Below are 72,089 nucleotides of genomic sequence, written 5' to 3'. Positions count from 1 at the left end.
CACAACAAGGGAATTGTTCATCAACTCAGCGCACCTTACACTCCCGAACAAAATGGGGTGGCTGAAAGAAGAAATCGTACGTTGGTTGAAGCCGCTAGAACAATGCCGTCATATTCCAAACTACCATTAATCTTCTGGGGTGAAGCTATCAACGCAGCTTGCTTTACCTAGAATCGTGTGCTTCCGAACAAAAGATTGAACAAGACTCCATATGAAGTCTTCTATGGAACAAAGCTAAGGGTAAATTTCTTCAGAACGTTTGGATGTCCTGTACCATACTCCAAACCAATGCCGAAACAACCTCCAAGTTTGCTGAAATGGCGGATGAGTGCTATTTTGTTGGTTATGCTGCCGACAAATGTGCTTATCGTTTATACAACAAGAAAACCATAGTAATCTTGGAGTCTTTCAATATTGATTGGCAAGAATTGAACCCTACCGATGCACACAATGGTCAGGATTGGATGTTTGATTATGTAAGATTGTTCAAACAGTTTCGTTGAATGCATATGACTCTTGTTGTACCAACGGTTTCTCCTGTTGTTTCTCAACCGGTTCAACCTGTTGATGATCAATCTATCCTGATGCATGCTGTATTGAGATATCTTGGAGATTTTAATATCACTGCTGCTGCACCCATACTCAATGTATGTAAGGCCCCGTTCCCGGTAACCCTACTTTGGTGTTGGATTTACTCATAAACACAGTCCTAAAATCAGAGTTAATTAAAACTTTCGCGGAATAATTTAAAACTTCATACATCACATTACAAAACATTCATTCTTGTCTTAACATACAAATTGTCTTTTCAAAAGTAATTAATTAAAACAGTCTTGACACTTCTTCGTAGATGCCAATCTCTTCCGTCTATGCCATGTGTCCCTTCTCAAGCCAGCTGCCTCAGTCTATTTGCCTGCGTGCATACTAAAAGTCAGCTACGCAGAGTGAGTTCTAGTTAATCATTTAACATACAATACATTCATATCCTTACTCATATGCATCCGAAGATACGTATTCATACTTTATTTACTCTTACTTCTTTCATACAAACTTTATATACATGCACACACGCTTACCTACTTTCTTTCATAAAGCCTTGTAATTTACCATAGGCTATTCTATTTCTACCATCACAGATTTTTTTAGGGTCTGGTCCCTTCTGTCTCAGATACTATTAGGGTCTGGTCCCTTCTGTCTCAGATATTATCAGGGTCTGGTCCCTTCTATCTCAGATATTATTAAGGTCTGGTCCCTTCTGTCTCAGATATTTTTAGGGTCTGGTCCCTTTGTCTCATACCTGTCGCGTCACTCGTTCATACATTCATTTTCATTCATGCATACGTTACATATCTTCTGGTCATGGATATACGTATATGTACATCTTCATTCGTATAAACATTCCATAATAACATTCAATACTTAGTCGTACATATAACATACACATATCATACACTTACCATTTAAGTTAAGTGTATTAACAACTATCACAAAGGAGTATGCACACAGCCCCAAAAACATAACGGATAAAGGGGCTAGAAACTCACCTGAAGTCAGTTTCTCTCGCCGTTAATAGTAATGCCCTTCTTTAGCTGTGCACGGCTAACTGTATAACGCATTACGAGTGTCAAATATCCATTACTACTACTTCTTATATCTAAGTCAATGACACCCTCAACTAACGGGGGTCCGGGGGCAGTGCCCCTGGTAGCGGGGTCTAGGGGCGGCAGCCCCTAGCAGGGTCCAAGGGGCAGCGCCCATGGCTGGGGTTGATCTGCCAGGTCGCTTCGCATGGGACTGTTTCGCTTTGCATGGAAGCGTTTCGCTTCGCATGAAACTGCTTTGCTTCGCATGGAAGCGTTTCGCTTCGCATGGCTAAGCGAAGCGAAATGCCTGTTTCGCTTCTCATGGCTAAGCGAAGCGAAATGCCTTCCTTTCTTCGCTTTTTCTATTTTAAAGCCATTTTACTTCGTGGCTCCTCCTCAGGACCTGATTTTTACTCTTTCCCAACCTTCGACACATCCTGACCCCATGCACCTGATCCTGAACCCATCTCTCAAAGTCCAAACGTCACCTTTTTATCTTAAAGTGCACCCAAGAGGTTATAACTTACCAACTTTATATTTTTCTTACATTTCACAACCCGATCTATTATTATATCTGTTTCCATGCCGGTTCTAACCATAAAACTTAACCATTTTTAAACTAAAACCCACCTTTTTGTTTGCGGGTTCGAGTTCAGATCTTGACAACTCGAGGATCTGGACGTGATTCTTGTTGCTTGATGATGTTAAACACGAGATTCCACCCTTCTTTTGCTCGGATTGGATCCGGGTGTTTGAGAGAAGAAGTGTGTGTGTGTTTTTAGTGTGTGGGGAGGAGAACCAAATGGTGAAATGGTGGGTGGGTTGGGTTTATATAGTGGGGTATGGGTCCCACTACCCACTCTCCATTCCCATTTCAAATCCTTACCCAAACATTTAACAAACGACTAACTTAACGACACACAGTTAATAACAAAACTTTTCGTCATTTATTATTTAACAAAACTCTTATTTAAGAAAATCTTAAGAAAACTCTAAAAGTGTTGTCCCATTTAGAGGGAGCTCCTTCATAGAGGGAGTCGGTTATTTTAAAATTTATCAATTAAGAATTTGATCCGACCTATTGGAAAGTGATAGTACATTGGTATGTGATGATTCTAGCGTGTTAAAAGAGTAGAACAAAAGGCTACAAGGTCATTCATTGATGTGTAGATAGGCTTGACAAGCAAGTAAGTGTTGGGTGATATAAACTTAAACTACTGCCGTTGCTAGTGGCTATATATTTAAGAAGCGATTGCATGATTTCGTGAAGTCATATTCATGAAGGCAAAAATGTAATTCTACATGTCATACTCAAGCCTCCCTTTACCTGATCACAGTCGTCTTATAAATAAGCGTCAATTTTTAATTTTTATTTGAGTCAAGAAAAGCCGCTTAGAAAGGCAAGAAAAACAAAAACAAAAGAGTCAAGAAAAGAAAAAGAAAAACAGAAAAACAAAATGAAAAATCAAGAAAAAGAGTCACTTAGGATTTTAACTTCTGCTTTATTTCTTCATTTATTTTGATTCAATCTTTGGACTTTGTCTGTTTGTAGTCATACAAGATCTGATTGTTAAGGCCCTGAATCTTCTGCTTTATTTTAACTTTTCTAGATCGAGTCAACTGTGTAAAGCATAAAATGTCGAGTGTACAAAGTACAAAGTGTCAAGTATCTTAATAAGAGTACTGTGATCAAATAAGAAAGGTTTAAGTCAAGTTGAGGTGATATGTTAACACAAAGTAGGCCCGAGATATGATGGAATCAGTAACATGTCCGATTAAGTGGGAACCACATAAGCACCATGCCCAATTGAACTTCAAATGTATCATTTCGGCATCAAAACACTTGTCAAGTTAAAAAGGTGGACAACATCTGCAGCCAATGATGAATTTTTGTCACAATAATTTCTAAATGGAAACTCGATCTAGGGCTTTGCAAATCAATATGATTCCATGTCGCGATCGTTCTTTGTAAATTAACTAAAGAAAAGAACTATGTAAATTAATTCAATATTATTTTCAACTTTAGAAGGTTTTAAAATTTTATTTTATTTTAGTTTATTTTGTTTTTGTTTTTTTAATATTAAGTACTTGTAAAGTTTAATATTTTATGTTTTGTTTTTATTCTTTATTTTATTTTATTTTTATTTTTGTTTTTATTTTTATTTGTATTTTTTAATTTTTAATTTTTATTTTTATTGTCTTCGTTTGTTTTGTTTTTATGCTTTGTTTTGTCAAAGAGATCGTCAGTGCAAACGTTAACAGTCACGAACCAACAAAAGAAAAATCAAATAAATAACCTAGTGCCTGGATTAAGTGAGTATATGTTTTTCGGATTTGAAAATTCAAATATTTTTAAAGATCAAGGACCGAGAATGTATTTTTAGGTGAATACTCGCGATGTTTTGACCTTATCGCGAGATAGGCTGACCCTATATATAAGGGAAACCTAAAATATATTTCACTATTCAACGAACACTTTTACTTTTCACTCTCTCTCTTCTCTCTCATCTTCAACCTTCAAACCCTAACTTTTTTAAAATTTTTCAACGATCCGACCCTTCATTATCAATTATGCCGTTGAATCCAGATCATGCTCCCTCGGTATAACTTCATAAACATCTTGGTTCCACTGCTTCATCTTTGTTTCTGGGTTCTCGTGGATCGAGACGGCGGTTCTTATGAACCGTCGGCTAGATCTAAGAATGATCTCTTGATTTATGGTGTTCTCATAGTCATAACCTGTTATTAGGACCTTAGATTCCTGTTTATCATCATTGTTTGTTAGTTTTAGGTTTGTTTATGTACAACTTGTAGTTATAGAGTTTGTTCATGGATTCTGAGTTTCAATTGACCAAGTAAATCAAAAGGATTTTGGTTCAAACTTTCCAGAAATCTAATTCGGGTCTAGGCGACACACGAGAAATGAAATGAGGATCAAAAATGGCAAAGTGAAACTTTTTCACATGAAAAGGCCTTTTCGCTTCGCATGAAACATGCGAAGCGAAACATCTCTATTTCGCTTCGCTTGGGATCATGCGAAGCGAAATGAAACCATTGTTTCGCTTCGCTTGGTCTCATGCGAAGCGAATGGGATTTCTGTTTTGCTTCGCTTGATCCAATGCGAAGCGAAATAAATTCCCATGCGAAATATCATCTGTTTCGCGTCGCACCCCATGCGAATCAAAATAAGATCCTTGCGAAAAGTCTAACTTAGCAATTTTTTTCGGTTTTCAGACTGATACCTTCTGAACTGTTTTGGACTAATGAACTGTTTTTGACTAATGAACTGTTTTTGACTAATGAACTGTTTGGACTCATGGACTGTAATAGACTTAAACTTTGTACATACTAGACTTAGAAACCTATAAATAAACTAAAATTAACTTATTAAATCTAAAATGTACATAATTAATTAACTATAAGTTACTAATTAAATTAAGTAATAGATAAATATTTAAGGCATATGTATATAACTTATCTTGTTTTGATTTTATCTAATGATGATTCTCATGATATTGTGGTATTGATTTCAGGGACATAATCAATTTTGTGCTCTCAAGTTACTAAAGTCTAAGGCAGATAAAGTGTTCACGTCTATGGTCAAGGGGCTTAAGCAATCACCCCTTGCACATGCTATCTCTGCTGATCCAGCCATTTACTACAAGTGGGTGTTGGACTTCTGGGCGTTTGCCAAGGTTGCTGATGATTCTCTATCTTTTACAACAAAGGTTGCTGGAAAAGAGTCGACTATCACTAAAGAAGATATTAGACGGGTGTTAAAGATTGCTGACGAGCCAGATTATGCATATGAGAAGGGAGACAGGAAGAAGCTGGTTGAGTTTGTTACACAGATGGGATACGACACAGAGTGGAAGAGTCTCGAGAAGAAACATCTCCCACCATACTAGAGGTTTCTATTCCACATTGTCACTTATTGCTTTGCGGATATTCGTGGTGGATTTGATACATGAGAGTTGACTGGGTTCGTATAATGTTTGCGCTGACTACATCAGAGAAGTTCAACTACTCTCGGAGGATATTCTTGTGTATGCTGGGAAATATCAGGAGTGAGGCCACATGGCTTATGTACCCGAGATTCGTATAGATGCTTCTTGATGATTTGATTCCAGATGTTCCAAGGTCGGGGTCAAAGAAAGCTATGGACAAGAAGTCACTTCCCGAGCCCTATCATGTGAATGAAATCAAGACTTCAATTTTTGGTGTGTTGCTCAGCACCAAAGGAAGGGGACATCAGTATGAAGGACCAAAGCCGGGTCCTAAGTTCGGTTTGTTTGAGGAAACAGAGCCTGCTGAGGATGAGGAGTTTGTTGAGAGTGAAGAGGATGATGAGCCAGAGGTTGAGGTAGAACTAGATTCGTCTGATGAGCCTCTTGAGGACCGCACGAAGGCCAAGCAAGATTTAAAAAGGAAGGAGACTGAGAAGGGCAAGATTGTTGAGTTGGAGGAGGAAGAGGAAGACCAGCCACCCTTGAAGCGTCTGAGGAAACTTGGGGACTCCCAGAAGTCATCCAAGCTCATTGTCAAGATTCCCTCTCAAGATAAACCCTCTGACCAACCCAAAATCACCAAAGAAGCCCTAGCCCAAGCCCTCAAGGACTTAGATGTAACCAAAATCCAGATCCCTACCTACAAGAAGCCAAAGACCAGAAAGAAAACAAAATCCAAGAAAACCAAAACCTTACTCCACGACTCACCTGAATCCTCACCCAAACCTACTCTAATAGACTAACCAATATCTACCTTCCTACCCCAAATACCACCCTCACCACCTCAAGACCAATCCACAACTCCAGTCAAACAGCCAACCCAAACAGAACCCGAATCTTCCCAAATCACAACACCACCAACATAACCAACCTCCTCAATGTTCACATCATCTATCTTCAGCTCACCAATCCAAACAACCAGCCAATGGAGCCAAACCGTTATAACCTCCCCAACCCAATCCATAACACCACCTGTCACACAACCAACACCACCCACCACTACAACTTCACTAATCCTTACCCAATCCATTACCCTGCCGCTGCAAACAACCTCACTGCCCATAGTGTCCATTACACCACCATCCACTATCATTTCGCCCAAACCTATTGCCTGAGGGAAATCTTTGACACCTCCAGTATACGCCGATCCTATCCTCGATAGGATCGTCGCACTGGATGAATCCAACGCTAAAAGGGCGGAACGACAAATGGTGCTCCTCAAGTTTATCAAAGAAATGAAACAAAAGGCGATTGAGGATGAGAAGGAGAAGGCTGCTATGAGGGAGAGGATAAGGGTATTGGAAGAACGGAAGGAGGCAAGTGATGCATTTATTGAAAATCAAAGATTGTTGACAAATACTTTCCATACCCGAATCCAGAATCTGCAAGTGTTAATGAACCGTGAAGCCTCTGAAAACGCAAATTTGAGAGCAGATCATTCAAGGCTTGGAGACAGGATGACCACACTTGAAAGGAACTTACCATCTGCAAGCGCTACCAGAACAAGTCTTAACAAGAAGATTGAAGATGCAACGAGAAAGTGGGATGTTGAGAGTGAGGCTACAAACTCCAGAGTCACAAATTTAGAGAATCAGCTCGCATCATCTACCTCCCTTGATACACTACGAACAGAGATGGAGGCGATTCAAGAAAGGGTAATGGAGCATGATCGTCTTAATGAGCTCCAACTCAAGACGAATGAAGAACTGGTGAGCAAGTATCAAGCGGCCTCAGACCTTATGGGTATTCATGAAGATGATTTTCATGGTCTGGAGGATAGGCTTGATACGGTGTTTAAAGCTTGGAGAAGGTTTGGTGAGACTTCTCAGGTTGGAGGATCCCAACCTACCGCAGGTCCGAGTGTGGCCTTGCGAGGAGTTTGGGTTGTGGCATCTGAGGGTGAGGCGACTGTTGGTCGGTTGGTACAATAGGGTGGCCAGTCTGGTGGCAATGATGGTAGTAGTGAAGGTGAGAAGACAGATGGTGATGACGAGGATGATAATGAAGACAATGATGATGATGAGGAAGATGATGTGGACGATGATGTCCACGATAGTTTTGACGACGATGATGATGAAGGTGGTGACGGAGGAGATGGAGGGGCCGGAGCAGCAGGAGGTGGAGGTGGAGATAACACTCAATCTGCTTCACATACTCAACATGAAGTTCAAGACCCTGCTGCTCACGACTCGGACGGCAAGGTCAGGGAACACGACACACAGATCACTGACATGTATAAAGAATTGTTCTTGAGGATTTTGCAGGTGTCAAGGACGATTTCAGAAAGGCTGGATTGAACTTGGAGCAACTTATTACAACTAACACGAAGGAGGCAGTATAAGACGACTACCTCAACTACTCGCCAAATCCAGATACGCCTCCAGCTCAAGTTCAAGCTTCAGAGACTCCCGCCGCTGATCCCGTCTCCAATCCAACCGCCGACTTGACACAGGAACCACCGAAGAAGAAGAGAAAGAATCATATTGTGTCAAGTCATGCGTGTGCTTGCGAGCTCATCTACCCTTACCACAATGATTCGCTGATCGTCTACGCGAAATATAATAAGGAGAACAAATGCTAGGCCATCAGACAATATAGCGGCGATCTGATTTATCTCAACCACCACGTGCTGAAGTCTTTACCAGAGCTTGACATAAATTATCTCCGAAAAGCTCTAGGCCATGGTGTAGTTGGGAGTACGTTGGAAAGTTGGGTCCCAGATTATCTTCATCGTCAATTGAAAGTCGACTACAAAGATTTCAAGTTGAATAAGGGTCGCAAGTACAAGAACCCAAGGGAGATAGACCCAGCCACCGGAGAGCCAAGAACAATGTGGAGATACCGGGCACCAAAGGATTGTCGTATCATCTTCCATGGTGAGCCCTATACTCCTAACATCCTCTGAGACTTCATTGGCCGGGAGTTCGATAACACAACAGGGGAGGCCGTCATACGTTGCAAAAATCAGTCTGAGATTCGTATATTTGACGAGCACGAGCTAATGGGGCTACATATAGAAGATGTCAAAAAGCTCTACAACTCACCCCTGGGAACCGTCGAGGACATCGGTTGTCAGAACACAGACCGAATAGTTGAAGCCTTCAACAAGTTTGTTAAAAGAATTATTGAACTTCCACTACCGAGGCTGGCTAGATTACGACACCGACAGTTTTCAATACTAAAGACTAGTGGGAGATTGTTAGACCCATTTATTTATCTAAGTCTTTTGTATTGAATGTATTTTTGTTATGGGCTTTAGTAGTTTGTTTTATATGTAATAGGCCTAAGGGAAATAATGAAAAGAAGCCCATTGGGCATTCGATGTGACATGTTTCTCATGCATGCTTCTCTATAAATAGAGAAGCATGCCATGAGAGATAGTGGTTGAACATAATACAAAACCTTTTGTTAACACACTTTCTCACTTTCTTTCTCTCGTCTCTCTCTCTTTAACCGAAAATAAACTCTCAAGATTCGAGACCACTTAGGTGACTTAGTGTGATTTCCGCTAGCACTAAGTTTGGTTGATCCAAGTGTAAGACCCCGGATCCCGGGAATCCTACAGTTGGTAATCACCTCCCCAAATTCACAAAAATTTAAAACCAATCGATTCGTTTTATTTAAAACAAGTTCAGAGTAAATAACAGCGGAAAAGTTTAAGTATTAAAAATCCCAAACACGGGTGCAAGTGTGCAAAAATCAAATGTAAATAAAAAATTCGTTTTATTTGAAATCTTCATCTCATTAAAATCGTTTCAGAGTAGTAAACAGCGGAATAGATAACATCAAAATTCCCAAAACCAGAGAAGTGACCAAAATTAAAATTTAAATACTTATGGTAATAATTTAAAAGAAACAGTTTGCGTTATTAATTCTTCGACTAGATGTGCCTTCAACCGTCTGAGTAGTCTTTAGCACGTCCAAGCGGAAATCTCTAATCCTCAACCTGAAAGTCAATCTAACATACACACAAAGTCAGCTTGAGCTGAGTGAGTTCAAGTTTTCATAAACAATAATTCATACTTTATTTCAAAGCTATAGTTATAAACAATAGAGAAGGTATAAATAAAATAAATTATATATAATTCACCAAGTAATACAATCATCGTCGAACACACGTACACGGGCCTCTCCACCACGAGTCAAGACTCGAGTAATATATTTGACCCGGACGCGGTAAGACCTAAGCATGTGACACGAGCCTCTCCACCACGAGTCAAACCCGAGTAATATATTTGACTCGGTCACAGCTTATACATCCGAGCACGAGATACGGGCCTCTCCACCACGGGTACAACCCGAGTAATATATTTGACCCGATCTCGGCTCATACATCCAAGCACGGGGTACGGGCCTCTTCACCACGGGTGCAACCCGAGTAATATATTTGACCCGATCCCGGCTCATACATCCAAGCACGTAATACGGGCCTCTTCACCACGGGTACAACCCGAGTAATATATTTGACCCGATCACGGATCAACATCCAACGGACCTCTTCACCACGGGATTTTAAAACCCGAGTAATATATTTGACCCGCCAAAATGATGATCACGTCACACGGGCCTCTTCACCACGGGTACAACCCGAGTAATATATTTGACCCGGCCGTGAATCACCATGCACACACACAACAATAAGCCTACATACATCATTCTTAGTCACGAGAAACTAAATATCATTACACAATCGTAGGCTATAAGGTACACATCCTCATACGTACATACATACCTCCATATATACATACATATATATATTCCTACATAAATATATATATATATATATATATATATATCATCCCATACGGGAACTAAGTAGATAGGTCTACTCATATTCAATTACTACCAAGTCTGCTAACGTCCTCGAGTCTAGACCATCAATAGTGTATGTAACCTTAAGGACACAAGACCATGAACGAGTCTAAAATATCCTAAGGCATATAAAATAATTCAAATATAGCTTTCAAAATGCACCATCACGAGTGAGACCATGTAAAACTATTCAAATCATTGTAACGAGTAAAATCTTTTAAAATTGTATTTCGGTGTGTACGCTAGCCCAAAACGTAAAAGAGTAAAAAGGGCATCATGAACTCACCTGAATCAACCGAACACCTGCAATGAGCTAGGAAATCCCTAAGAGCACAATCACAAGCAAGGGCCTGTAAATTATACATAACGCGTTACTAAACTAGACTGTAACAACACTCTAGCCTAATGGGCCATTCAGGCCCAACACTCCGGGCCAAGACCCAACAACTGGGCCCAAGGCCCAACAACTTGGCCCAAGGCCCAACCACTTGGCCCGAGGCCCAACACTTGGCCCGAGGCCCCTAAAACCTTTTAACTAACTAAAACCACCGGTTAAGCCTAAAACGAACTTGTTGATTAATAACGAGTAAAACATGCAGATTTTAGCATGCGAAGATGTATTTAATTACATAGGATAACCTTTGAATTAAATTATTAAATTTTTACCAGACTTTAATAAATGTCTTAGGTTTATAAAATATTTTTATTATATTTTTCTATTGGACACAAAAATCATAAAAATTCTTCCAACACAGAAAGGTATGTGCAGCTATTTCAGCGCTCAACAAAATGGTTTTATTTTTATAAAATTCATTACCGAACCAAATTAAATGATTCCAATTGGTTTTGGTTCCTAACTCAAAATATTAACTTCCAGAAGTGGAAATAACAAATTTAGACTTGTCGAAAAAAGGTTATGATGTCGGGAAGACAGACCAGAATCCGTCATCCCGCATCAGCTTTGACACTCGATTTTATAAATTCATAAAAGCTATTCAAATCTCGTCCAAAAATTACGTATTATACCTTTCTGGAAACTAGACTCAAAGTAGAACATCATGGAATCAAGAATCGATCAAAAACAGTGGATTAACATCGCGTTACAGACCCTACAATAAACGTATACGAATCTGTCAGCAAGCTGTTATCATCAAAACTCAATCTTAACGACCAATAAGCGCGTTAATATGATCAATTAAGGTGTAAAAGACATGGGGAATCATAAAACCGACCTTGAATTGAAGTTTTCACGGCTGAAACTTGGCTGGGCAGAAGAAAAACGAGCAGGGGGGTCCAGGTCCGACGGCTGCAAATAGGTTTAGGGTTTGAGTTTTCTTTTGTTTTATGATATCATAAAGTTACATCCAAGTCCCTTCAAATTAAAGTATGTAGCAACTTGGGTGGAAAGTTAAGTGAGAACGTTTACGAGGTTTGCAATGAGCTCCCGAGAGAATGCCGGGTCAAGCCCGAAAGGTGTACATAACACTACAAGATTAAACCTTTTGTCGGAAATTAACGGGCGTTACACCAAGATTGTTGTTAGATCCACCTGCCACGGGACCTACAAGATTAGAGAGCCGACGACGGATAGACGTCCTGATTATGGTGGCGATGGGCAGTGGCAGTGGATGGTTGAATAGTGGTGGTTTCGTACTACGCCGGTGACGCTGAAGGTAAAGAGGGCTGGCGGTGGAGTTAAAATAAGTGGTTGAAGATTGCTTCACGAGGGGTAAAGTGATGATGGTGAAGATTGCTTCACAATGGTGAAGGTAAAAGTGATGGTGGGTTTTTTATTAGAAGATATTAATTTGTGATGGATCAATTCTTCTTAGCTTTCCTACAATAATAAAACTTCTTATTTGAACTCAACCATTATTTTGGATAATCTGATTATAGTTTATCACACCAGTTTTTATTTTCTTTTTATAATCGATCATCGATCAATCTTCTAAAGTATCCTACACTCATATACAAATTCATATGAAGATCAAGATTTGAGTTCAATATTCAACTAAATCGATTACCAAAGTTGTTGATTCATACCTAAATTGATTACCAAGATGTTGAATCATACCTAATTCGATTAGGCCCTATTTATGCGTTGCCTAGCATGCGATGATTCATACCTAATTCGACAACATAATAATCCAATGAATAGGTTATATTCTCGATAGCAATCAATTTTAATTTTTCTTGTCATTTGTTTCATTATACATAATTATTTATAAGATGGAATCAAACAATAATCAACCCTTATTCATGATTCCTTATTTGTAGCTTGGTTAACTTTCAATCCCCATTACTTTTTCACTAACATTGTTGTTATTAAGTTGACTTTTTTACGTAGAGGATCAAAAACCAATTACTATTTACATGTTCTACATAAATATCACATACATACGAATTTAGTCATTCATCTTGTATATGATTGAGATGGACATTAATTTTCATGTTATTGTTGGGTAGGAGTATGTAGGTTGTCTACAAACCTTATTTTGAATGCTATTGCTGTTTATGAGTATTTATTACATTTGTTAGAACTCTGTGCATGTTTGTTTAGGAGGCTGTGTAGGATGTCTACCCAAACGCTTATTCCCTAAAAAGCTAAGGAACCTTAGTTTTAATGTTATTAATCTGTATGAGTTTTCATTAAAATTGTTAGAAGCCTGTGTATCTTTGTTTAGGAGTCTGTGTAACCTACAAACGTTTCATCCCAAAAATTTTAACTCACCTTAATTTTAGTGTTATTGTTGTTTATAAATTTTCATTAAATTTGTTAATACATCAAATGTTTGAGCCAATTGTTAAGAGAATTCAATAGTTATATTATTCGAAAACATAGTATCATTGTGCATGAAGTACTTCTAATCCAAATGTAGGTTGATGTGTTACTTCTACAAGTCGGTTGATGATAGGATTCATCTATAAACTATAATTATAATGTTAATTACGTTTGTTACCTTTCTTTCATACTTTATTCACTTTTGTTATATGACTGTTTACGCGTCTTCTGTTATGTTTACACAACAAATAAGCGTCTACGAATCCCATCGGCATGAGACAAAGTTTGCCAATTTTTAACGACGCATCAATCGGCAACTCAGGTTCTCAACAAAATATAAATAATGAACGTAAGAAAGTTGATTGTATTACATAACAAGTTTATTTATTTTGTTTTGTTTTTTTAATTTTTAAATGTTTTCAATATGCAGAGATAAAGGTTTTGGTACTCGCAAGCGCAAGATTGACCCGAGTGAAAAGGCTAAAAAGAAAAAGAAGGAACACAGAAGGTTGTGTAAGATGTGTAATAAACTTGTTCGAAACCATGATTCTTGTAATTTTGAGAAAGTAAGAAAAGCAAAAGAATTGAGAAGACAACAAAGGAGAGAAAATGGAATTTACGAAGATACCTCTGAATCTAACGGGACCACCACTTTTGAAGAAGCGGATTTTGAAGGAGTCGAAGATACTACTGATTTAGAAGAGGCAGAATGTAACACCCTGGCCCGGATAGGGCTGACGTGTCACTCGATACGGTAATTATAGACATTAAAAACGTTTTCATTAAAGTCTTAACCCTAATATTAAAACCGCACAACGGTCCAAAAACATTCAAATTAAAGTGCTCGACAAAATGACAATAAAATAAAGTTGTTTAACTCAAAAGAAATTTTATTAAGTTCCCTCGTTTTCCAGTCTAGCTGTTTTCTTTTACTCTCTTATCACACATTTCCCTGGTTCCCTTGAGTACCTGTAACAAATACAAGAAAACACAAAACAAAGAAACACGACTGAGCCAAAAATTGCCCAGTAACGGAGGAAACAATAGCAATAACAATAGACGATGAAGAACAATACGATACAATGAACGATCAAATGAGAAACCAATAAAGTACGCGAGCTAGTAACATTAACAATACGCTGAACGATCAGTTTTGAATTAGTACAATAACAATATATCTATGGAAATACTCATGTGAGCCAGTAACAGTAACAGTATGCACATTAGCTTCAGACTAATGCACCAACAATTCAGTGGGATAGGAATGTGGGCACACACACCTAACCATCTCACTCCAGTAACAGTTTACCTAGGATCGATCCATACGTCTCTCAGTAATCAGTAAATAAATAAGTGCTCTCTTCGCACAATAATATAGAGACGCTGTGGACTAATCGCTCCGCCACAGATAGAGCACGTCAAAGTTGCCTCGATTGACGCCCTATGTCCTCATAGGTGGATAAATGCTCGGGTATTGAGGTCAAATAAAAGTCAATAACAATGGTCAATATCGATATAATATGTCTCAATAACAATAAGTCCATGAACAATGGTCTATTTTGAACATGTGATAATGAGTGCAATAAAATATATTCTATCGCATGCATTTCAATTATCAATTTAACAATATCAATCTAACAATTTGCAATATATAATAAAACGACTTAATAAGGGTGAGAATGACACAATACTATGAAACGGATAAAAACTATGATACGACTAACAACTCAAGAAACAATATATTACGAAAACGACACAATATGACTCTACAAGTGTAAGACCACGAAACCCGTACACTATGAGATCGATGAAAACAATATTTACGCTATAATTTAAATACCACAGAATCCGTACCTTAACCGATGAGCAAAAACACGCAAATTATGATTAATCCTTAAGTCGCACACGAACCTACAATTAATTGTTGCAACTTAGATTATTTACTTATAATTCGGTTGTATTTAGCGTTCTTGTCTTGTTTTAAGATTTGACAATGTTCAATATAAAAATATGGAACATACAATATATAAGTAATTTAAAATAGCCATGCTATATTCAATCAATTACCATTAACCGTGCCACAAGGTTTAACAAAGTATTTGATGGTTACGAAGCTTTTCATTTTAAAACCCCATTTATACTTTCTTTGTTTTTTTTTTTTACACAAATAAAACAAATAAAACGTCCTTTAATATTTAACTACAGTGTAACCCGTTATAAGCTTTTATATTATTTTGAGCATACTCTAATATGATTTATTCATTTGGACTTAAGCTAAAAACCGTTAATACTTATAAAACCAATTTGAGATAGCAATTAAGTATTGGGTTTTGAAAGTAGAGTATCACAAAGAACTAAGATCAAACTGCATGTACCAAAGGTGTCAACACTTTGTGAATTTACTAGTGAAAGTTTGTTTTTAAATTAGACATATACTCCCCTTCATCCTTTTTAAACCCATTAGCCATATGTTTTGTTGAGCTATGTTCAAAACAAACAGAGCAACCACAAAGTAACTCCACAGGTTTTAGTTACGCATTAGAAGTTACCTTCAATGTGGCGGACTCGTGACGGAGGTACCTAGTTATGATGGCGGCAGCTTAACACGGAGTAGCAAGGAACAACGAACAACGACAAGCAATGGTTGTCTCTGGTGACACCAAAAGAAAAACGGTTGCGGCGTTCCGTCAACTTATACGGCGGCGATGGTGACCCTTTTGAGAACAACAGATTAAAAAGGTGGCGACGGCTTTCCTTCAAACAACCAACTACGTTTCAATATATGGCAAAACTGACCCCTCCACTTTGTTTCTTAATTAAATTAAACTTTACACTTTAAACCTTTAAGTAACATTCATTATTCAAAAAATATTCGGTTAAGTTATTAACGGTTCGGTCGGTTGAACGAGGTATTGACTATTATAAAAATTCAACAATTTATAATTTTATTATTTATCACGTTTGTTTAGTCGACATCATTTAAATAGATTTTTTTTGTATGTGTATTAAATTTGTTTAAATCCAACACATTAATACAATATATTTATTATTTTTGGATTTTCGAATTTCCATATGTTATGTGTCGAGTTCTGATTAGTTAGTACTCTTTTCAAAATTTTTGAAATTATTAACAATGAATCGTGTAGTTTTTTGGTTTCATGTAATGCTTTTTTCATGATATACTTTCGTATTTTATTGTTTTCTATTAGGTGCAACATGTTTAGTTAAAAATTTATTGTGAACAATTGTAAAAATACTATCATACACTTTCCTTCACAAGCCATAAGAACAATCAAACCCATCAAAGGATTCCTATGTCCATGTTGTTTTGGTAAAAAATTGACAAGTGTGATTTTACAACCAAATTAGTAAAATGGGACTAGGTGCTTGTAAATATTGCTTGAACACAGAGATTTGTTGCGAGGAAAAACCCTGTTACCCTTAGCATATTAAGAAAAAAACCCTGGGTGGTGAAAACTATCACTACCGATTTATTAATAATAAAGTGGTTACAAGTGCTGGAGCTTAATCGGATCGTGATTACTATGAACGAGTACTCTAAGTCTTGAGTGCTATAAAGTGTGTGTGTTGTGATCCGAGTTAGGCTCTATTTATATAAAAACAAAGCTAACAATATGCCCTATATTTTAGGAAACTTTGGAATGAGTCCAATTAGTCGTTAATCCTTTTAATCAGCATGTTTCCTTAACGGCCACGTTCTAATAACAGCAGGTGCGAGTCTTCGGGAGATCAATCAACGGTCTTTGACCTGGTAAACAAGGAAAGTAGCAGACAATGTATTAGTTATATAACATAATTAGGATACCTGTTACCTTGGAGGATACCGTATCCTAGATTTATTCTAAATATAATGTTTGCTGAGGATACTGAAAATCCGAGCCCTAACAATTGTCCCCAAATTTAACAGGTGTAGTTATAGGTTACAGCTGTAAAATTTTCAAATTTTGAATTTTGAATTCCTGGATGTGCGGTGCATTCTTGTTACACGTGTCAGCCGTCCGTTACCCTTGAATGTTTATATTTATCCACGATAAATATTCTTTATCTCATTCATCCGTCTTCATAGGTAATCTTCCTAATCTCTCTTACTTTTCATCTTCTCAAATCATGAGTCCGAAACCTCGTCCTTCTGGTATTGAGGATTTTGTGTCTCAGAATCTCCTCGCAAGTCCTGCGAATGAGATATGTATTTTTGGTAACACCGATATTGTGAATCTTCAATCTCGGGGTTGTTTTTCTTCTGGAACTGTTTTTAGGCCTTTTGATGCCGCGCTTTCTTCTGATCATGTTTCAAAAACCTGGATATGCTTCCCGTTTTTGCCGTTTAAAATCGGCTTTACTTACTGTTTTGGTCAAAAATCGGTCTAAGGATCCCGTAACCAAATTCGTATGTGAAGATTGGTGGTAATATGAATTTGTGTAATCAAAGTAACAATTATAGGCAATGAACACGATTGTAAAGGTTGGACAACAAGATTTATACGAAGAAAAGCCCTTGGTAACTAGTATCGCGCCGGCATAAAAATCTCGGGTAGTGAAAACTATCATTACCAATTATATTAAGCTCAAAAGAATTACAAGAGATGGAATCAAGGCTGATCGTGATTACAGAGTGTTTTTACTGAGAGTTCTGGGTGTGATATGTGTTGTGTTATGATCAGCTACGATTCAATGATTAAATACACAAAATTCTAACGGTTGCTAACTAAACTCCTATTAATCCGGCCATGTTTTTTTACTCTTTCATCTTGACCATTTAAGAGCGTGGAGTAGAAGGTAAGACCTGGTAAAATATCCCATCCGTAAAAATAAGAATTCCAGTAAGCACGTGTTTTACCTGCAAAAATATATTAGAATACAACTGAAGTCGACTGCTAAGGATCCTTGATCCACCGAGAATCCTTAGTTCTAGAAACAGTTGCCAAAAATAGCTTATCCTCAAGGATCAAGAATCCTGGTCCCAACAATTGCCCCCAAACATGATAGGTGTGAATGGATAACAGCTGTCATGTTTATCCCAAGAAATCTGCATCGCAACCGTCGATTAGAATAAGATGTGACCGTCGCCTTTCCAGCCCCTTCCAATCAGCAAAATCACACACAATGACCAGAGTTGGAAGAATTAGTTCTTCTTTGTCCTGAAAGACTCTATCCCAAATGGGAATTTGTTGCCAACCCGCTGGATCCTCAATAGTAGGACAACGGATCTAGAGGATATGTGATCCTTCTATTACTGATTGACTAATTATAATCTTGTTGCTCTTTGTGCAGTATCCAACTTCTCAAATCTTGTCGCCGATTCGGACGGTGTTAAGAGGGCGAAAGCGTTCATGTCTCTGGATCTTTTTGATCGGACCTTCAAGATTGTTGGTGAAGAGTCGTCGAGCAAGAATGCAAGTTCCTCAGAAACCATGTCAAGTAAGTTAGAATTCTGTATTTAATCATAAATATTGTACAAGTAGAGAGATTGTTGGCTAAGAAAAACTTATCTTTTTCTTATTTATTTGCGTAGGTGCCTAGAAATCAGCGACCAAGCCTTCCAAGAATCTGCTAGGCCAATTCCAATTAGAGGATGTGGATAGCCTTATTTCTTCTCGCTCCTCTGAGAAGAAGCGCATGAAGAGCTCTAGCCTTGCACCACCGAAGACCATGATGACGCGCTCCAAAGCCAGTGTGAAGAGAAAGACGGATCCTGATGTAGTAGTCCATAGTGCTCAACATGTGTTTGACCAGCTTTCGGAGGTAAGGATCCGTGCTGGCATAACTATGAAAGACAAGCTCAATGCAGCACTTCAGGCGGAGAAGGAAGCTCTGGAGGACAAGTTGACCCTTGCGGACATCCGAGCTCAGGAGCAGGTGGTGGAGGTTACGGAGCAGGCCAAGGTGTGGGCTAGTAAGGCGGTGCTCACAGCCAGGATCAAGATGGCTGCAAAGTCACAGGATCCTAGCATCGATAGGTCCATTTGGAATGTGGCTATGTGGGAGAAGGCATTGGCTGGCTTTGGTGAAGAGAGTGAGGACGCTGGGGCCGAGAAAAGGGTCGAGGATGCTGGAATGAGCGGGCCAAGGATGATGTGTTGGAGGTCAAGGAGGCTGGTGAAGGTGATGGAAGCGTGGCTAAGGAGTAGGCGGGGCAATAGGCGATGATGAAGACAAGGTCGGAGCCCATTTTTTATGAAGTTTTAATGGTTTTTTGTTGGTGGTTTTATGTGGACAATAGTAGTTGTAATTCTTAGGATCGATGATCCTTAAGACAATAGAAAGGTGGTTACGGTGGAGGGATTCTCTGTTTTGGGGATGAAGCCTTAACCGCCCTTCTCTTTACTTTTTGTATGAACGTGTGATAAACTTGACATAGCTTGATCCAGGTGGATGGTCCTCATTTTACTGGTGAAGCCTGGATCAACTTTTGCTTTGCTAGTAATAATATAACTCTTTTGGTTTCTGTCTTATCTGTGTTGCTAGAATAGAGGATTCCTTATCCTTAGAACTTTTCCCTTTAAGTTATTCACCTGTTAGAATAAATCACCAAAAGATAAAACAATAGTTAAAGAAGTTGGGTTTAAATCCAACTATCTTAGGGACGAGCCCAATATAACATGGGGACAAGCCCAATAAAACGTGGGGACAAGCCCAATAAAACGTGGGGATGAGCCCAATAAAACTTGGGGACAAGCCCAATAAAACGTGGGGACGAACCCAATAAAACTTGGGGATAAGCCCAACAAATCGTGGGGACGAGCCCAATAAAACTTGGGGACAAGCCCAAAAAATACGGGCGACAAGCCGATCCTTGACGTTGGTCCAATTTAGAGAAAGGTGTTTGTCCCGTTGCATTTTTTTAAGTGGTTCTATCAGCCCAAAGAACAAATGGTAGTTCTTCAGCCCATTTTCCCTTCTTAGATCCCAATTTCTTTTTTAAATTATTGATGATGATCTTATTACTTGACTCTGCTTGACCATTGGCTTGAGGATGTACTGGAGTTGAAGTCACCATCTTGATTCCCCAACTTTCACAAAAGTTGGTTGTTCTACTACCGATGAGCTGTGATCCATTGTCACAGACAATCTCTGCCGAGATACCAAACCTTGATATTGCTTTTGATGAATGAGATCACATCCTTTTCTTTAACTTGGAAAAATGCTTCTGCTTCAATCCACTTGGAGAAGTAGTCTGTCATAGCCAACATAAAGACCTTTCAACCAGGAGCCTTGGGCAGCTTTCCTACAATGTCAATCCCCCATTTCATAAATGGCCACGAGGATATGATAGGATATAGTGGTTCAGCTGGTTGATGCAAGGTGTTGCTGTGTCTTTGACAAGCATCACATTTTCTGGAGAAGTTCATTGCGTTCTTCTTCATTGTTGGCCAGAAGTAACCTGTCCTCAGTATCTTGGATACTAAGGCTCTGCCCCTAGTGTGGTTTCCACAATCACCTTCATGTATATCCTTGAGAACTTCTTGTGCTTCTTGATATTCCAAGCATCTCAAGTATGGACCTGCAAGTGATTTTTTATACAAAGTATTATTTAGGATAATATACTGGGTTACATTCATTCGGAAAGCTCTGGAATTTTCTCCTTCTAGAATCTCATTATCTTGAAGATACCGCTTTATGGGATCGGTCCAAGATACTGGATTATCTTTAGGACTTGAAGTCTCCAAGACTTCTTAGTTCTCCTTTGTTGCTGGAGTCAAGATATGCACGATAGGTATCTTGACATCACCTGGTATCTTGAGAGCTGATGCCAAATTTGCTAAGGCATCCGCTTCATTGTTCTCTTCCATTGGTACCCGCACTATATCAAATGTCTCGAAACACATAGCTAATTTCTTAACTATTTCTAAATATTTCGCTAAGTTTTCTGCATTCACTGCATAAGAGCCATTAAAATGGTTAGCTAATAACAAAGAATCAACATAAACTTGAAGATACCTGACCTTCATATCCTTAGCTAAATGTAAAACAGCTATTAAGGCTTCATACTCAGCCTCATTATTAGTAGTCTGAAATTCACAAGATATAGATAGAGGTATTATGTCTCCCTGTGGCGATTTTAGAAGGATACCTAGACCTGTTCCTCTTATGTTGGAGGCACCATCGGTATGTAAAGTCAAACTCTCCTTGATCTCCAGTTGTTGAACTTCCTTTTTTACTTCCTCAAGTATATCCTGGCTAAAATTAGCCACAAAGTCAGCAAGTGCCTGAGATTTGATGGCTGTCCTTGGCTCATACAAGATATCGCATGCACTAAGTTTCACAGCCCACTTTGCCATCCTACCTAACATTTCTGGTTTTCTCAAAACAGCTTTAATAGGATAGTTAGTTTTTACATGTATAGCATGAGTTTCATAGTAATGTCTTAGTTTAGTGGAAGCCCTTATAAGTGCTAAAATTAACTTCTCAAGATAAGAATACCTGGATTCAGCATCTAGTAGACTTTTACTTACATAATATATTGGATGCTGTTGACCTTCGTGATCTTTGACTAAGATTGCACTTATTACACTTCCAGAAACAGCTAAGTACAAGGATAATGGTTCACCATCAACAGGCTTCATCAGGAGTGGTGCTGAGGATAAGTATTCCTTCAAGGATACCAATGCCCTTTCTTGCTTCTCTCCCTATTCGAATTTTTGATTCCTCCTCAGGATATCATAGAAGTCTTTACATTTCTCTGAAGATCTTGAGATGAATCTGTTGAGAGCTGCTATGCTACCTGTTAACCTTTGGACATCTTTGACATTTCTTGGTGATTTGATGTCCAGGATAGCTTTGATCTGCTCAGGACTTGCTTCTATTCCTCTCTTGGTAACCATATATCTAAGAAACTTTCCTGCCTTGACGCCAAAATGACACTTGGCTGGGTTCAGCTTCATGTTATACTCGTCTAGGATGTCAAATGCTGTTGCCAAGTCTTTGAGATGATCCTCTGCCTTTCTTGACTTTACCACCATGTCGTCTATGTGGACTTCCATCATGTCCCCCAGTTGGTCTTTGAACATCATGTTGACGAGCCTTTGGTATATTGCACCTGCATTTTTAAGTCCAAAAGGCATTGCAGTATAACGGTACATACCTGTGGGGGTCATGAAGGCCGTGTCTTCTTGATCTGAAGGCTCAATTTGAATTTGCTGAAATCCTGAGGATGCGTCCATGAAGGTCAATAGTTCATGGCCAGCAGTTGCATCCACCATTGAGTCAATGTGTGGGAGTGGGAATGGGTCTTTTGGACAGGCTTTATTCAGATCTGTGAAGTCCACACATATTCTCCATTTTCCATTTTTCTTCTGGACAACAACTAGATTAGCCAACCATGTAGGATATTGGACCTCTCTTATCATCTTGGTTTTGAGCAGCTTCTGCACCTCTTCTTGTATAATAACGTTTCTCTCAGGAGCAAACTTCCTTCGCTTTTGATGTACCGGCCTGAAAGATTTATCTATACCAAGTTTATGAGTAATTATAGATTTAGAGATACCTGTCATATCTTCATGTTTCCAGGAGAAGGTAGAAGCTCTTTTCTTTAGGAAGGATATCAACTCCATCTCAATATCCTCAGAAATACTTGATCCTAATAACACTTTGATCTCAGTATCCTGAGGATACAAAGATACTTCATTTACATCCTGCTCTCTTACTTGCAGAACCTTCCCTGGTTGTTTCTGTAATTGCTATGCTTGAGTAGGCTTTGTAGTCCATTTCATTGATGAAGCATAACATTCCTTGGCATCTTGGTGATCGCTTTCAATCTTGATGACCCCCCATGGACTTGGAAGTTTCACACATTGATGATAAGTTGAGGGTACTACCTTCATGATGTGGATCCAGGGCCTGCCTAATATCACATTACAACAAGATAATGAGTCAATAAAGCAGAATTTTTGTAGAGAGTTAGTTCCTTCGATATATATTGGAAGTTTGATTTCTCCCAAAGTGTTCTCGGTTTTGCCACTGAATCCTACTAGAACTGAGGATTTTGGGATAATCTCCGTTTCTAGGATATCCATCTTCTTTAAGGCATCCATTTGTATAATGTTCACAGAGCTTCCTCCATCAACGAGTATCCTGCGCACAAAACAGTTAGCTATACATAAAGTGATTACCAAACCATCATGGTTGGGATCCACAAGATCACATCGGTCCTCCTCGTCGAAGGATATGATCCTTTGAGTTGTCAGAGTGGAAGTGCGAAGAGGTCTTTCTCTGTTGTCCATTTTTGTTTCTCTGGAACGCTTCTTAGCTGATGAATATGAAGTTCCACAGATGTCGGATCCTCCTGAGATAAAGGATACAACCTTAGCTCCAGGTGGAGGAGAAGGTGCCCTTTCAGGTATCTTGACAGGATCCTGACTCTTGTTCTTGTTTTTTCCCAAATAGTTCCTTCATGTATCCTTTGTTAAGAAGATATCCTATTTCTTTCCAAAGTGCTATGCAATCTTCAGTGCGATGGCCGAAGTCTTCATGAAACGCACACCATTTGGACTTGTCTTTGATGGATCCGGGCTTTTCATTTTTCTTAGGCCATCTGGCCTTGTCACCTAGATCCTGCATTGCACAAATCACACCACTAATATCAATATTAAAACAGTATTAAGATATTTTAGGATACTCTTCATCACCCTCATCTTCTTCCACAGCATTTATCCTGGGATTATCCTGCTTGGAATAAGGCTTGGGCCTTGTGTACTTCTGTGGAGTGTCTGACTTTCTATTGGTAGATTCATACTTCGGGATAATTGAGCTTCCATGAGCCTTCTTGTCGTCCTCTAGCCGAATATATCTTAATGCCCTGTTTCTGACTTCATCAAGATTTAGTCATGACAAGGTCATCATAGAAAGGAGAATCCTTCCTTAGTCCCATCTTGAATGCTTCGACAGCAGCTGCCATGTCAAGGTTGGGGATCTCCAAAGCTTCCCTGCTAAATCTGGTTATGTAATCCCTTAAGGATTCATTATTACGCTGAACAATTCTATATAAGTTACCTGTAATTTTCTCAAAAGATCTACTACAAGAAAATTGGTTATTGAACAAATTGATCAAATGAGAAAATGATGTAATAGTGTTGGAAGGAATACTTAGTAACCATTTGAGGGCTGGCCCCGTTAATGTTGAGCCGAATCCCTTGCATAGGCAAGCTTTTTTGATGTCAACGAGGATGGGGTTGATCTCCATCCTTTCTCTGTACTGAGCTACGTGTTCCTCAGGATCCGTAGTGCCATCGTACAGCTTCATGCTGGGAGTTTGGAACTTCTTGGGGATTTCTACCTCGCATATAGGCCAAGTAAACCTAGATAACTTGTGGCTACCTGCGGGTACTTCAGCTATGGGGCGTATTATCCCTGGGATACTAGAAATCATATCCTTCGTTTTTTGAAGTTCCCTGGCTATCTCGGGGGATATCCCCTTATCCTGCACATGTCCACGGTTAGTGCATAAATTAGCATTAAATAAATTGTTACCGAGGTCATGGTTAGGTCTCTGGTATCCTGAGCCTTGACTGCTAGTTCCTCCATTGAGGGTATCCTCAGGATAAAGTGATGCCTGCATTGGGATGTCATCTCCAACATGCACTTCAGAGGACACCATGGGAGATCCTGATGAGTATATGCCGACTGGCATAGTTGAACGAGGCTGCATGTTGATGAATTTTGGCCTCGTTGGTCTCGGTAATTCCGAGGATACCGAAAGATAAGTTCCTCCGTATCCTGATTGCTGCTGAGACGGAGTCCTTGTTGATTGTGTCCCCAAGGATCCAGGATTCTGAAAGATGGTTGATCCTGGAGAACCAAAATCAAGAACCCTGGGCATGATTGGAGTAACCTCCTACCCTGGCTTCTGTTTGATTCCTTCAATCTCCTTAAATAGCCTTGAGTTGGTCTTTTCTTGCTGCTCCATGTGTGTTTTGACCTGTTTCATCAAAGCAAAAATGTCATTGTTAGAAATAACCGGGTCTACCCGTGTAGAGGATCCCGCGAATGGTGGAAGTTCTCCTCTGGGTTGAATATTTTTCTTCGGCAATGGTGGAAGTCCTGGGTTGGCACTTTAAGTAGTAATGACCACCGGAGCAAAGACTGAACTAGTTTTTGGTTGTGAGGCCATTGTCAAGAGAGTGAAAAGTGATTGGAAATGAAATAAACGGATTTAATGGATTAAAGCACCGTTGGCCCCACGGTGGGCACCAAATTGTTTTGGTCAAAAATTGACAAGTGTGATTTTACAGCCAAATTAGTAAAATGGGACTAGGTGCTTGGAAATATTGCTTGAACACAGAGATTTGTTATGAGGAAAAACCCTGTTACCCTTAGGATAACAAGAAAAAAACCCCAGGTGGTGAAAACTATCACCACCGATTTATTAATAATAAAGTGGTTACAAGTGGTTACAATGAACGAGTACTCTAAGTCTCAAGTGCTAAAAAGACAAATTACATTATATAGTATGGATTTCCTTTTCAAACATACTTACACGGGCATACCAACAAAGTTATCCCACAATACCAATACAAAGACAAATTATGTTCAACAAACACTTTTTCAAGCATCCCTACGGTTACATACACACAAAAACATTTTTGAATAAACTCATAAATCACACTAGGCTACACTTCTGTACACATCCTTTACTTCTCATACACATTAACTGTCACACCCTAACTTAAGGCAGAAATGTCAGGGCGCAAACTGTTGGTTCACAGCTTACAAGACACTATCATACAATATTTATTATGAGAACATCTAAATTACTTTATTAATTTCAAATCAAGTACACAAGTCTCAATCAATTACAAATAAAACCAAAATAAATAATATAATAGCAACTTTTCTTTTTATTTATAACCTAAAGTCCAATTTGTGTGTTCTTCAACCTTCCCTTCGAGCCAAAGAATAACCTGCAATATGCGTACAAAATATATATATTTGTCAACAAAACATGTTGAGTAAGTAATTACCAGATTTTGATAATGAATAAAATATATATAAAACTATGCAAATTAATATCATGAGTATCAACAATTAAATATTAAGCAAATACTGAGCAAATAATTGGTGTCGTTGACCATTGGCTAGCGAATCGGGCTTTGACTACTAAGGAAAATAAATACAAATAAGGCGAGGTCAAAGAGTCTCGAACACCATAGTCAAACAAAAGCATTAAAGAACTTGAAGAAATCCTCAATGGGGAAGACGTAACTTGAGATTTCCATAGTTGGTGGCTGAGTTGCAGATGTATTTAGGGTTTCTTGAAAGGCTAGTTATAATAATAAGAGCCATAATTTGTTGATTTGGTAAACGGGCTCGAATGGGAAATGAAATATAATCAATTAATGTTAAAATCGGGTATAATAACTAACAAAATTCATTATTATTATTTAGTGAATCAACTTGGACATGTTATGATATTATATGACTTATCTTGGGGCTTAGTTTCGGGATTTTGGTCTAAATAGGCTTGATTTAGCAATAAAAACGAATAAGCGAGTCAAAACGACCACAATCTGTCGCAAGTGTCTCTCTGCGCCACACAACCACATGAGGATCCCCTCTCCGTGTAACGCGACATGAAAGGGGGGGGGGTGTTTCAACTTTTAATTTTGGCAAATATAGTCCTTGTACTTTTATAAACGCGATTTTTAGCCGTTTTAAGCGATTTTAAGAGTTTCTAAGGGTTGTTTGACGAGTTTAAAAGTTATGAGGGTATAAAATAAGTTTAACAAAGTTAAATACTACTAAATGCAAGATTTTAGTAAGAGAAAAGATCCGAATTAAATTCCTTAGTCGCGTTAAACCTAAACGAATACAAATACGAAATAATCCAAGATGTTACAGTCTTGTTTACTTTTGGGAGTTTCGTCCCGAAATTAGAGAAAACTAGAACAAATATAGTGTTAAAAATAATTAAACTTTAAAGGAAAAAAAATTCTTAAATAAAATAAAAAATTTTTAGTATAAAATGGAACTTCAAGTGGTTGGAGCAACGCTCCAAATGAAAATATGATAAGGGCACTTATATATAAGATGTACCAGCGGCGTATTCACTATGTCCTTATCATCTTTACATTTTACCATTACCCAATACGAATATTTTCAGTTCTAGATTATGACACACAATTATACGTACTATGATTTACATACGAAGACTTGGATAGTTATGTTCCAGAATATAATTACTTATATTGTCGGATGGTCCACATGATTCGGCCCATCGTGTGGGTTACAAAACATTTAATAAGTTTGTGAGAAAGTAAAAGTTTAATTAATTTTGAATGGAAGATCATCAATCTATGAAATATCTTAAAAAAACAAATGAGGTGAACTTTCGAGTTTGATTAATGAAAACATTGGATTTTTTTTAATGAGATTCCGATAAAATTGACTGTGATGACGAGAAAATAAGATAAGAGGAAGGAGTCATAAAAAATTAGCTTGAGAAATAATAATAAATTTTATTTATGAGATAGAAATAAACAAAGGATAAATAAGTTAAATTGAAATAATTCAATACAATAATTAAATAAGAAGTCGTTACAATACGTAATTTGAAAAGACAAAATAACTTAAGACAGAAATAATGCAAAATAGAATTCTATTTGAAAATTGCTACTTCATGAGTAATAGTATAAAAATAGAATTTTACTTGAAAAAATGAGATAAAATAATAATTGAAACATAAATAGAAATTTGAAAATTAAGTATTCGAATAAATTGTTAAGAGATTGAATTGAGAAACGGATATTCTCAAATCACCAGGATAGTCCTATTCCAAATAAATCTTAAAAAATAGATTTTAGTGGGTCACTAGAGTATCACAGATTATGAGAGATTTTCCTATTTCCATAAAATCGTTATAAGTAAAATGAAATAAGTAATTTGAGTTATACATGGTTTATCATGGGAGTTTAAATAAATAACGAATATTAAATTAATAGTGAAAATGAAAATGGGTTGTGGAATAATATAATAAAATAAATAAAAATGCGGGGTTAGAAAATGCATGAATCACCATGACTATTCCACCAACCAGCTAAGTCATCATCGAAACATTCATAATTCTCAAGATATATCAAAATTCAAAGTAGAGCGTTAAAATATCCACGAACCACCGTGGAATTTCAACTAAATAATGAAATTTAATAATAATGAATGAGATACCCATGAATCACCGTAGGTTTTCAACAAAAATTGTGAAAATGTCAATAAATGAAATGGGTGATCTAGTTATCCATGTATCATCATGGAAATTCAATTAAGAAGGAAAATTCAATTTAATAATGAAAACTAAATTAAGTAATGGTAGATTTAATTTAATAGTAGAAATTTAATTTAAATGATGGAAAATTCAATTTAATAATAAAATTTCAATAAAGATTTTTAAGATAGAAGGCAAGTTGCGTAATATGATAAGTAACACGAGCTTAACTAAAACATGAAGTACTAAAATATTAATAATTAAAAGTTGATTGTGAAAATTGAAACATATTTGATAGTTTGAGAATAAAATAAAATTATATAAACGAGGGAAGACGTAACAAAATGATAAATGTTAAATAATGTGATAACTGTGTCTTTATAATTGGAGGATTGTGTCGGATCAGGAGGTTAAAATACTTCGATTAATTGAAGTAGTGTGTATAAATCAAATCATGAATTTTTTTATTAAACAAAATCAAGTAAATAAATGAATAAACGAATTTCCTCTGATGGGTTGGGCTTTCCATGCACCTTTCATGGCATTTTATTGTCCCAACTTGTTAGCATGCAAAAATAAATTTTTGAGTTGGGCTTCCCATGAGCTTTCATTGGTATTTTGTTGGGCCGACTAAATAACGGATCATCGAGATAATGGAGTTGAAATGCCCATGAGCGTTCCAAGGCATTTTAAATGGTTCAACTAAACAACGAATTAACGAAATCAAATATGGGTAGTTGGAGCATCTCGTGAACCACCACAGATGATAATGCTCAATATTGTAATTAAAACGGATTGAGAAAATGGATATATAGTTGGAGTATCCACGAATCCCTAGCTAAACATTTAAAAATAATAATAAATAATTTGAAAGTTCCAAATTTATCCATGAAAGCACCGTGAATTCGGTTTGATAATTTAGGAAAGGTAAACGTCACATTGGTTACGTTGATCACTTAAGGTACCGGATGATATGACGTATGTTCTGCTTTGGCCTATACGTTTGATACTATGTTCAAAATCCTCCAGGAAAGGAATAACATCTTTCCTTTGATTCTCGGAATCATTTTGCAAGATCCGACTCATAGTATTCTCCCTCTTCCAGTTACTACAAGAACTCGTCATACCCCTTTCCTTAAGGAGAAGGAGTAAAAATAAAAATCGTGGAAATTCTTAAGGAATTTCACGTAAATAAAAACAATCTAATAACTTAATAAAGAAAAAATTTGTAGAATGAGGCATTGCCTCGGAGTTTGTATGTGTGTGTATACATAATTAAATAATAAATAATTAAATATTTAATAAGCTATAAACAATAAAAATTTGAACACATAAGGCAGTCAAGTAAGTACGTATAGGGTCCTAAGCATGTTACTAGGACATTTCTAACGATCTATCTTATAGTCTTCGGCTCTGATACCAATATCTCACACCCCAATCCAAGGCGGAAATGTTAGGGCGCAAACTGTTGGTTCACAGCTTACAAGAAAATCATACAATATTTATTATGACAACATCTAAATTACTTTATTAATTTCAAATCTAGTACACAAGTCTCAACCAATTACAAATAAAACCAAAACAAATAATATAATAGCAACTTTTCTTTTTATTTATATCCTAAAGTCCAATCTGTGTTCTTCAACCTTCCCTTTAAACCAAAGAATAACCTCCAATATGCGTACAAAATAGATATATTTGTCAACAAAACATGTTGAGTAAGTAATCCCCAGATTTTGATAATGAATAAAAAATATATAAAACTATCTAAATCAATATCATGAGTATCAACAATTAAATATTAAACAAATAATGAGCAAATAATTGGTGTCGTTGACCACTGCCTAGCTAATCGGGCTTTGACTACCAAGGCAAAATAAATACAAACAAGGTGTCGGTTGGCCATGATTAATCAAACACAATCGATGGCTACTAAGACGGTGTATGATCATACTATAATATGATTATGATGGACCTCTCCCAATGCGTTAAATATACAAATGAGTAGGTAAGAAAATATAAGCATTCAATTGATCAACTACACAATATTTGAGATTTACAGTTGAGATAATAATATGTTTAATACAATATAGTATGCATAAAGTCCACAAAACGGTTTTACAATCAGAAACATAGGGGAGTGATTACTCACATTTATGATTGGAGAGCTATAGAATAAAATAAGAATAATAAACGAGTCCGAGCCTTTAACTTGCTAACAGATCCAACACGAACTGACCTAGAACTTTGAGGCAGTAAAATAGAATTAAAAAAAGAGGACATAGCCGCTGAAATTAAGTCAAACGGATGTATATAACTCAAGATATATATGGAATATTTAACGTTTAAACGAGCCATTACAGTTCATAATCCGAACTTCGAATATGACATCGGGTTCTAGCAAGTACACTCAAAATTTCATGAAAAACGCAAAAGTCTTCTAGCACGAAAGCTAATTCCGATCAGATGGTATAGTAATTGAAAAACCATTAAAATTGACTTTTATAACCTTAAACGGGTTGGAGAACAATTTACCGACAAAACCCCATCAATCAGTAAAATTGATTAAGGGATTTGTTAGTTAGACAAAAATAAGCGTTTTTCATGAAGACAATGTACCCGAATGATTAATAGAACTAGAAGATAAGCGAGGTCAAAGAGTCTTGAACACCATAGTCAAACAAAAGCATTAAAGAACTTGAAGAAATCCTCAATGGGGAAGATGTAATTAGAGATTTCCAGAGATGGTGCTGAGCTGCAGATGTATTTAGGGTTTCTTGATTGGTTGGTTATAATAATAAGAGTTAGAATTTGTTTATTTGGTAAACGGGCTCGAATAGCAAACAATATAATCAATTAATGACAAAATTGGGTATAATAACTAACAAAATTTGTTTATATTATTTAGGAAATGAACTTGGACATGTTATAATATTATATGACTTATCTTGGGGCTTAAGTTTTGGGATTTGGGTTAAAATAGGTTCGATTTAGCATTAAAAACGAATAAGTGAGTAAAAAAGAACACAATCTGATGCAGGTGTCCCTCCACGTCTCGCGGCTGCGTAAGGCTCCCTTCTCTGTGTAGCACGGAATGAAGGGGTGGGAGGGGGGGGGGGGGGTTTCACACTTTTATTTTTGACAAATACAGTCCTTGTACTTCTATAAACATGATTTTTTAGCCATTTTAAGTGATTTTAAGAGTTTCTAAGGGTTGTTTGACGAGTTTAAAAGTCATGGGGATATAAAATAAATTGAACAAAGTTATATTATAATAATTGCACGATTTTAGTAATACAAAAGATCCGGATTACATTCCCGAGTCAGGTTAAGCATAAACAATACAAATACGAGAAAAATCTGATATGTTACATTCAAACTAATCTTGTCAATTAAACCTATAACTTTTAATGCTGCATTTACAAGCGGTTATAATCAAAACATAAACATTAACCACTTTATTTTTCTTTTTTTTTCTTTTTTTGCTTCTTAGGATCCTCATTAAGCCAAATATCCCAATTTCGTTCTCCCATGTAGGTCTCCATATGCCGCATTATAGCCACATTTTCCCATACTTATAATTGTTGATGTTAGTGCATGTTTTGTAATAGATGATCTTTAGTGTTTGTCAGAATTGAGAGCAACGGTCAAGGGGGAGTCTGTTGGTACATTTTATTATTGTCGCTATGCAATTCAGACCTGCTTAGGCGAAGTTGTGGCAAGGGCGAACTTAGTTAAGTTTGCCTGGAGGCCCAAGCCCGAGCCTGCAAAAATGTTTAATTATACATATGTGTGTGTGTGCGTGTGTGTGTCATGTTTAGGGTTTTAGTTAGTTGTTCAACTGTTCAATTCATATGAAAGAAGCAAATAGGCAAGTTTCATGGGCATACCCGAGGTAGAGCTCACCTCGGGTTGACAAAAAGATGTATGCTCTTACGGTTTGTAATATGTTATGATTAATATATAAAAGAGTTTTACATCGTGTTTATCCCATTCGTTGTATGTGTTTGTGTTTGTTCGTGTTCTTCGTCTTGTACACCATAAACGAGTCTATGAGGATTATGCACTCCTGGACATCGTGCAGATCTCGTATCGATCACACACGGGACATATATGTTGAATCTTCTTTAGAATCCCATCGATAACAACCGGATTATTAGCAACGTTTGAAAACTTTTCAAAAGATTTTTTCGTAGCTATCCTTTCACTACTTCTTATTACAAACAAGATATTTAATGCCTTTATAATAGTGATTAAAATTTATGAAGAATAACAAACATACCTTTTTTCAATATAGCTTAGCTTACCCTTCATTAATCAGTTATCTACACAAACATCAGAATAACAAAAAGAAAAAAAAATCTAACATAGGATAACCGACCCTTCATCATAATATTCTCTATTGATTGCAATTGATTGTTCGAATTTCATTTCAACAATGCTTAAAACAGAAAACCTTTTTTTAACACCGGTAGATGATATGGAAGCACCTGGTTCTGTTTTCAATATCATAATCCAGTTATTCGTAAATATAATTATAGTTTCGCAATCTCTAATTGAACAAAAAAAGATGAAATTGGATGAAGAACAAAAACCTCACCTTGTTAATCGTCGACTGCTACACCTCCTTCACAATAGAAACTAGGTTTTGATCAACAAACACCCCTTTTTATACTAAATTGCAGGCTAATTTTCACCTACAGGATGAAGATTTGTAAGAATCGGTTGAATGTTTGTGAATATTGAGCAGATCTTTTTATAGTTTTTGAAAAAGGGATGGAATGATTGATGAAAGAAGCGTGATATATTGGATTCAAATTCACAACAACCAGTTTCAACGTTTTTTCTACCAACAAAATTGCTACATTACCCTTTTATTAAAAACTCATTGAAACAATGAACCCATTAATTACAAAATTGCCATAGCAAATGTAGTCCATTGATTAGTCTAATCAAAGGTTATAAATCACTTCTCGTACTAATATGATTTTTCTCCTGGACCATCCCATATATATATATATATATATATATATATATATATATATATAGGGGTGGGTTATAGTAAAAAGAGATAGTTTTCTAGGAATAGTAAGAATAAATCTAGGCCCTTGGATCTAGGAACTAGTGGTTAAGATTAGTAGTTTCAAAAATACCAAATAGTTTCCTAGGATTTAGCCTACATAGTTTCCTAACTCTAAATTTTATGTCCTTCCTACTCTTTCTACAAAACTATCTATTTTTATTTTAACCCTTTTCTCTCTCTCTCTCTCTCTATATATATATATATAGGGTTTGGATCAAACAAAAATGAAATTAACGTGCTAATTGTAAGAATCAAGTAGAATAATTATATATACAAGTAGAGTAATTATGTATTTACTCTGTGATGCAATTACATAATTACTCTACTTGTATATATAATTATATATATATAATTATATATATATATATATGGAAAAGTTAACGCACAAATGAAATTAACGTTCTAACTGGGAGAACCAAATAATGTAATTATGTAATTACATCGTAGCTAAATTAATTTGTATTTGATCAAATTTAAAAACTCATAAAGACTTTTTTTAACTAAACTTTTTTTGCAATTTATTTTTTCTCCATTATTCTTATATGTTGATATTGCTAAAAAAACAAACTCTTGTCGTAATCTCGTCGGTGTAGTGCATATGTGTAATATTGTGTATCGCATATATGTAAGAGTGTTGTATAACATGGAATACAAAACTATTGTATTTATGCAATATAAGACTAATGCATACATCGAATACACACTAGTACGTATGTGTAATACAACACTAATGCACATGTGCACTACATCGACTTTTATTTTATTTTTTTAATATTTTTTTTGTATATAATACACCACTACTGCACATATATAATACACAGATATTGAATGTTTGCAATTAAAAACTATCAAACATAAAGATACACACTAATGCACATGTGTAATACAATATTATTGCAAAGTAATACACATGTGCATTGCATCGAGTTTTTATTTTATTTTATTTTTTTCTGGTGAATAGTAACAAATTATAAGAATAATGGAAGAAACAAAAATTTAAAAATATTTTTTAATTTTTAATTAAAAATAATTATTTAGGAGTTTTTAAGTTTTCTTTCTAAGTATGAGTTTTTTCTTGATCCTTTCCCTACATATATATATATATATATATATATATATATATATATATATAGGATTGAGATCATATAAAAACCATTTTGAAATTGAGAACGTTGAAAACAATTTTGGATAAAAAAACTATTTTTAAGAAAAATAAAAAAAATTATAAAACAAAAAAAAACACAAAAATAAAAAAAAAGTAAAAAAACAAAATAAATTTATCTTTCATCCCGATTTAATAAAAAAAATACAAAAAAAAAACATCGGTTTAGCAAAATTACATATATGTGTTTGTGTGTATGTGTGTAAAGCTTATTTTATAATTTTATATATGTTATTATATATACATATATGTACAATAAGATAAATGATAATGTACATATATGTACATTCTGTAAATGAAGATTAAATAAAAATTTTGTTGGTAGATACAAAAGTCATCAAATTTCATGTTTTTTTTCATTATTTGGAGAGAGATTTGACTAAACAATAGGGGAAGTATGTGATCATGGATGCAACCCCACGTATGTGGTTTAATATTTCATTGTATTATATTTATAAAGGCGCTTTGTCATTTTGAGTCTTTTATTTATCCTTTACTTTTTTGTATTTTTTAATTTAAATATAAAGAAATGAATCTTTTTGTTCTAGCATGTCCCTTTTCAACCATCTTTTTGACTTTTGTCTTTCACACTTTTTCTTCATCTTTTTTATTTTTCAAATATCTTGTCAATTTTGCATATCTTAAGAAATCTTGCATATTACAAACCATCGCCGCCTCCATCACACATTTTTGCTATCACTACCACCACCTCCTTGATATCACCGCCACCGCCCTTCATCATCACCGTCACTTTTTTTTTGAAAATTCCAACAGATTTTGGGAAAACAACTCAAAAGAGTATTAAATTTGAAGCTATATCAGTTTGTTTGTTTATCATTTTTCCTCTTTAAATTGAAGCAACTTAAATAAATATAAAAAATAGTCTTTATTGAAGATAATCTCAAATTTTTAAGTCTACGTGATCATATCCATCTTCCAAAATCCATATACATAATTCATATGATTTTTTAGATATTTTAGTTATATTATAAAAAAACATATGTTTTTGCACATTAAAAAACATACGTTTATAGATAGGCGTAACATATGTTTTTGCACATTAATTATAAAAAACTCTGAAGACAAGCTTAACATACGTTTTCGCATATTAAAAACTGTCACACTCCGTTAAGCGAATTGCGGAAGCATAAAACGGAAATGCAACAGATACAACTGATATCAAATACATTGTTCATAAAGAAACATTACTAAATAATTTACAATATATTACATCGTTCTAACATCTTTTACAAACTAGGTGATACAATTAAACCTGTTCTTCAATCACTTTACTTATAACTCAAATGCCCACGACATCAATCACCAATCAGACACGTAACGCACAGGAAATTACTTCTCATATCTGATTACCTGAAAAGCATGTTAAAACAGGTCAACTACGAATAGTTGGTGAGTTTCATAAGTTTAACAAAATCAGTTCTGCGTACCACACAGTCATAGTTTGTATGTACGCGCGTATGTAAAAATATGTATTTACGTTTGTATAAATATGTACAGCCATATCCTTGTGTGTGCATATGCACACATGTAAGTTTATAATATAAATTCGAAATTTCGGTAAAATCGTGATTGTTTGTTCGTACTACATGTTTCCAATTTCCGTGTTTAACCAACCACTGTGGACCCCCTTCCTCCCACAACGATTCCACATAAACTCAAACATTATATAGTGTACACGCAAATAATTAGTATATTCTACACATAGTATTTCCTACGGCTAATCACATAGCATGTATATAGACACATATACACATATAGTATTTATCACGTATCACCAAATACTGTGGCTCCCCATCCGCCCACAATACGCATAATCAAATTATTTTCTTAACATTCATGTCATAATCAAGTTAGTTCGTTTAATAAGTTGCAGCAGAACTTGGCTCATAGGCCATATTCAACTTTAGTTTATAAGTTGCAGCAGAACTTGGCTCATAGACCATACTCAACTTTAGTTTAGTAAGTTGCAGCAGAACTTGGCTCATAGACCATACTCAACTTTAGTTTAGTAAGTTGCAGCAGAACTTGGCTCATAGGCTATACTCAACTTTAGTTTAGTAAGTTGCAGCAGAACTTGGCTCATAGGCCATACTCAACTTTAGTTTGTTACTATTGTGGCCCCCCTTCTGCCCACAACAGCCCCATAATCATCACAGACCACGTTATCCCTATAGCCATTACAGACCACGTTGTCTCCCCAATTAGTTATGTTTAACATTACATAACGTGTTTGTATAAACATGCCGTCACGTGTAATTTCATTATGTTTTGCAATTCGTAGTATCTCCACTCAATATATCAATCAACGATAATAATCATCTTTCATCAGCACGTAGTTAATCATTATGTTTGTAGGGACTTTTCATATATAAATGTTCAGATATTTTATATCCTGATCCGTGTTTAGATAAATAACGTGTATAAACATGCTTTCCACCCCAAAAGTTTGTAAAATAGTTTAAAGAGTGGGGTCATGAAACTCACGGTTTTGTAGGCACTCAGTGCGAGATCAGCACGGGGTTCGTTTCCCTTGCTATCACTTAGTCCCTATAGTCCATATTATAATAATATTAATATTTTAATATTATTATAATCTCAGTATTAAACTGGGCTGTATAACTAATCTGGGTATAGCTGGTACGCCCAGAAAGTGGTAATAGGCTTAGGCTGTGATGTTGTTCAATGTCTAATACTTAAAACTGAACTTGGCTCAGATTCCCGTTTTCCCAGCTGGGCCAAGTTGTTCGTTTACGCGTTCAGAAAACAGTTATGGGAAAATAAGCTTGGGTAAATGTATTGGTTAATAAAATGATTAAGTTATAAAGAAGGATCACATACTGGAGTACCGGATTAGCCTCGGGGTCCGTTTCCGTTTATTCGGTTTGATTTAAGAAGAAACGCGCACAATCTATCCGGATTGTCCAGATTTTTCATAGAAAAGTTTGTTTTTACTTAATTAGTCCAAAAATATGATTTTTGATCACTCTTGGTGTTTTGATATTCCCGCAGGTTCGTTAGTCGCGAACTTGCCGGTTTTTATAAAACTAAATTTGTTTAATCTTTAAATTAGCATAATTAATTAACCGTTAATCATTAAATTATGAAAATTTAGCCACTTATCAATTAAAATATGTAGATTTTTATAAAAATATTTCTGGGATTATTTACTGATTTAATAATTTATAAAAATTCATTTTATCAGCTATATTTCGCCTGAAAATCATCCGTTTATTCCAAACAATTTCCAAAAATTCCACCAAAATTCCTGAATACTCAAATCATGTCCCAAAACAATCTATATCAATTACAGAATGTAAAAAGCTTGTTCAATATTCTTTTCGGCCCAAATTTGGCTATAAAAATTCGCACGAACGCATATGTACAAAACACCTTTAGACTTCTTCAAATGATCTCAAAATTCATATGTGATAAAAATACATCAAATCTGAGTTCCCAGAAAAATTTCATAATTTTTTAAGTATTTTAGCTATTTTTCTCAAATAAACTTCCCAATTCGGTAATAAATTCGCCAAATTTTCTTGGATGGTCGAAAAATTACCAAATTTGAACAGGGACTTATTGTCATGGTCCCTGATGTCCCTAAAAAATTTCAAGTCCTAAAAATATGCACATCACAACCTTAACCTAAATAGCCCGTAAGCGAGTGTTTCGGTATTACCTTAGCGGGTTTGGCACGTTTCCGACTTTTTAATCAAGTTTTCAGGTTCTTGTGCTTCTAAGCAAGCTAGGTACAAGTCCTATATCACAAACCAAGCAATTTTTCATCAACATAACAGCCCTTAACTTAGGGTTTCGGCTAGCGCACAAAAACGAACTTTTGAACCGTAAAAACGCCGTTTCAACCCTTTCATCCGTGTTTATGGCCAAAAAAACTATCAAAACAGGTTCCTTACCGTTTTTATGATCAAAACATGTTTATGGACCATTTTTAGGATTTTTACACGGTTAGGAATGATTTTTAGTAACCAAGACATGTTTTTATGGTATTAAACGAGTTTAAACAAGTACAAATGCTACTTATTTAAGCTCCTTACCTTAGGGTTTGAAGGTTTTCTGGCTGGAGCAGAACTTGTGTCTAGAATTCTCATGAAAAAGATATCACAAAATATCTTATAACTTGTTTAAATATGAAAAGGGTTTAAGGGGGGGAAAGTCTTCTTTGGCGGGGTGGGCTCGTTGGGTCCCCTTTTGGGCCCATTTGGCCCACTTTTCTCGATTTACGTGCCCCGAACGTTAAATGCCGAGTCCAAATTTATTTCGGGTTCGGTTTCTGGCGACAAAAATATATCGGGTGCGACAAACGGAGCGAAAACGAGTGCTTTTCGGCTAGTTTTGTGTAAAATTATAAAAACATACTATATGTTTGTAAAAATCAAAAATATTTTCACGGATCGCTTAAAACATTTCAAGTAAGTGTTTGGTAAGTCTTTTTTGGCTTAACGGATGATACAATGCTTGGTTTGTAACTATCTTTCGCGTTTAAGTCTATAGCGGGTAGTTAAACAAGCATGTTTTCGTTTAACTTGTTTGCTATCGAACTAAGGCCATATTACTAATATTTTAGCTTGCATAGATCGTATATCACTTATAGATAGCACCCTAGGATATCCGGACCATAACCAGACCCGTTTGGTTATTCGTTTGTTCGTTACGCAATAAACGGTTAAACGCTTATTCGAGTTTGTAAGTACTAAGGTGTACTCGGTTTTGCCACGGATGTTACAAAAACACACATTTGTAGACTACAGTAACATTTATTTAAAAAAACATACGTTTATGTACAAACTCTTGAGACCACCCCACCCCACCGTCTTATTTTCACCGGTACAAAATAAGATAAATATTTAGTACAAAATTCAAGATTTCTTCAAAAATCACAACAAAAATAAAAAAGTTTGAATCTTTTTAAGAGCCATCAATAAAAAGAAGAATGAAGCTCATTTTCTATTCTAAAAATAGCAAATTTCAATAAATTTAACGTTATTAGCAACCAAAAATAAAAAAAAAATTGAATCTTTTTACGTCATTAGCAACCAAAAATTTGAATAAATTTAAAATACTTTAATCAAAACGCCAAAATACCCACTAAATTTTCACTTACACCAAAAATTGATCTTGAAAAGTAAAACCATTTAGTTTACAATTTTTTTCTAAATCCTCAAATTTTGTTTTATAAAACCAACATTTTGTCAAACAAAAAAAGTACCCAAAAATTTTACTGTCAAACAAACATTACACCTCAACAAATTTCCAGAAACCCTAAATTTCGATTACGAACAATTGAACCCTAACTACTATCTGAACCCCTAAACTGATAATCGATTTTTAATCTTTTTTTGTTGATTAAATTAGAAAACACGGAAAAATTGACAAATCAAAACATTTTAAATAAAACAATCATATATGAAACTGCCAAAATCAACAACCGATTACATTGCACATTAAGGACTAAAATGCACCCACACGTACCGAAAAAGTAGTTGTTGATACGAGTTCTCAGTTTTCCGGCTTCTATTTGCTTGGAAATGCTATCAGAATTTCTCTCTCCACCGAAAAAGAAGATGAACAGGTTTAATTTTGTGAGAAGTTTGATTTCTGAAAATATAATCGGTCTAGAATATGAGAATGAAATGATGGTTCCGAGTGTCTGCATGAATGTTGATTAGTGACATAAAGCAAAAATCTAAACCGACTAAGTTGCCGTTTTGTACCTTTTTCATGGTATATTTAATTACATAATAGTACTTTTATGATTCATCCAGTCTCAACCATCCATCCATCCATCAAGATCAATGGCTATTATAGAGTTTCAATGATTTTCGCAACTGAAGGGAGTTTTCATTTTAACCCTGCCGTATATATATATATATATACAACTTTTTTTTTAATTTTCGGGCCTCTGGAATGATCGGGCCTAAGGCAGTTTGCCTCCTCTCACAGACGCCCTCTGGTTGTGTACACAGAGAGGAAAAAGAGATATTAAGACAAAGTAATAAGCAATATGAAATATCTCAATCTAAATGTGGCACAAAGCTTTCGAATTTAGAGAGCATATACCGACGACTCTACCGCGACGACATTTTCCAGCTATTGCGCAACCAAGATGTTGCATCGACTTCTATATCTACAACATGTCGTCGAGAAAGGCTATCTCGACGACAAACTGGGGATATAGCGAAGATAAGTGTCTTTGAAATAGGCCTAGTTGTTGTAGTGTGATGTGTAAGTAAAGTGTGGTGGGCTTTACTTGGGTATTTAATGAGAATATCTAGGTTTTGATCGACAATATGCTTTTGGAGGTTCTAACTAGCTGTTAGTTTCTTTAATTCTATAGCCATATGCTTAAAAACAAAATTTACATATGAGCGGTATGCTTGAGCTTGCAAGTTTGAGACTGATTTTATATATGTACATGATTGTATTTGTAATTTATTCGGTTGAATTACGGAATTACCAAACTAACCAAAAACACTATATTAGTTTAAACCCGCCATATGCGAACAAAAAGATCATTATAAACAATATATCAGTTGTAGAGACGTTGATTGTTTGATAATTAATAAAAAATAAATAATTAGGGTCCATGTATGGAACATATATAGCTTTTTAACAGTTAAGTTGGAAATCACAATCAACACATATATATTTCATTTACTTTTAGATATATAACAAGACAAAATCAAACATAAGTTATAAGGTATAGAAGTCAACATCTATTTTGATCACGTAACATATATCAGAACTTGGATTGAATCTGTTCAACGACCTTGATGGCGACTTGGAAGGCCTTCGCAAGAATATCGCCAGGTATATCAGGGTTAGATCCAAAGTCAGCATTTGCAATGGTAATGGTGCCCGGATTTTGACTACTCAAACCAGCAATCGCAATAGCATAGCCGTTTCCTACATTTTGCTGGAAGTGAATCAGACCTTCCGGGAACACGAAGACATCACCCTTCTGAAGCCGTTTTGTGATGAGACGGTTTTCAGGGTTGGATGTGACAAAACCGACTAGAAGACTGCCTTCGATGACAGTCAATATTTCAGTGGCTCGAGGATGCGTGTGTGGAGCGTTAAGGCCCCATGGAGCAAAGTCAATACGCGCCATGGAGATACCAAGAGTGTTGAGTCCTGGCAACTGTGCTACATTCACGGCGGTCACGTTAGATCCAACATCGTTCGTTGTGTTCCCCATCAGGTGGAACCCCCTGAACAGAAAATCATCTGCCTGCACACGCTCTGGATCTTTGCAAACCACACCATTCACGAGTACTGTGAAAACAGAAATAGGAAACTTAACACATACAGACACCAAAAAATGCTGCGTGTAAGCAGTTCAATCTTGAATGCTCGAGCCTTTAGGGGAAAACATTTACAGGACGTACCTTTGCTATCTGGATCAGCCACACAGAAGTCTTGGAGAGGACTGGGGTCGGAAGCTAAAGCAAGCGAACAAGCAACCAACAAGAGGCCGGATATATCTATATATGCAATAAACTACCAAACTTGTTCCTGTATTTATAGTTAACTTAGTTTGTAGCATAAAGCTAGGACATTTTGTTCTGCTACTAATAAAAAATAGCTAAAAACATGTGGAAAGAGTAAAACCATGATAAGGTCATCAATTAAATTAAATACATAACCTTTAATTTTCAACGTAGGCCCGTTCAATTCAAAATTAGATCAAAGGCAGGTTCTAGAAGGTTAAATCTTGTGTTCCATACAATGAAAATGAGTTAAAAAAGGGACGTGCATAATGCCTTGTCATGTATTCAGTTTTTGTTATATGAATTTGTCTATTATACACGCACTTAACTAACAAACTTTTACCATTGTAACGATCTGAACTTATATTTGCAGGGCTTATGTCGTTTTGTTTAGCTTTCTATGAAATGGTGCACGTTAGCACATGTGTCGAGGTTACACATGTTGATTAAGCCCAATAACTGTTAACAATTTTATCATTTAATTACTAAAGTACATATGCTGTTCACGAGCTGAGCAGAACCAAGCAAAGGCTTGCTCGTTGCTTGACTCGTTTACAAACGAACCGAACCGAACCGAACGGCTGAAATTCGAATCGAGCGAAAAACGAAACGAGCCAAAATCAAACCGAGCATTTTTCGATCGAACATCGAGCGATTTCAAGCATTTTTTTATTTCTTTTTCACTTTAAAGATTTAAATAAGAAACAAGTTTTAAGGCAGTAAATAATATATTTTGTAAACAAATTAGTAGTTTTTAGACAAACATATAATAAGTTGTAAATTTTTAGAAGAAAGAAGTTTGATGTGAGATATAATGGACATGTAAACAAACTTTTAGTATTCAGAAAACTTGAAACGAACTAATAAAACAATAAAATTGCCGGAATAGGAAAAATTTAAAAGGGTTTAAAAAATTATATACTTATATTTTACGTGTGTTGTCTATATATTTATATATGTAAAACAAATTAAAAATATTCGAGCCGAACCGAGCAGACCTTTGCTCGTTGCTTGGCTCGTTTACAAACCGAACCGAGCAGAGCGGCTTGTTTACAATCGAGTGAAAAAACGAGCGAGTATTTTCCGAGCAATTTTTGAGCGAGCGGCGAGCGAGTTTGAGCAACGAGCGGTTTGGACGACCCTATATGAACATAAGTTATTTCATTTTTTAAATTAAGGCTTTTAATTTTACTATACTCGTAACAATTTTTCTAACTTTCTCAAATCTTGCTTTATGACCCCTGTTTTTAAATTTCACATCAATGAATGCAAATATTTTTAGAAAAAAAAAATACATTGTTCCCTTATACCAAACACGGATTTTAAGCTATCAACGTACGATTTTACTCAAAAGTTCATGTGCTCTATTATACACACGAACTTTTGGTATCCGTTTTTCTATTGAACTTAAATGGAGTTAACTTGTTTAACATTAAATGAAAATCTATATTAGAGGTGTGTGTATATGTATGTATATATATAGGATCAGGATCATTCGAGAACGTTTTAGGAATTGAGAACTGTGAGAACCATTTTGGATCACAAAAAAACTCAAAAATAAAAAAAAAATCATAAAACAAAAAAAAACACAAAAATAAAAAAAACTAAAATTCTTGTTTATCATCCCAGTTTCTAAAAAAAACGAAAAAATAAAATTCTTGGTTTTGTTAAATTATACATATATGTATAATATGTACATATATGTACACATGTTTTTTTATACACATATGTATAATTTAAGGTAAATGATAAGTATATATGTGTACACTACGTAAATAGAGATTAAATGAAAGTATACATATATGTATAGGTATAACACGAATTAAAAAAAAAAAAATTTTGATTTTTTTTATGAAACTGGAATGAAATATAAGAATTTTAGTTTTTTATACTTTTTTAAAATTTTCATTTTTTTTTTATTTTTTTATAATTTTTTAAATATTTTTATAGAGATTTTTTTAGTGGTACAAAATGGTTCTCAAAGTTCTCAATTTGCCAAGGGTTCTCTTAAGATCCTTACCCTATAAAAAAATATATATATAATTGTCTACATAAAAATCCTACGTATTGCGATGTGGTTGCTCCCCAACCGAGCTTCTCGGGCCACCATGTAACGCCCGTTAATTTCCGACAAAAGGTTTAATCTTGTAGTGTTATGTACACCTTTCGGGCTTGACCCGGCATTCTCTCGGGAGCTCCTTGCAAACCTCGTAAACGTTCTCACTTAACTTTCCACCCAAGTTGCTACATACTTCAATTTGGAGGGACTTGGATGTAACTATTTTATATCATAAAACAAAAGAAAACTCAAACCCTAAACCTATTTGCAGCCGTCAGACCTGGACCTCCCCTGCTCGTTTTTCTTCTGCCCAGCCAAGTTTCAACCGTGAAAACTTCAATTCAAGGTCAGTTTTATGATTCCCCATGTCTTTTATACCTTAATTGATCATATTAACGCGCTTATTGGTCGTTAAGATTGAGTTTTGATGATAACAGCTTGCTGACAGATTCGTATACGTTTATTGTAGGGTCTGTAACGCGATGTTAATACACTGTTTTTGATCGATTCTTGATTCCATGATGTTCTACTTTGAGTCTAGTTTCCAGAAAGGTATAATACGTAATTTTTGGACGAGATTTGAATAGTTTTTATGAATTTATAAAATCGAGTGTCAAGGCTGATGCGGGATAACGGATTATGGTCTGTTTTCCCGACGTCATAACCTTTTTTCGACAAGTCCAAATTGGTTGGTTCCACTTCTGGGAGTTAGTGTTGTGAGTTAGGAACCAAACCCAATTGGAATCGTTTAATTTGGTTCGGTAATGAATTTTATAAAAATAAAACCATTTTGTTGCGCGCTGAAAGAGCTGCACATACCTTTCTGTGTTGGAAGAATTTTTATGATTTTTGTGTCCAATAGAAAAATATAATAAAAATATTTTTATAAACCTAAGATATTTATTAAAGTCTGGTAAAAATTTAATAATTTAATTCAAAGGTTATCCTATGTAATTAAATGCATCTTCACATGCTAAAATCTGCACCTTTTACTCGTTATTAATCAACAAGTTTGTTTTAGGCTTAACCGGTGGTTTTAGTTAGTTGAAAGGTTTTAGGGGCCTTGGGCCAAGTGTTGGGCCTCGGGCCAAGGGGTTGGGCCTCGGGCCAAGTGTTGGGCCTTGGGCCAAGTGGTGGGCCTGGGGCCAAGGTTGGGCCTTGGGCCAAGTTGTTGGGCCTTGGGCCAAAGTATTGGGCCTTGGGCCCAGTTGTTGGGTCTTGGGCCGGAGTGTTGGGCCTGAATGGCCCATTAGGCTAGAGTGTTGTTACAGTCTAGTTTAGTAACGCGTTGTGTATAATTTATAGACCCTTGCTTGTGATTGTGCTCTTAGGGATTTCCTAGCTCATTGCAGGTGTTCGGTTGATTCAGGTGAGTTCATGATGCCCTTTTTACCCTTTTACGTTTTGGGCTAGCATACACACCGAAATACAATTTTAAACGATTTTACTCGTTACAGTGAATTGATTAGTTTTACATGGTCTCACTCATGATGGTGCATTTTGAAAGCTATATTTGAATTATTTTATATGCCTTAGGATATTTTAGACTCGTTCATGGTCTTGTGTCCTTAAGGTTACATACATTATTGATGGTCTAGACTCGAGGATGATAGTAGACTTGGCAGTAATTGAATATGAGTAGACCTATTTGTGTTTGCATGCACTGATGTTACGTGTTGGGTTGTACGTGTGCTCGACCCTGATGTTATTATTTGGATGAGATGTTACGTGTTTGGGTTGTACGTGTGCTCGACCCTGATGTTATTACTTGGATGAGATGTTACGTGTTTGGGTTGTACGTGTGCTCGACCCTGATGTTATTATTTGGACGGTATTTATAGGGATATAAATATATGGATGTATATAGATGTCTAAGTACGAATACTTAGTGTTGATGATGGCCTAACTGTTCGTATCCCGTATTATATTTTAAACTCTTGGAATGTTTTATAATCCATTTTTTATATTTAAACTCTTGGAATGTTTTCTAATCCAGTTTTTATATTTAAACTCTTGGAATGTTTTATAATCCAGTTTTTATATTTAAACTCTTGGAATGTTTTATAATCTCGTTTTTATATTTAAACTCTTGGAATGTTTTATAATCCAGTTTTTATATTTAGACTCTTTGAATGTTTTATAATCTCGTTTTTATATTTAAACTCTTGGAATGTTTTATAATCCAGTTTTTATATTTAGACTCTTGGAATGTTTTATAATCACGTTTTGATATTTAAACTCTTGATATGTTTTTAAACAAATTTATATAGGCTTGCTAGCATAAGGTAGGCCTTGGGATGATATATATATATATATATATATATATATATATATATATATATATATGTAGGAATATATATGTATGTATATATGGAGGTATGTATGTGTTTATGAGGATGTGTACCTTATAGTTTACGATTGTGTAATGATATTTAGTTTATCGTGACTAAGAATGATGTATGTAGGCTTATTGTTGTGTGTGTGCATGGTGATTCACGGCCGGGTCAAATATATTACTCGGGTTGTACCCGTGGTGAAGAGGCCCGTGTGACGTGATCATCATTTTGGCGGGTCAAATATATTACTCGGGTTTTAAAATCCTGTGGTGAAGACGCCCGTTGGATGTTGAGCCGTGATCGGGTCAAATATATTACTCGGGTTGTACCCGTGGTGAAGAGGCCCGTATTACGTGCTTGGATGTATGAGCCGGGATCGGGTCAAATATATTACTCGGGTTGCACCCATGGTGAAGAGGCCCGTACCCCGTGCTTGGATGTATGAGCCGAGATCGGGTCAAATATATTACTCGAGTTGTACCCGTGGTGGAGAGGCCCGTATCCCGTGCTCGGATGTATAAGCTGTGACCGAGTCAAATATATTACTCGGGTTTGACTCGTGGTGGAGAGGCTCGTGTCACATGCTTAGGTCTTACCGCGTCCGGGTCAAATATATTACTCGAGTCTTGACTCGTGGTGGAGAGGTCCGTGTACGTGTGTTTGACGATGATTGTATTACTTGGTGAATTATATATAATTTATTTTATTTATACCTTCTCTATTGTTTATAACTATAGCTTTGAAATAAAGTATGAATTATTGTTTATGAAAACTTGAACTCACTCAGCTCAAGCTGACTTTGTGTGTATGTTAGATTGACTTTCAGGTTGAGGATTAGAGATTTCCACTTGGACGTGCTAGAGACTACTCGGACGGTTGAAGGCACATCTAGTCGAAGAATTAATAACGCAAACTGTTTCTTTTAAATTATTACCATAAGTATTTAAATTTTAATTTTGGTCACTTTCCTGGTTTTGGGAATTTTGATGTTATCTATTCCGCTGTTTACTACTCTGAAACGATTTTAATGAGATGAAGATTTCAAATAAAACGAATATTTTATTTACATTTGATTTTTGCACACTTGCACCCGTGTTTGGGATTTTTAATACTTAAACTTTTCCGCTGTTATTTACTCTGAACTTGTTTTAAATACAAAGAATCGTTTGGTTTTAAATTTTTGTGAATTTGTGGATGTGATTACCAACTGTAGGATTCCTGGGATTCGGGGTCTTACACACCAGATTGCTTCATTCATGAATGGTGGCTTCTTATGCGTTTGTCCCAAATTCGTGGGTATTGGTCTTACCAAACCTGGTAATCCTTAAACGGGTTATTATATCTCATTTATTTATAAAACTTTTTATCATCAAACAATAACTTTCGCAGGTCATGGGTCTCACCAAACCCGGATAATTCTAAAACGTGTTATAACATATCAATTATTTGTGAAACCCTTTAATCATCAAACAATAATTATCTCGGGTCATGGGTCTCACCAAATCCCGAATCCAGATGACCCTTAAAAGGGTTATAAGACCTTATTTATTTGTGAAAACCTTTTTAACATTAAACCTTAATATAATTTCTCTCATCTACATATTCTCTGTCGCCGGTCTATCCTCTCAATCACCGGTTTACTTATGATTACCGCCCACCATCTTCAACCTCCCCTCTCATGCATCAACCACCATCGTAACCAGCATTAACTACCCATTTTTCATAAGACAAATATTTGTGATCATATTTGTTCATTTTAACTCAGCATATTCGTGTTTGTTTATGTTGGTTCGTTAAAAATCTAAGAAACCTACACATCTCAATTGAAAGAGCCCTAACATTAAATAAATATAATTAACGTAACAAACTACTATATACGTATTAAATTAAAAAAAGCTACGCTAAAAATAAAACCAATCATTACAAAATGTAAAAATAACAAAACGATTAAAAACAAAAACTTAAAACATTTGAAAGCTCTTTGGTTTCTTCATATATTCTCTCAAGTCACCAGATTGCTTTATTTGTAAATGGAGCTTCTCATGTATTTAACCTGAATTCATGGATATGGGTCTCACCAAACCTAGATAGCCCTTAAACAGGTTATAACATCTCATTAAATTAAAAATTAATCTCACCAAATATTTGATATGAAAATCCTATAAAATAAGAATATACTAAAAATTAATTTCCGATTTTCTAAACAAGGATATTCGAATTGACTTTACTTCAAAATCACATATCACGAATATGTGTTGGATTCATATTTATAATGGTATAATGGTGATTTGGGGAGGTTGGCGATTGTGGGTGTTAATTTGAAGTTAATCGGTGATGGGGAATACGTAAGGGAGAGAAATTAAATTAGGTTTTATGATGAAAAATTTCAAAAATTTATATATTTAGCGTATAATACATATATATTAGTTTGTTACGTTCAATATGTTGAACGAACGAACATAAATGAACACGAACATGTTGATTTTTTTAAACGAACAAATATGAAAACAAATAAACAATTTTATAGTAATAAAAATAAGCGGGTTATGGGTCTCACCAAACCCATATACTTTTAAATGATTTTTAACATCTCATTTATTTGTGAAACCGTTTCATCATTAAACGCTAAGTATACTATTAACATATTTACAATAATAAAAATTAAAATAACAAATAAATAAATATTTTAATCGAAAAATGTAAAACAAAACCCGTAATACAGGGGATAAAATCTAGTATATGTATATCTGTGTGTGTATGTGTGTGTGTGTACACACATGCATGATTGGTTCTACATGATCAACAATATTGGTGCAAGTGATGCGGCCATCATTTTCCTTTATGGGACTATGTACCAACATATTAGGTCGATCAAATAAGTGTTAGCATTTAGCCATAAGTTTGAAGGTGTGTAATCTCTAATAATTTCCACACACATAAACAACAAAAGTTTTGATATTACGATATATGTTAGGCCCCATTTTGTATATTTAAAGTGTTTTGTATTGTTTATGTTTGTATTTATCGTCTTTGTTACTTCTCATGTAATTGGGCACGATACCTCATAAACAACAGCCCATTGGGCCGTGAATAATACATTGGATGCATGCCATGCTTCTCCTATAAATAGAGAAACATGATCATGCAACACTAACCTTTTGCAAAGTCTTATCTTAACCGAAAATAACCAAACTCCAAACAAGATTCGAAAATAACCAAACTCCAAACAAGATCCGAGATCTCGGTTCTTTAGTTTGATTTCCGCTAGCACTAAGAGATTGATCCAAAAATAGTTGTTGTTAGATCCGGGTTGGGACCTACTATTGGTCTCAGAGCTTTCGGCTCTACTAGTTGAGGTTCTTGGATCACATTATTGGATTTTGGTCTCGTTTGTGAGTTTTAAAGTATGTTTGTAAAGAAATCTAGTGTTCCTTGGTAAAATATAGTAGATTCACTGGTGTTTTGTTTGATTTGGGTGTTTACGGACTGAAAGAGTGAGGTCAAGTTTTTCCAATCGCATTTCCAAAAAGAATAGTTGGTGTAATTGCATTTGAAAACCTACCAAAATTTGGTAAAATCATACAAAATAAGTTTCAAGAAAGATTAAGTTTCCAGAAAAGTTCAATCGCGTCGCATCTTATTTGAATCGCATCACACAAAGAAAGTAATTGCATCGCTTAAAAGTTTGAATCGCTTCGCATTGGAGAAAGTAATCGCATCGCTTCAAAATTTAAATCGCATCGCACAAGAAAAGGAAATCTCATCGCTTGAAAATTTTAGTCGCATCGCTTGAATTTTTGAATCGCATCACACTTGATTTTGAATTGCATCGCATTCAAAATCCAATCGCATCGCTTTTCAAACAAATCGCATCGCATGTTCATGCGATTTGTTTGATGAAAAATTTCCAATCGCATTATCATGCGATCCGATTCTTCTGGAGTTGTAATTTTTCTGTTTTTGAAGAGTTCTTGTTACAACAAACTGATTTACATCATGGCTAATGATGCTGAGTTGTTGAAGAGTTGTTTATTACTTGAGAATGAGGCTGGAACGACCACTAAGCCTCCAAAGTTTATGACCTTGGAAAGTAACTTTACTGATTTTAAATGGAGGTTTATGAACTTTAACAAGTTGACTGATGCTGGACTTTTGGGATCTTTGGAAGTTGGTCCTCACGTTCCTATGGTTGCAACAATAACCGGACCTGAGCCAAAACCGATTAATGCTTATGATGAGACTGGTAAACTGCTTCTGCAAGAAGATGAAAAGGTGTTCCTTACCTTGACTGTGTGTTTGTCAAATGAAGTAAATCAAACCCTTAGGGAGCACACAATAGCCAAAGGTTTGTGGGATTCTCTGGTTGAAAAGATTGAAGGAAATGCTGAGATGAGGAACAGCCGGAAGGCCATGTTGAAAGAAGAGTTTAGCATGTTCAATCATATGCAAGGGGAAAGTGCTGGTGACCTCATCAAGAGATTCGAGACTCTATTGGCTCAATGAGAAATGAGAAATGCTGAAGTTATTATTAATATGCCTGCATCAAACCACAAGCTGTTGAATTCTCTGCTTTTTTCTTGGAACACATATGTGGAGACAATCAAGAGAACTACGAATCTCCATGCCATACCAAATCAAGACTTGATCTCTATTATCAAGTCATTTGAGTTAGATGACAAGTTACGAATGAATAATCATTTGAATTCACTAAACCAAGCAGGAATTGCAACAGGATCAGGAATGACATCTGCTTTCCTTAGCCAGTCTCACCACAATGTATTTCCAGTGAATGGAGTCAAAACTTTTGCAACTCCATCTACTCATAATACAGCTTTCATCTCTGCTGCAAACACTCCTGCTTCATCAAGTTAAGGATCTATTCAAACATTCTGAACAAAGCTGTTGAACAAGCTTTGAAAGCCCATGGAATCAATCCTTCTCCCAAAAACCAATCTTACTCAAGCTGCTCATACACCATTCCACTCATTAATGATTCAAATTGCTCTGGTTCACGCCTTTCTTTCAAGTCATGAGGAGTTGCTACAGGGAAATCTTTTGCCCCCATCATTTGACCAAGGTGACCTTAATGACATCAACAAGAAGGATTCAAGAAAATGGATATCAAGTATCATATGGCTATGGCTGTTCATTAAGCCACAAACTTCATGAAGAAATATGGCAAAGACAGCTGCAAAGATACCGATGCTAAATGGATTGGGTTTGATAAAGAAAAGCTCAAATGTTACAAATGTAATGAGCTTTCACCAGTAACCATGAAACCTCAAGTTCCTCAGCTGCAAGCCTTGCCACATCACCCGATCATGAGGTACATCACAATCTTTGTACTCAAACATGCATTCACAAAGTTGAGTTCTATAAATATAACTACGATGTCATTTTAAAAGAGAACTCACAGTTGAAAAGTCTAAATGACCAATATGTTAAAGCCGATAAGATCTGCACCACTAAGATACAAACTCACCATGACGACATTGGTAATTTGAACCTAAAAATTTTTCAATCTCAAAAGGAAGTTGAATATTATAAAAATATAGTTACAAATTTAAAAGCTGAAATTGAAAATCTAGAAACTGAGCTTTCTGATAAGAAATCAATTTCTGAAAAACATGAATTATCTGTTGAAAAATTTGAGTTAGCGTCAGGTAAGTTAAATAATATTCTTGGAGCACAGAGGAGTGCTAAACTAAAGTTGGGACTAGGCTACGATTATACAGCTACGCCTCCACCAATGAATGACAATTAAACCAGCCTGCCCCACTTTAGTTACAACACTCCTAAGGAAGAAATGGCATATGGTGTTGGTAAATTTCCAAAACCTGGAAATATGTTTCTCCTATTTCTCAAGCAACTGCTCCAACTTCTGTATCAAATGAATCTAATGGTGCTTCATCTTATGTAGCAGGTGATGTAAAAGAAAGTGGATGTGTGAAGGATAATATGATTTGTGAAATGAAAAGAGTTTTAGTTTCACCTTTTGAATCTGTTGTGGGTCTAAAACGATCAAATGATAACTCACTTTGTAATAACAATTTTAAATCGATGAAGGACACTCTTGCCTCATCTTCAAGTCATGTATATTGTGAAAACAAAGATGTTGAAAGTTGTAAAAGTGATTCAAATGAATGTGATAGTTCAACTTCTGATTCAGATTGTGAAACTCCAAGGCACATCAAAATCCTAGAAGAATGGATTTTGATGGTGAAACTCAAAGTCCCAGAAGAATGGATTTTGATGTGTACTCCGAGGCACAATGATGCGTATATTTTGGACATGAAGAGTACTTAATCTTTACAACTGCTTCTTGTTTATTGCTCAAAGCCTCGTAAAACGACTCATCTTTTTGGCATCGACGGTTGGGTCACATCAACTTTAAAAACTTGAATAAGTTGGTTAAAGGTGAACATGTGAGGGGTTTACCTATTAAATACTTTTCCTGTGTTGAAAAATGTATATCTTTCTCTAGGCGCAAACAACTCAAACTCCCTCACCGACCCAAAACCGTCAATACCATAAAGTCAATTCTTCAGCTATTACATATGGTCCTCTTTGGTCCCATTCAACCAATGGCAATAGGCTGAAAAGCCTATTGTCTAGTTATTACTAACTATTTCTCTAGTTTCATATGGACTTTCTTGCTAGGTCACAAGGATGAGACCACTCAATTTCTGATATGATTCATGACACTAGTAGAGAACCAAAGTGACAAAAGGGCCAAGTGCATCAGAAGTGACAGTGGAACAGAATTCTGCAACAGAGTTGTGGATGATTTCTGCCATTGCAAGGGGACACTTCATCAATTCAGTGCTCCATACACTCCAGAACAAAACAAGGTTGCTGAAAGACAAAACAGAAGACTCATTGAAGATGCTCGAACAATGCTCTTATTTTCAAAACTTCCATTGATCTTCTTGGGGGAAGCCGTCAATGCATCTTGCTTCACCTAGAACCGTGTGCTGCTGAACAAGAAAATGAACAAGACTCCTTATGAACTCTACTATGGGACAAAGCCAAGAGGCAACTATTTCAAAACATTTGGATGTCCATGCACTTTGCTTCAATCAAACACCAACTCAACTTCCAAATTTGAAGAGAAGGTGGATGAGTGCTACTTTGTGGGCTATGCTGTTCACAAGAGTGCTTATCGGGTTTACAACAAACAAACCAAGGTGATTGTGGAATCCTAAAATATTGACAGACATGAAATAAATCCCACTGATGCATACACGGGTCCGAATTGGGTGTTTAATTATGAAGGGTTGCTTCATCAATTTCGAGGAATATATGTCCCATATGTTGCCCCTCAAGTTGCCGCTCCACCTGTCTATACCACAGATGCTCAGTCAATTTAATGCAATATGTGTTGAGAAACTTGGAAGACGTCAGTCTGGCTACTGGTCCTTCGATCAGTAATGCATTGCCTGTAGCAAATCAACCAGCTGCAGTTAATGCAATGCCTCCTCCAGTAGATACTACAAACTTAGTCAACATTGAAGATGCCTTTGATTCAGATTCAGATTCATTCATGTCGGCTGACAACATTGCCATTGGGCAGACTGAGACTGTGGTGAATCTTCAGGTAGAACCTAGTGTGGTTGAGTCAATTCCCACACCTCCCTCTTTAGATGACACTCAGGTTGCTGCTGAAGAGAATGATGCAAAAAATATTCCCACCGGTACTTCTATACAGACTCCACTCTAGTTCAAGCCATCGTCGTTCCATTCTATGAGAGTCTATCGGATGGAACTATTGATCAAGAGCATGTGGTTGATCAATCAGAATCCGTTCAACCACCCACTGATGTTCTTATCATTGATCCAGCCCTTTTCCATCCCCTATAGAGTCTATCTGTGGAGATACAAGCCACTCCAATCGAGCCAGTCGATCCGATTCCTCAAATAGCAATTCATCGGACTCACCTGATATTCTAATATCATAGGAGATCCCTCGGCTGGCATCCAAACTCGCAGCACATCCGGTATAATTAACAGATGTCTTTTTGCTTATTTTATTTCGCAGGTTAAACCTAAGGATTACAAAATGGCTATGACAGAGAACTCTTGGGTTGAAACACAGCAAGAAGAGCTGTTACAGTTTAAGAAACTGTGTGTTTGGAAGTTGGTCAAGAAGCTTGTGAACAAGAAATGATTGGGACAAGGTGGGTGTTCAGAATTAAGAAGGATGGCAAGGTGATGATTATTAGGAATAAAGCCAGGATGGTTGTACAAGGCTTCTCGCAACGTTAAGGTCTTGATTACGATGAAGTTTATGCTCCCGTGGCTAGGCTTGTGGCAATTCGTCTCTTCTTGGCTTATGCCTCATATATGAACTTCAAAGTTTATCAAATGGATGCGAAGACCGCATTCTTGTATGGAAAAGTGAAAGAGGAAATCTATGTCAAGCAACCTCCATGTTTTGAGGATCTTGATCATCTTGAATACGTCTACCGACTTGACAAAGCTCTATATTGCCTTCACCTAGCACCCCGTGCATGGTATGCTACTCTTGCTGAACACTTGTTAAAGCATGGCTATAGAAGAGGTGTCATTGATCAGACACTCTTTGTCAAGAAGGTCTGTGATGATCTGATCCTAGTCTAAGTGTATGTTGACGACATTATCTTTGGGCCAACGAATGATAAATTGTCCAAGGAGTTTTCTGAGGTTATGCAGCGTCGGGTTGAGATGAGTTCGTTGGGCGAGATGACATTTTTCCTGGGCTTGCAAGTTGAACAAAAGACGGATGGGATTTTGATACACCAAGAGAAATACGCCCAAGACATTGTTAAGAAATTTGGGTTTAAGGATGCATCTGCGTTTCTAACTCCGATTGCTAATCGACCTGTCCTAGCTCCTAATCCATTGGAAAAGCCAGTCGATCAATACCTTTACCGATCAATGATTGGTTCCCTAAAGTATCTCACTACAAGCATACCGGACATCATGTTCCCTATTTATCAGTATGCAAGATATTAGTCGGATCCAAAAGAATCCCAATTAACCGCAGTCAAATGTATCTTTCGATATCTCAAAGGAAAACCTCACTTAGGCTTATGGTATCCAAAAGAGTCTCCTTTGGTATTGCATGCATATATCGATGGTGATTATGGGGGGATGCAATTTTGATCGAAAGTCACCTTCAGGAGGATGCCAATTCCTGGGAGACAGGTTAATTTCTTGGTAGTGCAAGAAGCAGGTTACAGTATCCACCTCCACCGCCAAAGCTGAATACATCGCCGCATCCGGCTGCTGCTTTCAAGTGATTTGGATCCAGCATCAGCTGCTAGATTACGATTTGAAATTCTTTAACACCACGATTAAATGTGATAACGAGGCTGCGGTTGCTATTGTGAAAAACTCGGTCCAGCACTCAAAGACAAAACACATTGACATCCGAATGCACTTCATTCGTGATTATTTTGATTGTAAACTTGCCAATATTTAAAGGGTCCATACCGATCACAACTTTGCAGATCTCTTTACAAAAGCTTTTGATCGTGCCCGATTTCTGTATCTCGTAGAATCGCTTGGCATGATTTCGTTTGAATAGGTTTTATCTTTATGATTTTAAAATTGTAAATATTTTTAAATTATGTCACAATTTTAAAGGGAGAAAAATGAGTTAACTTTAACTTACCAAAAATTAAGAAAAACAAAAATAAGTCATTTGATTTACAAAAAGATTTTATGTTCATTTAAGAAAATCTGAAAATATTTCAAAAGATATTTTCCCACTTAGAGGGTGCTCCTACTTAGAAGGAGTAAGATATTTTAAGACATATAAAAATTTTAGAAATTGATCTGACCATTGGAAAATGATAGTAGATTGATTTGATGATCCTAGCGCAAGAAAAGAGTATATCAAAAGCCAACAAGATCATCGTCTGATGTGTAGATAGGCTTGATAAACAAGTAAGTGTCATGTGATATAAACTTAAATATTCGCCTATGTTAGTGGTTATACGTTTATAAAACGGTTGCATGACTCCATATAAAGTCATATAAATGAAGGCAAAAATGCTATTAGTTAGTCTGTCATGCATGAGCCCGTTAGTGATTGATAAAAAATAAAAATTTTGCTTGGTTATGAATATCAAAAATCAATCATTAAAGCAAATAAACTGCAAAAAGATTAAATGATTAATGTCAACAAATGTTGATAAATGTCAAACAAAAAGGAATCTAGAACCACTTAAGACGGGGCAATAAGTCTGGATAGCAGTAAGTCCTAAACGTCTTAAATGAAGACATGTAACTCCGAACTGCTTGACATGTAAGTCTATGGTTCAACCTTTAAATTTTTGAAATATTATTAAAATATTTTGATCAATCGTCAGGGTCAGAGTTAATTCGAGGTGATCTGATAAACATAAACTATTCCTTAGGTATGATGGAAATGAGGACCATACAAGCATTTTGCCTGATAAACACAAACTATGCCTGAGGTATGATGGAAATGAGGACCATACAAGCATTGTGCCTAATTCATACCTTAATGTATCATATCGACATAGAAACACTTATCAAGTTGTAAAAGTAGATGATATCTACAATCAACTTTGGGTTTTTTACTCAATAACATCAAAAGGGAAATGCGATCTAGCACGGTATAAATCAATATGATTCCATGTCTTGAACTTTCTCACAAAATTATTGCAATTTAGAGATGTGTGTAAATTAATATAATATTAATTTCATCTTTACTCCTTTTATTTATTTTTCTTATTTTGTTTTATTTTATTTTTAAACTTAAAGATATTTACTTAAGTTATTTTCATTTTTATTTTATTTTTATTTTTCATTTTTTTATTTTACCTTTATTTTAATTTTATTTTTTTATTTTATTTTTGTTCTTATTTTTTTAATGTTTTTTTTTCTTTTCTTTATCTTACGGTTTTATTAAGAGATCTACTATGCAAATGTTGTTAACGTCTGGACTGACAAAACAAAAATTGTATATAACCGAGTGTTTGGATTCGGTGTGTAAATATGTCTCTGGTTTGAATCTGTATATATTTTTAAAGACTGAGGGCTAAGAATGTAATTTTGTTTAAAACTATAGATGCTTGATGTTTTGACTCTATCACAAGATAGGTTGACCCTATATAAGAGTTAAACCCAAAATATCTTTCATTCTTACTTAACACTTTTCTTTCAAACTCTCTCATTCTCTCTCTCTCTAAAACCCAAGAACTCTTTCACTTACCCAAACAACATCCATCTGCATCTTGTTATCATATTTGATTGCTCGTCATGGATCCTTCACCCGCGGTATAACATCACAACACCATCTCATCTTCATCTCCTTCTTGTTTCTTGTTCCAAATCTAATCGACTGGTAGATTTAGTGCATGAAGAAATTCCTTTTTTGATGAAAAATTATCTATTATTATTTTTGATTCATACATGAAAGAACATCTGAACATCATTAGATTGTAGCTTAAGGTTGTTTTGTGCTGTTTGTTGATGGTTGTGATCATCGGACTTTCTTAAGTCCGATTGACCAGGTTTTGATTTGAGTTGATTTTGTACACATGTGTATTCGAGTATAGGCGACTCAGTTTAAAGAAAAAGAGAAAGATTTTAAACTATAAGGACTTTTGAGTCACATCACACAAAATTGAAAACAAATCGCATGGAACTCAAGTCGCATGGGATTTCAATCGCCTCGCATGATTCATGCGATGCGACTAAAATCATACTTTAATCGCATCGCATCACTCATGCAAAACGACTGAAAACGATTTTTAATCGCATCGCATGACTCATGCGATGCGAGTGAAAATATCATGCAATGTGATTTCTTTTATGCGATGCGATTTCTTTGCCATGCGACGCGATTTCTTTACACTTGGACATTTTTTTCATAAATGTTGAATTGCTTGGATTGAAAGGACAGTTAACCTATTGTAATCCTATAACATCTTATAGACGTGATAAATCACTATAATATATGATTTAAATCAACTAATCAACTACCTTAATAATTAATTATCTAAAATATGTAATTATAACATTGTATTTTAACATCTAACTTAAATATTGTAAAAGTGCTGACTATGTTAATATGTATATATTTCTCTTATCTTTGGTTTATCTTTATCGTGATGTTCTAATGATCTTTTTGTTTGATTTTCAGCAACATAACTTATATTTTCCGTTTGATTTGCCTAAGAAGAAGAAGCATAGGGTTTTCAAGTCTATGATGAAGGGGTTTAGGGAAACTTCATTGCTACATGCTATTACAGCTAACCAAACTATTCATAAATGTTGGGTAAAGGTGTTTTGGACGAATGCAAAGGGCTCAAAAGACTCGATGTTTCTAGCCACAAAGGTTGCCGGGAAGAGCCTACTGATTAGAGAAGAAGATATCGTAAGTGCTCTTAACGTCAAAGACGCACCAGATCATCACTTTGGTAAAGGTGACCGGGAAACCTTGAAGCCGTATGTCGAGGAGATGGGATATGATATTGTTTTGAAGAGCTTGGAGAAGAGGCACCTCCCACCATACTGGAGACTGTTGTTTCACATTGTTGTACACTATCTGGCTGATCTTAAAGGCGATTTCGATATCCTTAGGACAAACTGGGTTGGAGTGATGGATGCGATGACATACTGGGTGCAGTTTAACTACTCGAGGCTTATTTTTTTGTGCATGATTGCCAACGCCTCAACCGACAGCACCTGGATGATGTATCCCAGATTCGTCCCAGATTCGATGTGTTGTTGGATGACATGATTCCAGACACCCCGAGACCCGAGTATGCTGTTGAAGTAGATGAGAAGGGTGAAGAGTTGCCTCCGTCAGAGCCATATCATGTGAAGATGGTTAAGCAGGCAGTGTTTAATGCGATGTTGAACACGAAGGGCAAGGGATATGTATATAGAGGGGCTCTTCCAGAGAGAAAGTTTGGATTGTTTGCTGAAACCCAGCCTGATAATACAGATTCTGGTGATGAAAGTGAAGAGGTTGTGGGTCCATATGATGAGGAGACTGAAAGTGATGAAGAGCCCGAGAGGAGGATGAAGAAGAAACATGGCACGAAGAAGCGGAAGGCCACTAGCTGGCCTTCTGCTGGTGGTTCTTCCCAGCAAATTGAGGAGGAAGAAGATGTTCAGCCGCTGCTGAAACGTTTGAAGAAGGTCGGGGACTCTAAGAAGGCCTCAAACCTAGTCATCAAGCTTCCGGCCACAGGTAAACCCTCTACCCAACCTTGTCCATAGACTGCCTCACCAACCACTTTAGCCTAAACCTTAGCCCTGGCCTTAAACCTAAACAAGTATAAATCCCAATCTATACCAAACCCAAAACCAAAACAAAAGCCAAAACCAAATCCAAACCACCAAAGACCCTATTACATGACTCACCCATTACCTCACCCAAAATCTCACCTACCCAACAAGGCTAACCGCTACAAATTTACTTGAAAACTTTCCACCATCACCAACACAACAAACTGTAAGGCCAAAAATATGACTTGCAATATCAAAGTATGAAACCCGTTATATATTTATGGTCAAGTTAATAATTAATGTCGGCGAGAAATCAAGACACGAGACGAGAACTTCGACGCGCCTTTAACTTCAACGGGAATGCTTCTAGAATGTTTTTTAGCTATAAATGTGACTTGTTGTCTTCATTTATGTGTGTGTTTTGGATGGTGTAAGTCATCCACCCAAGGGGAGCTCACCTTGGGTGGGTCGGTTCGTTTATTAATATAACAAATCTTTAACCGATAACGAGATCGTTCATTTACTTTATCTTTATATTATTTATGTTCGGTCGTTTGATTTACCGCACCCGTCTCGAGCGTTTATCAAGAACAAAGCCATTCGTTGTCGGATCCGGTTTCGGGACCTACAATTGGTATCAGAGCGGGTCGAATCTTATGATTCAACTTTATTCTTGATATTCGGGTTCTATTTCCGCTATTACCCGAACCGAGATGTTAAACCCGTTGAAGTTAGAAAATAAAGTTTCTACATCTAGAAATAAAGTTGGAAATAAAGTGGGAAATAAGAGTGTTCGAAGCATTCTCCTTGTAGATCCGGATGTTTGGGATCTATAAGTGCCAGATCCGGGCGTTTCGGGAACCATTCTGCCATACGCCGAAAATCCGGCGACCCTACGGTCCTTCCCGGTGACGATTTAGAGGTTGAAGATGTAAACATCAAACTCCGACATGAGTGTCGGTTATCTCTGTTTGTTCAAGGAGGTCTGTGTTTCGGTGAAACCGAGTTGCGGCAGTGGCGGCTCGTGATGGGTACGGGTGGTTATGTGGTGGGGGAGGTGACAGGTGGTTATGACGGAGTCGGCGATGTGGTGATGTTATATGGCTGACCGGAGCTCGTTTTTCCGGATGAGGTCATCGGTGGTTGGTGAATGACGGCTAATGACAGGTGTTGTTAGAGAGGAACGATGATGATGTATATCTTGATTTTGTTAAGCAATTACTGATGATGTTTGAAGGGTGCTGGCCGGAGCATGCTTTTCCAGCGGAGGCTGGCAGTGAACTCAGGTACATGTACCATGGATATTTTACATGGCTGCTAGGTTTTTGTAATGTTTGTCTCGTTCATCAAATCACTACCAACAAGTTATGGGCCTACTTAGTGATGGGTTGTTTTATTTGAAAACATGTTATGGGCTCTGTGTGTTGGGCTAGGCTAGCAAATATCTTTTAGCTGTAATGTGGATATCCCATAATAGATTTTTGCATGGCTATTTAATCACAAATTGGGCAGATCATGGGAATTTTTTATTGTGGCCGTGAAATAATTTTATGTTCGGGGTTGACCAAGCTGAAGAAAGTCAAATTCGATCGGGTTTTTCGTCATTATTAGACCGTGTTCAAAGTGTATTATTTCCATATTATTTTTCAAGGTGCTTAAAAGGGAAATAATAAGCTTTGCTATTTGATCGTTGTCTCCGGTATTTCGTTGAGCTCGTCCTAACCTATATGGTTTAAAGATCCGAGATGGATAAAGAAGCGAGAACTCCTTCATGAATGAATTAGGTGGATCATACCTTGAGGGGGTGATTGACGAAGCTTCGGTTTATCAAGTTGAGTTGCGAAAATGTGAGACACGGTTTGACAATGTTTTGATATCATAAGTCAAGGGGGTGATTGTAAGGCCAAAAATGTGACTTGCGATATCAAAGTATGAAACCCATTATATATTTATGGTCAAGTTAATAATTAATGTCGGTGAGAAATCCAGACACGAGACAAGAACTTCGACGCGTCTTTAACTTCAACAGGAATGCTTCTAGAATGTTTTTTAGCTATAAATGTGACTTGTTGTCTTCATTTATGTGTATGTTTTGGATGGTGTAAGTCATCCACCCAAGGGGAGCTCACCTTGGGTGGGTCGGTTCGTTTATTAATATAACAAATCTTTAACCGATAACGAAATCGTTCATTTAATTTATCTTTATATTATTTATGTCCGGTCGTTTGATTTACCGCACCCGTCTCGAGCGTTTATCAAGAACAAAGCCATTCGTTGTCAGATCCGGTTTCTGGACCTACACAAACCGTACAGACCTCACTCTCTCCACCTACAACCACAACACAAACTGACCAACCTATCTCACCTGACCCACTCGCATCCTCACCATTCATATCACCAACATTTACCTTACCCTTAAGAACCACAAATGTCTAGTCATAAACCTTTATAACCTCACCCTCAACCCAACCAATATCCACTTCCACACCATTTCAAACCAAAACTACAACTGATGGTTGGGTAAAAGTTAGTTATTTTCATATATTAATTAGTTAGTTTTAGATAAATAAACGAGTGAACATTGGTACTTCAAGCATTGTTATGTGTTTTTAGGGAATTGGAAGTTAAGGAGCTTATCGGGAATATTTACGAGCTTGGAACGAAGACTTAGAAGTGCGAGATTGGAAATGCACACATCACAAGGCAGTTAAAGAAAATAAAAATAATTATGCTGAAGTTTTTGTCCTTTGTGCGACGCGAAGGATGGAAGGGGCAACTTCGCGCGACGCGAAGTTGTGATTTTCTGAGGCTGACTATTTTTTCTTTAGCGCGACGCGAAGACGAAGCCCATGAAGACTTGGCGCGACACGAACCGACTCAAAACCGAAAAAATCTAGGGTAATCACTATATAAACCCATTAACCCCATCATTCGTGATATCATTAATTCTAGAAGCAAAAGGGGCGGGGCGATTTCCACCATTCTGAAGCTTTCGATTTGTTTTGGGTTTGAATGTTCATCAAAGATACGTATTTTGCATAATATGTCAATGTTCGTCTAAACTTTCGTGTTCGTTATAGGTTAAGGTTTTATGTAATTCTTCTTAAGACCAGATTTATTGCGCTTCATGATAAGAACTTGATTGAGTTTATTGCTTTTATCTTGTTCAATTATTGATTGGTTGTTTAAACAATTTGTGTTTTTTATTATTAATTAATACATCACTTGTTTGGTTTTGTTAATCAACACTTAGGGTTAGGCTCTTGTGTTATTCGACTATTGATCATCAACTATTGTCACTTAATTAGTTTTCATAAAACATAAATTGGAAATTGTGTAGACCGAGTTCAATTGTGTCAACAATTCGGTTAGGGTAATTACTGCGCAATCAAGACAAGTGAATCTGGGATTAAGTTGAATAACACATTACCCGAACCTAGAATGAATACCTTTAATTAATATTTTTCGTAAATTCTTAAAAGTAAACGTTTTAGTTTTAATTAATCTTTTCAAAAACCGCTTGACATCGTCTGTCAGCCTTAGTTAAATAATTAATTTAGTTAAAGTCATAAAATATTAAATTAGCACTTTCTTTGAATTCATGTGGAGACGACTTTACTTACCCGTACTAGTTATAGGTATTTAAGTATTTAAAATTGATTGTTTGAGTAGACCGCGACAGCCTACGTCAATAGGAAGCATGCCATGATACAAACAAGCTTTTGTCAAATCTTATCTACTTCTTACTCTCTCTAGCTTACTCACAAAAGCCGAACATAAACACCAAGATCCGAGACCAAGGTGACTCGGTGTGATATTCCGCTAGCATCGTGTTTGGTTGATCCAAAATTGTTGTTAGATTCACACTTCGGGACCTACACATGATTTTATTAGTAAATTATTTCGTTGAATTACCGAACTAACCAAAAACACATAACATGAAAAACATTAGCTTTTTGGTAGAAACCCGCCATAGTGCGATAAAAAGATCTTTATAAAGTATTCATTAGGTGTAGCGACATTGTTTGTTTGACAATTAATAAAGAAACAAAATAATTAGGGTCCGGGTATGGAAGTTAAGTTGTAAATCACAATAAACATATACGTATATATATTTCATTCACTTTTAGATATATCACAAGACAAAATCCAACATAACTTATAAGATATAGAAGTCAACATCAATTTTAATCACGTAGCATATCAGAACTTGGATTGAATCTGTTGAACGCCCTTGATGTCAACTTGGAAGGCCTTCACAAGAATATCGGCAGCTATATCAGGGTTAGATCCAAAGACAGCATTTGCAATGGTAATGGTGCCTGGATTTTGACTGCTCAATGCAGCAATCGCAAGAGCATAGCCGTTTCCTACGTTTTGCTGGAAGTGAATCAGACCTTCGGGGAACACGAAGACATCACCCTTTTGAAGCCGTTTTGTTATGAGACGGTTTTCAGGGTTGGATGTGACAAAACCGACTAGAAGACTGCCTTCGATGATGGTCAATATTTCAGTTGCTCGAGGATGCGTGTGTGGAGCGTTAAGGCCCCATGGAGCAAAGTCAATACGGGCCATGGAGATACCAAGAGTGTTGAGTCCTGGCAACTGTGCTACATTCACGGCGGTCACGTTAGATCCCACGTCGTTCGTTGTGTTTCCCATCAGGTGGAGCCCTCTGAACAGAAAATCATCTGCCTGCACGCGCTCCGGATCTTTGCAAACCACACCATTCACGAAAACTGTGAATACAGAAACAGGAAACGTAATGTTATAATCAGGTCAATCATGAATTAGTGCCCGAAAGTTTATGGGATATTAGCATTGACAACCGTGCGCACCTTTGCTATCTGGATCAGCCACACAAAAGTCCTGGAGAGGACTAGGGTCGGAAGCTAAAGCGAGTGAACAAGCAACCAACAAGAGAGCGGATACTAGCAAACGTGACGACATTTCTGATAAGTGAACGTGACGACATTTCTGATAAAGTTCTGTTTCTTATATGCCGACTGAAACTAATAAACTCACCCCGTTTTAACATTTTAACCGTAAAATTTTATTTGTAAAGTAGATAACTTTCTATGGCACCTTAAAAATTTCATCTTGATTAGCGGTCACATGTCAACGCTTGTGTATGTTAGCATTTTAATCCAGTAAAAAGAATAGGCCCATTTAAGTATTTTAGTTAGTTTATATGTTAGAAATAATTTGTACTTATATTTGTATTATTGTTGGGCCATAAGACAATTAGCAAATAAGGCCCATGTATGTAATCTGGTTATGATTGAAATTAGGATGAACGGTGTTTGATGGTTATTCACAACCGCTGTAACAAACGCGACGTTTCACACCTTATATATATTCGATCATACCTTTCAGTTTGTATAATGAATCAATAGAAATTCGTTTCTTGAAATCTCTCTCTAAATTCTAACTTATATGCATAAGTATTGTGTGTATTTTGATCACACGATGAAGCCTCAATCCATGTTTAAACAAAAGAAGCAGATCCGGGAATTTCCACTGTGCAAAAGTGTATGGGTCATATATGTTGACTAAGCTCGACCGATTTTCAAATGTTTTTTATCCGTAGATGTTTAAACGTTTTTTTTATCATAGATTACTAAAACATACAAAAGCCCTCAATCAATTCTACAGATCAATGGGGTTTTTCCGATTAATTTCATTCCGACTTATTTAGGGTTCACTTTAAGCGAATTGGTGTGCTTTGTTGATTACTCCATTTATTAGAATTAGCTTTCGGCCAAAAGATTTTTACTTTTGTTTTCACTTTTTACATATGTCGGGCCAGAACTCGAATCCAGATTCACTGTTTGGATTCTGACCGTGTCAACTCACTTAAATCTTGTTTCCATCATAACTCATAAACCATAAAGGATTTTAACGTGATTCGGGTTAGTATTCTCTCGATTTAAATTATATTATCATCCGCAATTTTTGTAGGATTTATTGTTGGATATTAGTCAGCTTGCTTATTTTATTATTAATATCGTGTTAGCTCGCTTAATCTCAAAGGTGAGTTAATCACTATCTCTTTTTTCTCTTTCACTTTTGGGGGCTTTATGCGAACCAACTTATAATTATTAATATTATTATTATTGTTGTTGTTATTATTATTATTATTATTATCATCAAATCTCAAATACAAATCATATTTATTCATTGTGTTGTATGCAGTAAAATGACATATGCAACTTGCTTAATTGTTTGTTTTATCGCATTCGGAGAGGTCCATCATAATCTCATTATAGTATGATTATACGATGTTTTAATAGCCATCGATTATGTCCGTTTAATCATGGCAAACCGACACCATTATTTGTGTTTAATTGTATTACTCTGTCTTGGTAGCCATCGATTGTGTTCATTTAATCATGGCCTACCGACACCATTGTTTGTACTTCACTATATTACACACTTTACGCATTGATTTGTTATTTTCTTAATTATAAATATATCTACACCGGTGATTTCTCGCTCAACATGTGTTGTTGACAAATTATTGTATTTTTGCGTATATTGCAGGTGTTTATCTCGGATGGTTAAAGTGATTGAAGAACTTATTTTATTTGACTTTTAGGTTATTATAATAAACAAAAAATATTTGGATTCTATTTGTGTTTTTCTTCCGAATTGTATACTTGGTTCACTGTTTGGATTCTGACCCGTGCGCCAGCTCACTTAAATCTTGTTTCCATCATAAGTCACAAACCATAAAGAATTTTAACGTGATTCGAGTTAGTATTCTCTCTATTTAAATTATATTATCATCCGCAATTTTTGTAGGATTTATTGTTGGATATCAGCCAGCTCGCTTATTTTATTATTAATATTGTGTTAGCTCGCTTAATCTCAAAGGTGGGTTAATCACTATCTCTGTTTTCTCTTTCACTATTGGGGGCTTTATGCGTACCAACTTATTATTATTTATATCGAATCTCAAATACAAATCATATTTGCTCATTATGTTATATGCAATCAAATGACATTTGCAATGGAGGTTCAACATATGGACTCGTTTTTCGGTAGGCTGGTGGTTACAATGACGGTAGCAATGGTGGATGTGGTGGCGGTTATGGAGGAGGTGGTGGTGGTGCTGGTTGCAAACTGTCACAGCGGTGTTGGAGGTTGGATTTCCGGTGAGATTCCGGCTGATCAGAGAGGTTAGATTTTCGGTAAAAGGTCATGGCGGCTAGGTATTTTTATTGTCTGGTTATATTTTTGGCTAGGATCTTATCAAATATGCTTTGGGCCAAAGTTGCAAAATGGGCTTAATGAATGTGGGCTTGTTCATTTTTATCAGACATGCTTTGGGCTGCTAGGAGATATTTTTGGGCCGAGTAAGTCGTTTACTTATGTTCGGGTTGACCAAACTGAAGAAAGTCAAATTTGTTCGGGTTTCGTCTTGTTTAACTGTGTTCAAAGCTCGTTATTTCTTAGGTGTTCGAGAAGTTGGATCCGAAAGGTGAACTTCAAACGAAATAATAAGTTTTGTTCATTTGATCGATGAAGCCGGTAATTCGAGATTGATTTGTGGAAATTCGAGCTCATCTCATGCCTATATACAAGCAAGAACTACTTCAACATTAAATATAGGTGGGCCATACCTTGAGGGGGTGAATTGTAACGAAGAGGCTTCGATTTATCAGGTGACTTGTAAAGATGTGAGACATGGTTTGACAAAGTTTTGATATCATAAGTCAAGGGGGTGATTGTAAGGCCAAAATATGACTTGCTATATCAAAGTACGAAACCGGTTATATATTTATGGTCAAGTTAATAATTTATGTGGGCGAGAAATATGGACACGAGATGAGAGCTTCAATGCATGCGTTAAACTTCAATGGCAGAAAGCTTCTAGAAGATTTGTGTTTAATTATAAATAGGGAATATTTGTTTACTTTTATGTGTGTCTTCCATGGTGTAAATCATCCACCCAAGTGGAGCTCACCTTGGGTGGGTTGGTTCTAGTTTAATATAATTCTTTTAACCGACAATGAGATCGTTCTTTATATCTTATCTCTACATTATTTATGTTCGGTCGTTTAATTTACCGCACTCATCTCGAGCACTTATCAAGAACAAAGCCGTTCGTTGTCGGATCCGGTTTCAGGACCTACAAATTGTACTACTATGTCTTAGTAGCCATAGATTATGTTCGTTTAATCATGGCCTACTGACACCATTGTTTACACTTAACTGTATTACACACTTTATGCATCGATTTGTTATTTTCTTAATTATAAATATATCTACATCGGTGATTTCTCGCTCAACATGTGTTATTGACAAATTATTGTATTTTTGCGTATATTACATGTGTTTATCTTGGATGGTTAAAGTGATTGAAGAACTTAGTTTATTTGACTTTTAGGTTATTATAATAAACAAGAATATTTGGATTCTATTTGTATTTTTCTTCCAAATTGTGTACTTGGTTGACTTAATAAAATAATATAGATATTGACATTTATTGTTTGTTAGTGTCTTGTGAGCTATGAGCAATCATTTCACCCCTAGCATTTCCGTTTTACGTTGGGGTGTGACACTCGAGCCCCCTTACGCTCAATATAGGTAATTAATTTTATCAAAATATATATAAAATTTAGAACATGTATAAGTTAATTAGAAAATAATGAACAAGCCGAACTTGAGCTTGAAAAAACATCTCATGAGTCATGCTCTTGGAAGAAAAACTTGAAACGAGACAAGATCTAAACTAGTCTAGCTTGGACCAGGCTAGTCTCGTTTTACACCCCTACTTTCTCACAAACTTCTTGGGCACTTGGGCTTAAATTTAGATTTTGGTCTCTGCATACCATTAAATTTTACATATGAGCCGTATGTTTAATTGATCCTGCAATTTTGAGACTGATTTTATATGTGTAATTGTATTTGTAATTTCTTCCGTAAAATTACCGAACTAACCAAAAACGCATACCATGTAAACAGTAACTTTAAAGCTAACCCGTCATAGTGGGACATCAAGGTAGCCTATCAGAACTTGGATTGAATCTGTTGAACGACCTAGATGTCAACTTGGAAGGCCTTCGCAAGAATATCGGCAGATATATCAGGGTTAGATCCAGAGACAACATTTGCAATGGTAATGATGCCTGGATTTTGACTGCTCAAAGCAGCAATCGCAAGAGCATAGCCGTTTCCTACATTTTGTTGGAAGTGAATCAGACCTTCTGGGAACACAAAGACATCACCCTTCTGAAGCCGTTTCGTGAAGAGACGGTTTTCAGGGTTGGATGTGACAAAACCGACTAGTTGACTGCCTTCAATGACGGTCAATATTTCAGTGGCTCGAGGATGCGTGTGTGGAGCGTTAAGGCCCCATGGAGCAAAGTCAATACGCGCCATGGAGATACCAAGAGTGTTGAGTCCTGGCAACTGCGCTACATTCACCGCGGTCACGTTAGATCCAACGTCGTTCGTTGTGTTTCCCATCAGGTGGAGCCCCCTGAACAGAAAGTCATATGCCTGCACACGCTCTTTGATTTACAATGAACAACTTACCACTCAACCCTCTCATGGCAGGGAAGCATGCATGAGAAGTAAGTCACATCAAGTGCCCAATGAGCTTTACAACATTATTTATGTTTGGCCTACTACATATTAAATAACCAAAACGGCCCATTACATAAAAACCAATACGAAAGACTAATATAAACAAAATGGGACCTAACAATCTCCCTCTAGTCTTTAGTATTGGAACCCGTCGGTGTCGTAATCTAACCAGCCATCCTCGGGTAGTGTAAGTTCAATAACTCTTTTAACAAACTTGTTGAAGGCTTCAACTATCCGGTCTGTGTTCTGACGACCGATATCCTTGACGGTTCCCAGGGGAGAGTTGTAGAGCTTCTTGATGTCTTCTATGTGCAGCCCCATTAGCTCGTGCTCGTCAAATACGCGAATCTCAGGCAGATCTTTGCAGCGAATGACGGCCTCCCCTGTCGTGTTGTCGAATTCCCAGCCAATGAACTCTCGGAGGATGTTAGGAATAAAGGGCTCACCATGGTAGATGATATGACAATTCTTTGGTGCCCTGTATCTCCACATTGTTCGTGGCTCTCCGGTGGCTGGATCTATCTCCTTTGGGTTCTTGTACTTCCGACCCTTATTTGGCTCAAAATCTTTGTAGTTGACCTGTCGACCGACGATGAAGATAATCTGGAATCCAACTTTCCAACGTACTTCCAACCGCACCATGGCCCAGAGCTTTTAGAAGATAGTTTATGTCAAGCTCTGGTAACGACTTTAGCTCATGGTGGTTGAGATAAATAAGATCACCACTATATCGTTTGATCGCCCAACACGCGTTCTCCTTATTATATTTCGCATATACAATTAGCGAATCATCGTGGTAAGGGTAGATGAGATCGCGGGCGCTTGCACGACTTGACACAATATGATTCTTCCTCTTCTTCTTTGGTGGCTCCTGTGTCAAGTCGACAGTTTGATTGGAGACGGGATCAGCAGCAGGAGTCTCTGAAGCTTGAACTTGAGCAGGAGGAGTGTCTGGATTAGGTGAGTAATCTGTTCAATAAGATGCTCCAAGTTCTTTCCTGCTTCAATAAAGTCATCCATAACACCTGCAAAGTCATCAGGAAATAAATCTTTATACATGTTAGTAATATGTGTATCGTGCTCCCTGACTTTGCCAGCTGAGTTATGAGCAGCAGGGTCCTGAACTTCATATTGAGTTTGTGGAGGTGATTGAGTGTTATCTCCATCTCCACCTCCTGCTGCCCCGGCTCCTCTATTTCCACCGTCTCCGCCATCATCATCACCATCGTCGTCCTCATCATAGGTATCATGAACATCATCATCGTCATCATCTTCATCATCTTCCTCATTCTCATCTTCGTCATCACCATCATTACTACCACCAACACCACTAGACAGGCCGCCATGTTGTACCAAACGAGAAACAGTCGACTCACCTTTAGATTCCTCAACCCTAACTCCTCGCAAGGCCACACTCAGACCTGCAGTAGGCTGCGAACCACCAGCCTAAGAAGTCTCACCCGACCTTCTCCAACTTCTGAAAACTGTGTCAAGTCGATCCTCCAGACCGTGAAAGTCATCTTCATGAATACCCATAAGGTCTAAGGCCGCTTGATATTTGCTCACCAACTCTTCGTTTCTCTTCAGTTGGAGCTCATTAAGACGATCATGTTCCATCACCTTTTCTTGAATTGCCTCCATCTCGGCTCTGAGTGAATCGAGGGAATCAGATGAAGCGAGCTGATTATTTAAGATTGTAACTCTTGAATTTGTGGCCTCACTCTCAACATCCCACTTCCGAGTAGCATCCTCGATCTTCTTGTTAAGACTTGTTCTGAGAGCGCTTGCAGATGGTAGGCTCCTTTCAAGCGTGGCCAATCTGTCAGCAAGTCTGGAATGATCTGCTCTCAGATTAGCATTTTGAGATGCTTCGTTGTTCAGCAGCAGTTGTTGATTATGGACTCTGGTGTGAAGCGTGTTAATCAATAATCTTTGATTCTCCAATTGAGCCTCATTCACTGCTTTCAGTTCCTCCAGAACTTGTACCCTTGATTTCAACTCTGCCTTTTCTTTTTCATCCACAATCTCCTTTACTTTCAAGTCCTTGATAAATTGAAGAAGCCCCATTTCACGTTCTGCCCTTTTTGCGTTTGATTTCTCTAGTGCGACGATCCTATTGAGGATAGGATCGGCGTATACTGGAGGTGTCGAAGACTTTCCTCGGGCAATGGGTGTGGGTGAGATAATGGTGGATGGTGGGGTGGTGGACATTATGGGTGGTGAGGTTGTTTGCAAAGGTAGGGTGATGGGTTGGGTAAGGATTGGTGAAGTTGTAGTGGTGGGTGGTGTTGGTTGTGTCATAGGTGGTGTTATGGTTTGGGTTGGAGAAGTTATAATGGTTTGGCTCCATAAGCTGGTTGTTTGGATCGGTGAGCTGAAGATGGATGATGTGAAAATTGAGGTGGTTGGCTGGGTAGATGGTGTTGTGATTTGAGAAGGTTCGGGTTCGGTTTGGGTTGGTTGTTTGATTTGAGTTGTAGGTTGGTCTTGGGGTGGTGAGGGTGGTATTTGGGGTAGGAAGGTAGAAATTGGTTGGTCTGTTGGAGTGGATTCGGGTGAGGATTCAGGTGAGTCGTGGAGCAAGGTTTTGGTTTTCTTGGATTTGGATTTCTTTCTTGTCTTTGGCTTCTTGTAGGTAGGGATTTGGATTTTTGTTACATCTAATGCTTTGAGGGCT

General features: G+C 36.6%; 3 protein-coding genes across 3 annotated transcripts; all 3 read right to left on the bottom strand.

Annotated features, from left to right (window-relative positions):
• Window positions 1–41,421: 41,421 nt before the first annotated feature.
• LOC143577468 (putative germin-like protein 2-1) lies at window positions 41,422–42,518 on the bottom strand. Its single transcript, XM_077061297.1, has 3 exons — window positions 42,510–42,518; window positions 42,071–42,182; window positions 41,422–41,957 (listed from the first exon to the last, which is right to left on the bottom strand). The coding sequence occupies exons 1-3, from the start codon at window positions 42,516–42,518 to the stop codon at window positions 41,422–41,424; spliced, it is 657 nt and encodes a 218-aa protein (XP_076917412.1).
• A 21,407-nt stretch (window positions 42,519–63,925) lies between these two features.
• LOC143577470 (putative germin-like protein 2-1) lies at window positions 63,926–64,776 on the bottom strand. Its single transcript, XM_077061299.1, has 2 exons — window positions 64,657–64,776; window positions 63,926–64,557 (listed from the first exon to the last, which is right to left on the bottom strand). Exons 1-2 carry the CDS (start codon window positions 64,766–64,768, stop codon window positions 64,022–64,024), a joined length of 648 nt encoding a protein of 215 aa, XP_076917414.1. The 5' UTR covers window positions 64,769–64,776; the 3' UTR covers window positions 63,926–64,021.
• Window positions 64,777–68,863: 4,087 nt separating this feature from the next.
• Window positions 68,864–69,292, bottom strand: LOC143577469 (putative germin-like protein 2-2). The gene has a single exon (XM_077061298.1). The coding sequence runs from the start codon at window positions 69,290–69,292 to the stop codon at window positions 68,864–68,866; it is 429 nt and encodes a 142-aa protein (XP_076917413.1).
• Between the last annotated feature and the right edge of the window lie 2,797 nt (window positions 69,293–72,089).

The sequence above is a fragment of the Bidens hawaiensis genome, unplaced genomic scaffold (genome assembly GCF_021521415.1).
Source record: "Bidens hawaiensis isolate Kalapana, Puna unplaced genomic scaffold, B.hawaiensis_p1.1 tig00028623_1, whole genome shotgun sequence".
NCBI lineage: Eukaryota > Viridiplantae > Streptophyta > Magnoliopsida > Asterales > Asteraceae > Bidens > Bidens hawaiensis.
This window is presented reverse-complemented; position numbering and strand designations above follow the sequence as displayed.

What these genes read in the sequence shown, in the direction of transcription:
- LOC143577468 (XM_077061297.1), bottom strand. An exon ending in GGCTGATCCAGATAGCAAAG is followed by an intron (nt 41,958 to 42,070) that starts GTACGTCCTGTA and finishes CTGTTTTCACAG; the next exon opens with TACTCGTGAATGGTGTGGTT.
- LOC143577470 (XM_077061299.1), bottom strand. Translation starts at nt 64,768, where the DNA reads ATGTCGTCACGTTTGCTAGTATCCGCTCTCTTGTTGGTTGCTTGTTCA. An exon ending in GGCTGATCCAGATAGCAAAG is followed by an intron (nt 64,558 to 64,656) that starts GTGCGCACGGTT and finishes CTGTATTCACAG; the next exon opens with TTTTCGTGAATGGTGTGGTT.
- LOC143577469 (XM_077061298.1), bottom strand. Translation starts at nt 69,292, where the DNA reads ATGGGAAACACAACGAACGACGTTGGATCTAACGTGACCGCGGTGAAT.